The following is a 72089-nucleotide window of genomic DNA, read 5'->3' on the forward strand; positions in this document are numbered from 1 at the left end:
TAACTACAGCCCCCATACCCATCACAGCCAATGTGTGGACAGGCCACCAAATCCTCTGTACTCCCTGTGAGGATGCAAGAACACTCCTGTCAAATTCAGGAACTCACCACAATACTTCCAAAACATTCCAGAGAACTTTGAGATTTTGCAATAGCAGAAGTCATTCCAAATTACGTTACCTGCAATTTGGGTGCCTGGCCCTTTAAGTAACACTAGTGCTGGGTCCCTCTTGTAGCTGAATGCTTTAAATTTGTAAAACGTGCACCACATCAGCCAGTAGGGCTGAATGATGTCATGATAGCACTATGTCAGCTACGTCTGCCGCACTCAATGGATGCCCATGTTAGCATCTTTCTCAGCATTGTGTGGGCTGGGCTGGAAACAGCTGGTGATGCAGTGTTCATCCCCAGGACAGCGTTCAACTTCCATAATGCTATCTCCAATGGCATTATGGGTCTGAATTTAACTTGGGCTTTGGAGATTGGAGTGATTCATCTAGGCTAATTTTGCAGTTAATTCGAGTTGGCTGCATCTGCCTTTTTTGCTTGTCGAGGCTGGTTTGTCCTGTGTGTGCCTGAACCTTGTGATATCTCAGATTTGTTTGGGGTGTCAGCTGTTGCTCAGTGCACTCTTGCCTCTGAGTCAGAAAGTTGTGGGTTCATAATCCCAGTCTAGATTAGAGCACAAAATCTAGACTGTTACTCCAATGAGGAACTGCTACACTGTTGACCATACTGTCTTTCAGATGGGACGTTAAGACAAAATGTCCTCTCCGGTAGACATTTAGATCCTTTGGCAGAATTTTCTTGAAGAGCAGGAGAGGTATCCCAGTGTCCTGGCCAATATTTATAACTCAGACAGCATCATAAAATAGATTATCTGGTCATTATCATAGTGCAGTTTGTGGGATCTTGCTGTGCACAAAATGGCTGCCACATTTCCTACATTACAGCAGTGATTACACTTCAAAAGAACTCCATTGGCTGTAAAGTGCTTTGGGGATGTCCTGATGTTGTGAAAGGCACTTTACAAAGCCAAATCTTTCTTCTTTCTTTTAAAACTTAGTCAGTGTCAAAATGATTAGTGATTATCAAAGCAGTTTTTGCTTTTCTTTTTTCCTGATCAATCTTGAATCATTCCAGACAGGGGAGGGCATCTAGACATTTGAATGATTCTCCTGATGAGTGTTTCAGCAAAGCTTTATGGATTGGCTTATTCCAGTTGTCCTAATTAGATGAAGAAAATCAATGTGTGACCACTGTGTAAATATTGGCCAGGACACTGGGATACCTCTCCTGCTCTTCAAGAAAATTCTGCCATCGGATCTATTATGTCTACCAGAGAGGACAAACAGGGCTTCGTTTTAACGTCCCATCTGAAATACAGCATGATCAACAGTGTAGCAGTTCCTCATTAGAGTAACAGTCTAGATTTTGTGCTCTAATCTACACTGGGATTATGAACCCACAACTTTCTGACTCAGAGGCAAGAGTGCTTAATGTACCTTAATGCCTGGGAGTAAAGAACAATATGGGGAGGGAAATCAATCAGATTAGCCTCTCTAAGTCACCACCAGCACCTAGCAGAAGATGGCAGGTGAGGGTGAGATTTATCCATATAGGACTGCTTTGCAATGGAGTGCTCCCAATGTGGAGCTGAGTTCACAGCTCAGTAAACAGATCTGTGGATTTTTCATTGATTAATCGTACTTGATGGAACATCAGGAGCTGCGCAACTCCTGAATTGTACTCCCTCAGAATCAGCCATTCTGTCCTCCTTTTTTCTTCTCTCTCTGAACTGCACTCCACGTGATGTATTCAGCTGTTTCGTTCAAACATTGTCAACTTGAGCTTCTAGCCACAGAGCCAGGAGAATTCTGCCAATTTCAACTACGGCATAAAAAAAATAAGGATTACTTTGTAAGAAAATATTCTGCTTTACTATAGTTTCAGCAAGTTCCCTGGGAGAAGTTGACATTTGTGTCAAGGAACCTAAGAGAAATATTTTCTCCGTAAACCACATCTAAAAGCCCCAGATTCCACAATTCATACCAGTATTCTGCTGGGAACAAAACCATATTCCAAGGAGCAGAGTTATGCTGTGGCCTGGTGCCAGCTCCACATCCCCTGCAATGGAAATGGAAATGAACAGCCTCGGATGAGGAAAGAGTGGTGAGGGAACAAGTCAGTCAAGCTGTGTTTTGACATAGAATGAAATTCTGTGATTGTCCAGGCGATGAAAAGAGATCTTTCTTCAGCTCCTTTTCTGTGCTCATTAGGTGAGGGATGGAAGTGAATGCGAGGAAATGGCACACGTTTTAACTATTGTCAACCAGTGTCAATATCAGACTGACCCAGGGCATGGACTGAGGTAAAGTAAAGCTCCCTCTACACTGTCTGAACAATGAACCTTTTCATGTACTGGTCATATATATATGTACTGGAATTGCTAGATGAGAAAAACAAAGGTCCATCTAGTTCACCTTCTGCCATCCCATAACTCGCATGATGGTGGAGTTAATAACTAATCATAGCTATCAATCTCTATCAATCAGTCTCTAACAGACGCAGACATAACAAGAGGAAAACTCGAATGGTGGAGAGCTTTGGGAACCAAACTCCCAAGCATGCCATCGTCACCAGTCTCAAGTTACTCATAGGAAGGGTGCGGTAACAATGTTGGGGCTGTACTACAGGCCTCCCAACAGCGAGCATGAGATAGAGGTACAAATATGTAAACAGATTATGGAAAGATGTAGGAGCAACAGGGTGGTGGTGATAGGAGATTTTAATTTTCCCAACATTGACTGGGATTCACTTAGTATTAGAGGTCCAGATGGAGCAGAATTTGTAAGGAGCATCCAGGAGGGCTTTCTAGAGCAGTATGTAAATAGTCCAACTCGGGAAGGGGCCATACTGGACCTGGTGTTGGGGAATGAGCCCGGCCAGGTGGTTGAAGTTTCAGTAGGGGACTACTTTGGGAATAGTGATCACAATTCCGTAAGTTTTAGAATACTCGTGGACAAAGACAAGAGTGGTCCCAAAGGAAGAGTGCGAAATTGGGGGAAGGCCAACTATCCCAAAATTCGGCAGGAGCTGGGGAATGTAGATTGAGAGCAGCTGTTTGAAGGTAAATCCACATTTGATATGTGGGAGGCTTTTAAAGAGAGTTTGATTAGCGTGCAGGAGAGACATGTTCCTGTGAAAATGAGGGATAGAAATGGCAAGATTAGGGAACCATGGATGACAGGTGAAATTGTGAGACTAGCTAAGAGGAAAAAGGAAGCATACATAAGGTCTAGGAGGCTGAAGAAAGACGAAGCTTTGAAAGAATATCGGGAATGTAGGACCAATCTGAAACGAGGAATTAAGAGAGCTAAAAGGGGTCATGAAATATCTTTAGCAAACAGGGTTAAGGAAAATCCCAAAGCCTTTTATTCATATATAAGGAGCAAGAGGGTAACTAGAGAAAGGATTGGCCCACTCAAGGACAAAGGAGGAAAGTTATGCGTGGAGTCAGGGAAAATGGGTGAGATTCTAAATGAGTACTTTGCATCGGTATTCACCGAGGAGAGGCACATGACGGATATTGAGGTTAGGGACAGATGTTTGATTACTCTAAGTCAAGTCGGCATAAGGAGGGAGAAAGTGTTGGGTATTCTAAAAGGCATTAAGGTGGACAAGTCCCCAGGTCCGGATGGGATCTATCCCAGGTTACTGAGGGAAGTGAGAGGGGAAATAGCTGGGGCCTCAACAGATATCTTTGCAGCATCCTTAAACACGGGTGAGGTCCCGGAGGACTGGAGAATTGCTAATGTTGTCCCCTTGTTGAAGAAGGGTAGCAGGGAAAATCCAGGTAATTATAGACCGGTGAGCCTGACATCAGTGGTAGGGAAGCTGCTGGAGAAGATACTGAGGGATAGGATCTATTCCCATTTGGAAGAAAATGGGCTTATCAGTGATAGGCAACATGGTTTTGTGCAGGGAAGGTCATGTCTTACCAACTTAATAGAATTCTTTGAGGAAGTGACAAAGTTGATTGATGAGGGAAGGGCTGTAGATGTCATATACATGGACTTCAGTAAGGCGTTTGATAAGGTTCCCCATGGTAGGCTGATGGAGAAAGTGAAGTCGCATGGGATCCAGGGTGTACTAGCTAGATGGATAAAGAACTGGTTGGGCAACAGGAGACAGAGAGTAGCAGTGGAAGGGAGTTTCTCAAAATGGAGACGTGTGACCAGTGGTGTTCCACAGGGATCCGTGCTGGGACCATTGTTGTTTGTGATATACATAAATGATTTGGAGGAAAGTATAGGTGGTCTGATTAGCAAGTTTGCAGACGACACTAAGATTGGTGGAGCAGCAGATAGTGAAGGGGACTGTCAGAGAATACAGCAGAATGTAAATAGATTGGAGAGTTGGGCAGAAAAATGGCAGATGGAGTTCAATCAGGGCAAATGCGAGGTGATGCATTTTGGAAGATCCAATTCAAGAGTGAATTATACAGTAAATGGAAATGTCCTGGGGAAAATTGATGTACAGAGAGATTTGGGTGTTCAGGTCCATTGTTCCCTGAAGGTGGCAACGCAGGTCAATAGAGTGGTCAAGAAGGCATACGGCATGCTTTCCTTCATCGGACGGGGTATTGAGTACAAGGGTTGGCAGGTCATGTTACAGTTGTATAAGACTTTGGTTCGGCCACATTTGGAATACTGCGTGCAGTTCTGGTTGCCACATTACCAAAAGGATGTAGATGCTTTGGAGAGGGTGCAGAGGAGGTTCACCAGGATGTTGCCTGGTGTGGAGGGCGCTAGCTATGAAGAGAGGTTGAGTAGATTAGGATTATTTTCATTAGAAAGACGGAGGTTGAGGGGGGACCTGATTGAGGTGTACAAAATCATGAGAGGTATAGACAGGGTGGATAGCAAGAAGCTTTTTCCCAGAGTGGGGGATTCAATTACTAGGGGTCACGAGTTCAAAGTGAGAGGGGAAAAGTTTAGGGGGGATATGCGTGGAAAGTTCTTTACGCAGAGGGTGGTGGGTGCCTGGAACGCGTTGCCAGCGGAGGTGGTAGACGCGAGCACGATAGCGTCTTTTAAGATGTATCGAGACAGATACATGAATGGGCAGGAAGCAAAGAGATACAGACCCTTAGAAAATAGGCGACATGTTTAGATAGAGGATCTGGATCGGCGCAGGCTTGGAGGGCCGAAGGGCCTGTTCCTGTGCTGTAATTTTCTTTGTTCTTTCTTTGTTCTCATATGCTGTATCCCAAAATGTTATTTTCTATCAGCAATCTACCTTATTTGTATTTGAGTAAATCAATATTGTTTGCACTGTCTTCTGGTTGAACCGACTTTAATATCAATCAGTAACTAGGAGCTTTGGTGTTAATTTATTGCAGTGATGTGACTGCCAATGCACATTCTCCAGTGTGGGTTTAACTCAGTGCAAGATAGATATTACTAGCAGATTTTGAACAACACCTGAATCAATTATTATGGAGCTGATCCAATTCAGGTAAGTTGGATATCTCTTTTCAATGTTACTATGTTTTTTTTTGCACCTTGTATGAGCTGCACTTTAACTAAATATTTAAAATGCCACAGGCTTTTTGGCTAGAATGGAGCAACAGGAATAAAAGGAGGAAAGGTGATTCTGGTCAAAGGAGAAGAAGGACTCAGACCAAACCTACCTCCAGAAAGGTGTACTGACCCTGTGTGAACTCTCTAAATACATCACAGCAACAGTATATTGGCAGATGGAGACTCTATAGGGAGCTTGCAACTTGAACTGTGCCAAATGTTAGCAGCAGATTTGGAATTGTTTTCAGTGGCTCTAACTGCAGTTGTCAACGTCATGGCAACAGTAAATATTAGAGATACAGGAGCTAAGGTAAATGAATTGAACACAGGCTTTTGCCAGTGTCACCGATGGAGACTTCACAACAGTTACCATCTTGGCTTCATCTCTAGTTCCCTCTCCCTCTCTGGCAATCAGTAGCCGACCTGACATTCTGCTCCTCTCTTTGGCAGAGTGGGAAAAATTTGAATGTCTTAACAGGTACATCAGGAGCGTGATGGAATTCTCTCCATTTGTCTGGTGGGTGCAGCTGCAGCAACATTCAACAAGCTCCACATCATCCAGGACAAAGACATCTGCTTGATCGGCACCCCATCCACCACCTTAAGCATCTGCTCCCTCCACCAATACATAGGATTACCTAGGATATACGACACAGAAACAGGCCATTCGGCCCAACCAGTCCATGCCAGCATTTAGGCCCCAATCCAGCCTCCTCCCATCTTTCCTCATCTAAGTCTATCTAATGTTGGACACTGTGTTTTGAGTTCTGCAAGCATGGGCTGGTTGGGAACGGCCTGTACCTTGCCCGTTGAGAACAGCGGAAGAGACATGTTGTTTGATACGGTCCGCCACTCTTTGGGAGCATCACGCTGGCATTGAAATTCATATATCAAGGCAAGGTACAGGCTGTACCCAACCAGCCTGTACTTGCAAAAGTAAAACACAGGGCTGAATTTTATTAGCACACTGCACATCGCAGTGGCACGCTTTGAGGTGGCAGCTTGCCCGCACTGTGCGGCCGCCACAGAGCCCCCCGATATTACGCGTGGCTGTTCATTTAAATGGAGGGAGCGGAGCGGCTGCCCCCGATGACATAGATGAGGCAGCTGCCGCGTCCCCAGCAATGGTGTCCGGAGCCAGCATGCAGGCGCTGGCACCATTTCGAAAGGGCTTCAAGCCCTTTCTGAGAGATTTAAATATTTAAAGGCGCTGGTTTGATAAATATTTCAATGAAGTTTAATTTAACTTTTAATCCCCTCTCCCACCCTCCCACTGAGTACTCAATACATAAATTGACCTATCCCTCGAAAAAACACTTTTTGAAATTCCGAGCTCTCCCCCCCACCCGAACTTCAGCATCTTTGACCGCAACCCCTTCCCACAACCAATAGGAATAGTTTTCCCCATTCCCCACCCCACCCCCTCCCCCCCAGCCCTGATAACCTTAGTCCTCCACCCTCCCCACTAGTGTCTCGCCTCGGAACTCCGTACAGAGTGCCAAAGGCATGCGAGGAATTGTGGCCGGCGCCCATAATATCGCCGTGGGACGGCTGCCCAGTCCAGGTAAGTTCATTGCCATTTATTTTAATGCATTTTAATCTTTAAATGAAGGCCCCGCCGCCAAGTGACAGGGAAGCTGCACCGAGGCCTCAACATCACCGGGAATATGCGGCGTGGCCTTCTCGCCGTCGTGGGTCAGAGCGGGCCGTTCCCACGAGCATGTTATGGGCCTCACTGCCATGACCCACGGTGTCGAGGGGCTGTTAAAATCCAGCCGACAGTGTCCAACATTAGACGTGATTCCGTGATTGGACAACATTGCTAAATAATCCTCAGTGTGCTAGGAATTACACTGACAACCAATTTAAGATTGTGAGTTGGGCTCGCAGTGTGGTGCATTTGCACATATTGGAAGCTACATATATTAATACACAGGGTTCTGTTCTTTGCAGACAGAAAGAACATGTACACACATTGCACCTGTTTCAGCTAGACAAAATAAGTGACAGCCATTCACTGGTTCATTCCTCAGGGCAATGCCTTGACCAATCACAGTCAAGCTGCCTGGTTTAAATTTCAAACAGAGCTTGGCAATTAACTGTAAGTCACCATAAACTGGTGCATTCTCCATGGCAACACCTCTACCAATGAGAGCCCACTTGCCAACCAATCAGCACTCTCTTCTCATGCAGTATAAATTCATTGCTTCTCCTTACATTGGTATTCTTGCAAAATGTCCTGATGAGTGCAAAACGAAAAGCTTTGTTTGACAAAATATCTCTATTTTCAGCAATACTGAAGTCCATATAGTTCAAATTCTAGGAAAAGAAAGTCACAGTATGGCATAAAGTTAGAATTAGTACTAGGAGCATAAAGGCAGAGGTTCAAATAATTTTTTTCCTTGCAAAAGGTTATTCGAATATGAATACATTACCATAAGTGGCTATCATAACTTTTAAGAGAAATTAACAAAACACTTGAAGATGATGAATATACAAAATATGAAAATGAAAAGACCAGTTGTTCTGTTAAACCTATCCCACACTCGTGATGCCTGGATCATCCTGACTCAACCCTTCCTCATCCCCCTCAGGTATGCAATCTCCTGGGGGAGGGAAAGAAACAGAGAAAGCCAGGGCCAGTAAGCAAAAAAAAATCCAGAAAATTCCTTTCTGACCCCCTGTGGTGATGAATAGGTATGGAGTAAGGCTAGGAAAATGGAAATAGAAACATTAGCTTTGATGTGATTCTAAGACTGGCACAAGCATGAAGGGCTGTGCTGAAATTTCAATTATTTGCAACTTTTAAAATATTTCTTTGTTTATCCTGACTTTGTTCACAAAATACACTAACAGTATAAAGGACTGATCAGCTGTCAACATTTTTTTAATATAGATAATTAATGCAGAGCTATTAACAGGAGATTGTGCTCTACATATTTTCATACTGCTACAGTTTGAGAAGTGGCAAGGGGGAGTGATGCAGTCAGAGCGCATGGAATTAAAGGAGAAAGACAACATTCTTTTAAAAAAAAACAGCTCAATGATGGGAAGTATGAGGTAGTAATGCTAGGAATTATTCTAAACGTAAGTCGTGATTTCTGGAATTTTACAAGGGTCTGTTTTTGCACCACTATGTACAGATTTCATAAACGTATCAGCTGAGATGATAAAAAAAACATATGTTTAAATTGGATGACAACCAAACTTATGTAGGAAGGGCAAATTTATCTTCAAGGAGAGGCTCCACTATCACTCGTTGCTCCAGACTTTCCAAAATAACCTAATTGAATGGGGCACACCTCCCCATCTGACTGCTTGCAGCTATTTTGCTACAGTCCAAACTGTCAGTTTCCAGAGTCTGCAAAATGGTACACACCTTAAGAGCTGCTGCCTGGTTGAATTTTGTGATCGGTAGTGATTTGCACTCCTGGCCTGAACTTGCCCCACCACTACTCCCGCACACATTTTCTATACACAGGGAGCCTCGTAAAGTTCAGCATAATGCCAGGTCTGACCATCGCCCCAATTTGTGCCAAAGTCACAAAATTGGGGCTAAGGTCTGACATCTTTCTTGCACTTCTTGTCACATTGAGTGGGCATGCTGATCCTCTCTGTAATTATGTCGCAGACATAGCCGGGCCACAGGTCGGAGCTCCTACCTCCTCCCCACTCACTGAAGATGCTACTTCTTTGCTCCTGAAATGGCACACACACAATCTTGAGGTCCTCTTCCTTATACTGGCCTTCTCTCCACTGACTCTCCTGCTCCATCAGCACACACATTTTGTACACTCCATAGCTGCCTGTTAGGAGCTCTCTAAATAGTTAAATAGCTCATTTGATTAACTGACTAGGCATCAGCTGTGAGTCAGAGGCAGCACACTTGCCTTTGTGTCAGAAGGTCCTGGAATCAAGATCAGAGACTTGAGCACATAATCCAGGCTGACACTTCAGTGCAGGAGTGAGGGAGTGCTCCACTGCCAGAGGTGCCATCTTTTGGATGAGATGTTAAACCCTCGCAGGTGAGCATAAAAGATCGCTTGGCACTATTTTGAAGAAGAGTAGGAGAGTTTTCTGGTGTTCTGGCCAATATTTATCGCTCAAACAACATTGCCTCATAGCTGATTGTGGGATCTTGCTGTGTGCAAATTGGCTGTCACATTTCTTACAGTAGTGACCACACTTCCTAGGTAGTTCATGGGCTGTAAAGCACTTTGCGATATCCTGAGATCGTGAAAGACGCTATAGAAATATAATCTTTCTTTCTTTGATTGTTATGAGTTGGTTCAGTAGGATAATTACAGGGGTGCCATGATTGTCTTGTTAGTTGTGTTGATTCTAATGCTATCCATCTTGCAGGAGTTGGACTGTTCAATTTATTTGTATTTTATATTTTTATATTTGTGAATTAGTGCTCCCAGTTGTAAAAACTCTGTCGTGTGTACAGAGGAATTTCATCCTTAAGTATTTCCATGGTTCCAGCAACCAACTGGAGTCAGATTTGTGAGGCACTGTCATATCCAGTTGTCTCTGACAGTTGCACATTTTTATGACATTTAATATATTAAAAATGTATTTACTGTGCTCCTGAGTACTGCTGATGGAGTCCGGAATGTGTTGTTGTTTAGCACTGTTCTATGTCAAGTCAAACAGTACAGCATGGGTTGGGGGAGGACTCATTGGCATTCAAGGTGTGTGAGGAATTTTATAATGAAAATCATTGCTCCTTGAGGACTGGACGGACTTCCTTGTCTAGTAGAAATGCAAATGTGGTGGCTGTTGTGAAAAAATATTATTGTGGGTTTATAGGAGCAGAGGAATAACCTAGATCCCCCTCAGAAATGTGAGTGCAACTGAATACGGTCGCACACACCGTCTTCCTGATAGCAGCAAAACCTCTTTATCATTTACAAACCAGATACAGAGGTGCTGGGGGACTGTGTTGCCTCTGTTACAAGCTCACATGAAAACAGTCTTGCTTGTGCTGTCTCCTTATTGAATTGCCTTGTGATGGATGCCTGCAGTGAATGCCTCATGGTAGAGACTACAGCAAGCCAGGAGGCACATTAATACAGCATTGCATTTTTTTCCCTAACATCCCCCTTTTCAGACAAAAAAAAATTAAACAAAATTGCATGCATTATCATTTGCACTGTGAGTTGTCCAAGTTACCCACTATGCACACAACTGTTCCCATGTATTAGCAGTCCGTTATTCTTGTCAGTCTCTGCACATGCATTGCACACATAGGGCTAGATTTTAAGAGCCCGCCGCCGATCTTGGCGCACATGTGGGCCACATGCCAAAGAGCTGCTGCAGTCTCCCGTTCGACGGCTGATTTAAATAGCCGGGGCAGCCCGCCTCCCAATAGAAATGAAAGAATAGTCAGGATGAATGCGTGGCTTGAGAGATGGTGCAGGAGGGAGGGGTTCAGATTTTTGGGACATTGGGACCGGTTCTGGGGGAGGTGGGACTATTACAAATTGGGTGGTATACACCTGGGCCGGACTGGAACCAATGTCCTTGGGGGTGCTTTTGCTAACGCTGTTGGGGAGGGTTTAAACTAATGTGGCAGGGGGATGGGAACCAAATGAGGTCAGTGGACAGTAAGGAGGTAGTAACTAAAACTTCAACGCCAGGAGCATCCGGAATAAGGTGGGTGAGCTTGCAGCATGGGTTGGTACCTGGGATCCTGATGTTGTGGCCATTTCAGAGACATGGGTAGAGCAGGGGCAGGAATGGATGTTGCAGGTTCCGGGATTTAGATGTTTCAGAAAGAACAGAGAAGAGGGTAAAAGAGGGGGGGGTGTGGCATTGTTAATCAAGGAAAGTATTACAGCGGCAGAAAGGACGTTTGAGGACTCGTCTACTGAGGTAGTATGGGCCGAGGTTAGAAACAGGAGAGGAGAGGTCACCCTGTTGGGAGTTTTCTATAGACCTCCGAATAGTTCCAGAGATGTAGAGGAAAGGATAGCGAAGATGATTCTCGACAGGAGCGAGAGTAACAGGGTAGTGGTTATGGGGGACTTTAACTTTCCAAATATTGACTGGAAATACTATAGTTCGAGTACTTTAGATGGGTCTGTTTTTGTCCAGTGTGTGCAGGAGGGTTTTCTGACACAGTATGTGGACAGGCCAACCAGGGGCGATGCCACATTGGATTTGGTACTGGGTAATGAACCCGGCCAGGTGTTCGATTTAGATGTAGGTGAGCACTTTGGCGATAGTGATCACAATTCGGTTAGGTTTACCTTAGCGATGGGCAGGGACAGGTATATACCGCAGGGCAAGAATTATAGCTGGGGGAAAGGAAATTATGACGCGATTAGGCAAGATTTAGGATGTGTAGGATGGGGAAGGAAACTGCAGGGGATGGGCACAAACGAAATGTGGAGCTTATTCAAGGAGCAGCTAATGCGTGTCCTTGATAAGTATGTACCTGTCAGGCAGGGAGGAAGTTGTCGAGTGAGGGAGCCGTGGTTTACTCAAGAAGTTGAAGCGCTTGTCAAGAGGAAGAGGGCGGCTTATGTTAGGATGAGACGTGAAGGCTCAGTTAGGGCGCTTGAGAGTTACAAGCTAGCCAGGAAGGATCTAAAGGGAGGGCTAAGAAGAGCAAGGAGAGGACACGAGAAGTCATTGGCGGATAGGATCAAAGAAAACCCTAAGGCTTTCTATAGGTATATCAGGAATAAACGAATGATAAGAGTTAGAACAGGGCCAATCAAGGATAGTAGTGGGAAGTTGTGTGCGGAATCAGAGGAGATAGGGGAAGTGTTAAATGAATATTTTTCGTCAGTATTTACAGTAGAAAAAGAAAATGTTGCCGAGGAGATTACTGAGATACAGCCTACTAGGCTAGATGGGATTGAGATTCACAAGGAGGAGGTGTTAGCAATTTTGGAAAGAGTGAAAATAGATAAGTCCCCTGGGCCAGATGGGATTTATCCTAGGATTCTCTGGGAAGCCAGGGAGGAGATTGCAGAGCCGTTGTTGTTGATCTTTAAGTCGTCATTGTCGACAGGAGTAGTGCCGGAGGACTGGAGGATAGCAAATGTTGTCCCCTTGTTCAAGAAGGGGAGTAGAGACAGCCCTGGTAATTATAGACCTGTGAGCCTTACTTCGGTTGTGGGTAAAATGTTGGAAAAGATTATAAGAGACAGGATTTATAATCATCTTGAAAAGAATAAGTTCATTTGCGATAGTCAGCACGGTTTTGTGAAAGGTAGGTCGTGCCTCACAAACCTTATTGAGTTTTTCGAGAAGGTGACCAAACAGGTGGATGAGGGTAAAGCCGTGGATGTGGTGTATATGGATTTCAGTAAGGCGTTTGATAAGGTTCCCCACGGTAGGCTATTGCAGAAAATACGGAAGTATGGGGTTGAAGGTGATTTAGAGCTTTGGATCAGAAATTGGCTAGCTGAAAGAAGACAGAGGGTGGTGGTTGAGGGCAAATGTTCATCCTGGAGTTTAGTTACTAGTGGTGTACCGCAAGGTTCTGTTTTGGGGCCACTGCTGTTTGTCATTTTTATAAACGACCTGGATGAGGGTGTAGAAGGGTGGGTTAGTAAATTTGCGGATGACACAAAGGTCGGTGGAGTTGTAGATAGTGTCGAAGGGTGTTGTAGGGTACAGAGGGACATAGATAGGCTGCAGAGCTGGGCTGAGAGATGGCAAATGGAGTTTAATGCGGAGAAGTGTGAGGTGATTCACTTTGGAAGGAGTAACAGCAATGCAGAGTACTGGGCTAATGGGAAGATTCTTGGTAGCGTAGATGAGCAGAGAGATCTTGGTATCCAGGTACATAAATCCCTGAAAGTTGCTACCCAGGTTAATAGGGCTGTTATGAAGGCATATGGTGTGTTAGCCTTTATTAGTAGGGGGATCGAGTTTCGGAGCCACGGGGTCATGATGCAGCTGTACAAAACTCTGGTGAGGCCGCACCTGGAGTATTGCGTGCAGTTCTGGTCACCGCATTACAGGAAGGATGTCGAAGCTGTGGAAAGGGTGCAGAGGAGATTTACTAGGATGTTGCCTGGTATGGAAGGAAGGTCTTACGAGGAAAGGCTGAGGGACTTGGGGTTGTTTTCGTTCGAGAGAAGGAGGAGGAGAGGTGACTTAATAGAGACATACAAGATAATCAGAGGGTTAGATGGGGTGGATAGTGAGAGTCTTTTTCCTTGGATGAGGATGGCAAACACGAGGGGACATAGCTTTAAGTTGAGGGGTGAAAGATATAGGACAGATGTCAGAGGTAGTTTCTTTACGCAGAGAGTATTAGGGGCGTGGAACGCCCTGCCTGCAACAGTAGTAGACTCGCCAACTTTAAGGGCATTTAAGTGGTCATTGGATAGACATATGGATGTAAATGGAATAGTGTAGGTCAGATGATCGGCGCAACATCGAGGGCCGAAGGGCCTGTACTGCGCTGTAATATTCTAAAAAAAAAAGCCTGTAAGGAACTAGATAATGAAGTCAGCTTGACTAAGGGAAAGAGTAGGCAGGGAGCAGATGATGAAAGCAAAGGGACTGGTGGTCTGAAGTGCATTTGTTTTAATGCAAGAAGTGTAGTAGGTAAGGCAGATGAACTTAGGGCTTGGATTAGTACCTGGGAGTATGATGTTATTGCTATTACTGAGACATGGTTGAGGGATGGGCATGATTGGCAACTAAATATCCCAGGATATCGATGCTTCAGGCGGGATAGAGAGGGAGGTAAAAGGGGTGGAGGAGTTGCATTACTGGTCAAAGAGGATATCACAGCTGTGCTGAAGGAAGGCACTATGGAGGACTCGAGCTGTGAGGCAATATGGGCAGAACTCAGAAATAGGAAGGGTGCGGTAACAATGTTGGGGCTGTACTACAGGCCTCCCAACAGCGAGCGTGAGATAGAGGTACAAATATGTAAACAGATTATGGAAAGATGTAGGAGCAACAGGGTGGTGGTGATAGGAGATTTTAATTTTCCCAACATTGACTGGGATTCACTTAGTGTTAGAGGTCTAGATGGAGCAGAATTTGTAAGGAGCATCCAGGAGGGTTTTCTAGAGCAGTATGTAAATAGTCCAACTCGGGAAGGGGCCATACTGGACCTGGTGTTGGGGAATGAGCCCGGCCAGGTGGTTGAAGTTTCAGTAGGGGACTACTTTGGGAATAGTGATCACAATTCTGTAAGTTTTAGAATACTCATGGACAAAGACGAGAGTGGTCCTAAAGGAAGAGTGCTAAATTGGGGGAAGGCCAACTATACCAAAATTCGGCAGGAGCTGGGGAATGTAGATTGGGAGCAGCTGTTTGAAGGTAAATCCACATGTGATATGTGGGAGGCTTTTAAAGAGAGGTTGATTAGCGTGCAGGAGAGACATGTTCCTGTGAAAATGAGGGATAGAAATGGCAAGATTAGGGAACCATGGATGACAGGTGAAATTGTGAGACTAGCTAAGAGGAAAAAGGAAGCATACATAAGGTCTAGGCGGCTGAAGAAAGACGAAGCTTTGAAAGAATATCGGGATTGTAGGCGCAATCTGAAACGAGGAATTCAGAGCGCTAAAAGGGGTCATGAAATATCTTTAGCAAACAGGGTTAAGGAAAATCCCAAAGCCTTTTATTCATATATAAGGAGCAAGAGGGTAACTAGAGAAAGGATTGGCCCACTCAAGGACAAAGGAGGAAAGTTATGTGTGGAGTCAGAGAAAATGGGTGAGATTCTAAACGAGTACTTTGCTCGGTATTCACCGAGGAGAGGGACATGACGGATGTTGAGGTTAGGGACAGATGTTTGGTTACTCTCGGTCAAGTCGGCATAAAGAGGGAGGAAGTGTTGGGTATTCTAAAAGGCATTAAGGTGGACAAGTCCCCAGGTCCGGATGGGATCTATCCCAGGTTACTGAGGGAAGCGAGAGAGGAAATAGCTGCGGCCTTAACAGATATCTTTGCAACATCCTTAAACACGGGTGAGGTCCCGGAGGACTGGAGAATTGCTAATGTTGTCCCCTTGTTTAAGAAGGGTAGCAGGGATAATCCAGGTAATTATAGACCGGTGAGCCTGACGTCAGTGGTAGGGAAGCTGCTGGAGAAGATACTGAGGGATAGGATCTATTCCCATTTGGAAGAAAATGGGCTTATCAGTGATAGGCAACATGGTTTTGTGAAGGGACGGTCATGTCTTACCAACTTAATAGAATTCTTTGAGGAAGTGACAAAGTTGATTGATGAGGGAAGGGCTGTAGATGTCATATACATGGACTTCAGTAAGGCGTTCGATAAGGTTCCCCATGGTAGGCTGATGGAGAAAGTGAAAGCGCATGGGGTCCAAGGTGTACTAGCTAGATGGATAAAGAACTGGCTGGGCAACAGGAGACAGAGAGTAGCAGTGGAAGGGAGTTTCTCAAAATGGAGACGTGTAACCAGTGGTGTTCCACAGGGATCCGTGCTGGGACCACTGTTGTTTGTGATATACATAAATGATTTGGAGGAAAGTATAGGTGGTCTGATTAGCAAGTTTGCAGACGACACTAAGATTGGTGGAGTAGCAGATAGTGAAGGGGACTGTCAGAGAATACAGCAGAATATAGATAGATTGGAGAGTTGGGCAGAGAAATGGCAGATGGAGTTCAATCAGGGCAAATGCGAGGTGATGCATTTTGGAAGATCCAATTCAAGAGTGAACTATACAGTAAATGGAAAAGTCCTGGGGAAAATTGATGTACAGAGAGATTTGGGTGTTCATGTCCATTGTTCCCTGAAGGTGGCAACGCAGGTCAATAGAGTGGTCAAGAAGGCATACGGCATGCTTTCCTTCATCGGACGGGGTATTGAGTACAAGGGTTGGCAGGTCATGTTACAGTTGTATAGGACTTTGGTTCGGCCACATTTGGAATACTGCGTGCAGTTCTGGTCGCCACATTACCAAAAGGATGTAGATGCTTTGGAGAGGGTGCAGAGGAGGTTCACCAGGATGTTGCCTGGTATGGAGGGCGCTAGCTATGAAGAGAGGTTGAGTAGATTAGGATTATTTTCATTAGAAAGACGGAGGTTGAGGGGGGACCTGATTGAGGTGTACAAAATTATGAGAGGTATCGACAGGGTGGATAGCAAGAAGCTTTTTCCCAGAGTGGGGGAGTCAATGACTAGGGGACACCAGTTCAAAGTGAAAGGGGAAAAGTTTAGGGGGGATATGCGTGGAAAGTTCTTTACGCAGAGGGTGGTGGGTGCCTGGAACGCGTTGCCAGCGGAGGTGGTAGACGCGAGCACGATAGCGTCTTTTAAGATGTATCTAGACAGATACATGAATGGGCAGGAAGCAAAGAGATACAGACCCTTAGAAAATAGGTGACAGGTTTAGATAGAGGACCTGGATTGGCGCAGGCTTGGAGGGCCGAAGGGCCTGTTCCTGTGCTGTAATTTTCTTTGTTCTTTGTTCTTTGCTCGTGTGGAGGGGGTGGGCTGTTTGTCCCCGGCAATGGCATCAGCTGCCCGTGCACAGACGCTGGTGCCATTTTTAAAGCAGTATCCCCCCAAAAATTAACCAATAAATTTCTTACTCCCCTTTCCTACCCCCCAATAACAACTACATTAACTATTTGCCCTTTCCCCCAAAACACTTAACTTTTAAATCTGACCTTTCCTCCCCTCAAACTGCACAAAATTTAAAGTTTACTCCTTCCCACCATCCCCTACACCCATTTCATTTATTTGACCCTGTAACCCCGACTCCCCCACTGAAAATCTTAACTCCTCCCCCCTCCCCACCAGTGTCACACTGGTTTCCCCCAGATGGAGAATTGAGGGAGAGATGGAAAGTACGTTTATTAAAATGTATTCATTTTATTGATTTAAATATTGAAATTCAGGTCCCGTTACCCTGCGGTGGCGGTGGTGGGGGGTGCGAGGGGCGGTGGGGGGTGGGTGCCATGGAGCCTCGCTGCCGCCAGGTGGACCGGGCCAGGCCCTCCCGGCATCTGCTTCCGTGGCGGGCTGCTGCCAGACCCATATTTCAGCCCGCCTGACGTCGTGAGCTTGGTAAAATCCAGCCCATTGTCTTTAAATTGTGCCGGTCTCTAAATAGTGCGCGTGCATGCTGTCGTTGGCGGTTCATTTGGGTGATTTTCCTTCTCCGGGAGTGTCGTTCCTGTGCCACTTGCTGTTGCTGTGGTAAGTGTTGTTGTTCCATTTCTGTTGTTCGGGTACTGTGGACCTCTGGGACTGATGATTGATCTGTGGTCTGTGCAGTTGGTGAGTTCTCATCTTCCTGATTGGTTGCCTGCACTGAAGGAATAGCTTCTCCAGTTGTGCGCATGTGTCTGCGGTTGCGATGGTATATCTGGTCTTTCGCTTTCACCGCATACGATTGAGGTGACAACTGCTCTACGCAGGTCCCAAGTTGCCACTTGGGTTGACTCTTGTTGTGAGCGTTGAAGGTTTGTACCCTGACTGGCTCTCCAATGCTCAATTCTGGCATTGGTTTGGCAGTTTTGTCAAAGTGAAATTTGGCTTTCTGCTGTTTCACCTTGATATTGTCACTCACACCTGTTACTACTTCTGGCTTTAGTAGTTTTTTTGCTATTGGAAGAGTAGTTTGGGTGCGGCATGACATTAGTCTTTGTACCGGACTACTTTCCATGCCTTTGGTAGGTGTGTTTCTCTGCTCGATGATTGCCTTCTTTATATCTGTACTGGATTTGCTCGATTTCTTTGATTCCTTTGGCGATTTTCACTGCCGCCTCAGCCTTTTCATTGGACTGGGGATAGTGCAGAGATGATGCACGGTGTTGAATTTCCCAATCCTTTATGAAGCGGCTGAATTCTTTGCTCGTGAGCTGAGGGCCATTAACGGTCATTACAATGTCTGGAATACCATAACAACTGAAGTGTGCTTTCAGGTATTCTACAATCTCACTGGTAGTCATTGACATCAGCTGGTCTACATCCCAGTAGTCAGAATAGTAGTCAAAGGTGACAAGATAATCAGTTCCTGTGATAGTAAAGAGGTCTAATCTCAGCTTCATCCATGGTCTGTCTGGAATGTCATGTGTCATCAGCGGCTCTTTAGCTTGCTTAGCTTGGTATTCGTTACACACATTGCACTGGCTGATGTGGTCCTTGATTTCATTGCTCATTTTTGGCCAGTAGAGCACTTCTCTTGCCTTCCTCAGACTCGACTCAATCCTTGATGCTTTCATGCCATCCTTTCATCACTACTGCTTGCAACACTTGGAGAGTTGGATCTTCTTGGGTAGTTCGCTTGATTTGAGCAAGGCATGTGTCTGTCAGATTCAATGTCTCTGCTGGGTTGATGACTTCCAGAGCATGTCGAGCTGCAGCTTCATGTTGGATTTGGGAGATTTCAGACTCTGTCGTAGCATCCTCTACTTTCTTCATAGGGAGTGCTGCTCTCGACAGCATGTCAGTGATGTACCTCTGCTTCCCTTCACATCCAGATGATATCTCTGTAACAGGAGTAACATTCTTTGCAGATGCTTTGGAGCAGATAGTAGTGGCTTGAGGAAAATGCTTTGAAGTGGCTTGTGGTTGGACTCGACTGTCACTTTGAGAGTAGCGTCGTTCCATTTGTGTTAATGCCCTGGATGCAAATGCAACTAGTTGTTCTTGCTGCATTACGGTTTCTCCAGGTCCTATCTCGCTGGTGTCACACTGCAGGGTAACTTCATTTTTTATGTCATAGTATTTCAGTACTGGCGTTGTCATTAGTTACTTGATTTTAGTGAACGCTGCTTCTTCTTCTGTGCCCCAATACCACTGCACATCCTTGGCAGTGAGTTGACGTAATGGTTCACACTCAGATGACAAATTGGGCAAGAATTTTGCTAAATGGTTGACGAATCCATGCACTGTTATTAAATCTGTTGGTTGCAGCATCGCTGCTACTGCTTTCACCTGGGGTCTGGGCGAAGACCTTTTGCTGTCAATACGTGACCTATGTACTTGATTTCGGGCATCTTTAATTGAAATGTTTTCTTGTTCAGCTTCAGGTTCATCTGGCGAGCTCTGTCCAGCAGTCGCACTAGATTTTGATCATGGTCAGCAATGGCTTCTTCCATTGAGTCTCTGCATCCATAAACTAGCAGATCATCCACTATAGCTTCCACTCCAGGAAGATCACTAACTATCTCACGCTGTCTGCATTGATACTCCTCTGGAGCAGCGGAAATGCCAAATGGCATGCGCAACCATCTGTCTCTCCTGAACAGTGTCCAGAATGTAGTTAGAAATCTGCTGCTTTCATCCAGCTTCACTTGCCAGTAACCATCCTTTGCATCTAGGGTAGTGAAGACTTTTTCCTTTCCAAGTTGTGACAAAATTTCTTCGGTGGTTAGCGAATTCTCTTCAGAGCTTTATTTAGATCCTTTGGGTCGATGCATACTCTCAGCTTTCCAGGTTGTTTCACTTCTACCATGTTGCTAATCCATTCTGTAGGGATTGTCACTTTCTTGATTACTCCCTGCTATTCCAGCTCTTCTATCTTGTCTTTCAGGCTGGCCTTGAGGGCAGCTGGAACTTTCCTTGGCAGATGCTGAATTGGTCTTACTCTCTCATCTCCTTCGAGATGATATTCTCCAAGAATACATCCCAAACCTATAAATACATTGTTGTACACCTCTAAGATCTGTTTCACGGTCAATGGTCTAGTGTGCTGTGATACATTGCAAATCTCTTTTTGCACATTGAGGATTACCAGTCTAAGCTTTACACTTGCGTGCTTTTTCTTGCTATGATCTGGAACTCCAGATCCTCATTCTTGTCATTGCATTGAGCTCTCAGGATAATGTATCCTCTCGGCCCGAGTATGGTGCCATCATATAGCCTCAACCTTACTTTCAAGGGCTTCATTTTTGGATCGCCATGTTGAGCCACTTCGCACAGGTCTGTGAAGGTCATGAAGTTGTATGATGCACTGGTGTCTATCTGGTGCTTTATGTTGGCTTGATGTTCTCCTTCTACAATCATCATTCCAACCACCACAACCATTTATCACCTATCGACCTTGTTAATCTGAGTTCTTTTTGCATTTTGTCTGGTTCAGTAAATATACTGAGTCGGATGTGTAGGTAAAATCAATTACTTTATTTGCGCAGTCGCCAGCGGACTTACTCTGAGAACAGCGGCACTGACTCCACCAGAGTCTGTCGGGTCCCCCCCCAGAGTAAGTAAAGTTTGTGAAACAGGTACTACTGTTTATACATTAAGATTCATGCTACACCTCCTTGTTTAACCAATCAGTGCGGTACAATTCGACTTCACCCACGTGGTGACATGCAGTACATCTGTTACTGAGGTTACAATACACTCCATTCTCAATACATACTTGTTACTAATAAAATATTGTTTTGTACCAGCAAGATAAAACAAAGCGGACAAGCAAGCTAATTAGCAAGAGCATAGGAATTATCAATAACCATGCTGGTCTCACTCCCTACATGGATCATGAGTTCTGCATCCTGCTATCTCTATTAGGTTTACATTCCTGAGTGTTTCGTGCAGTCTGCAGCTACATCAAGTAGTGGCAGTTCACGAAGATAAGAGGGGCCTAGCACTCCTTATCACTCACACAGGGATGGACATCATTTGATTCACATGAGTCCATTTGTTCCAACCCACAGGGAGTCACACAATCAGGCCATAAAGAACAGATGTCCTTGCAATTACCAGTGTCAGCTAGTCTTTACAGTCTCACACTTCCAGCTTTTACTTTTAACTATCTCATTGTGGTTTCTGCCACTTAAAATCAAAGCTCAGCAAAGCTACTATTCCTAACTTGGCTATATTTCCCATTAAGCATAGTGCCATGCCTTTCTGCTCACTTCCACAACCTGACTGAACCAACCTGTTGTATGGTGTATAGTGATTCGTCAGAATCTGCGGCTAATATCTCTCCAGTGGCCATCTGTACCTGCTTATTGTGCTCCCTTCTAGCCAAACACTAGTGTGCAAAATGATTCAGCTTCTTGCAGTGAGAACACTGTTTTCCCCACGCTGGACAAGCCTTCTTTTCCTTTGTGTGATGTCCTCTGCAGTATTTGCATTCTGCCCTTTGTCTGTGAGCTTTCTGCCCTTTCGGCCTGGAATATCTATCAGCATAATGCACGTCCTGGTCTGTTCTGCCATGAATATGCTCTAGCTGATGATTTACAACCTTAGTGCTTCTGCACATGTCAATCGCTTTCCTGAGGGTAAGTTTCTCCTCTCTCAGTAGACGTCCGTTCACTACGGGATCTCGTATGCCTAATACAATCCTGTCTTTAATTAGATAATTTTTTAGCTGCGCAAATTCACAGGATTCTGTGAGCTGTATTAATGCATATCAACATATTGATCAATGGACTCTTTTTCACCTTGGGCCCTAATATTGAACACATACCATTCATAAGTTATGTTCACTTGGGGTTCAAAGTGTGCTTTCAATACTTTCAAAATTTCTGCTGTCTGTTTTTTTTTGTTCTTCGGAGAGATTTAGGGTGGAATACACTTTGTAACAGTCTCTCCCCAACAGTGTTAAAAATATAGCTACTCGTAGCTGCTCTGGTTTGTTAATTAAATCTGTCGCAATTTCTTCATTTTGCCATTGTGAGTGGAAAAACTGGTAGTTCTGCTTCATATCATTTTCATTTCGACCGGCACTGGGAGAGGAAGATTTGCAGCTATTGTGTCTTACCCAGTGCTTTCAGCGTTTCTTTGTTCCTTTTCTGTGGCTTCCTGTGACCTTTAGCAGCTTTCAGCAGCTCTGCACATTCCTGTGTTCCTCTTTTAGTAGCTGTGCTTCCATACAGCTCTTCAACACTCAATCTCAGCTCCACTCTGACACCAGTCTTGCTTGTGCTGTGTCTTTATTGAACTGCCTTCTCAAGCTTTCTCTGAGCCAGAAGGTTATTCAGTTTTAAACATTAAAATTTCATAAGGCCTTCCCCCAAGAGCATAGGAACAGGTGGGGGCAATTCAGCTCTTTGACCCTGTTCCTCTATTCAATTAGATCATGGCTGATATGCACCTCAACTCCACTTACACACCTTGGTTCCAAACCTTTAATAACCTTTACTATCCTTACCCAACAAAATCTGTCAATGGAGAGAGAAACAGAGATAATGTTTCAGGCGGTGACCTTCCATCAGAACTGGAAAATGCTACAGATGTAACTGATTTAAGCAAGCACAGAGGCAGGGAAATTAAAAGTGCCACTATGGGAACCTATATGGGTTCTGGCTATGCCTGCCTATCCGTGGGATCTGTGGACCGTTGTTCCAGTCCTAGTCAGGCCCCCTCCCTCACCTCTTTTTTCCAGTACATCAATGAATGCATCAGTGCCGCTTCCTGCTCTTGCCCCAAACTGGAAAATTTCATCAACTTGACTTAACATTTCCATCCCTCCCTTGCCTTCAGATGGATCGCTGACTCTTCGCTTCCCTTCCTCGATTTCTCTGTCTCCATTTCTTTGAGATAAATCAATGTCTACTACAAATCTATTGGCTCTCACAGCTACCTTGATTACATTTCATCCCTCCTGCCTTGTGTAAGTGAATTTCTCCATCTCCATTACATCTGTTCTGATGATGCAAAACTCCACACCAATGCTTCTGATATGTCTTCCTTTTTCCACAACTGAGGATTCCCCTCCACCATGGTTGATGGGACCCTCAACTGTGTCCATTCCACTTCCGCTGTCACCCCTTCCACTCACCTTACAACCCACCAACCTCCATATTCAATGAATCATCCTCCACCATTTATGTCATCTCCAGCACAATCCCATCACCAATTTCATCTTCCCTTCCTCTTTCAGCATTCCAAAGGGACCATTTCCTCCATGACACTCTGGTCCACTCTTCCATCACCCCCAACACTTCCTCCTCTCCCATGACACTTTGCCATGCAAGTGCAGGAAATGCAACACTTGCCATTTAACTTCCTCCTATCCCACCGTCCAGCGACCCAAATACTCCTTCCAGGTGAAACAGCGATTTATTTGTCTCTTCACTTTCCATTACTGTATTATCTGCTCACGTATGGTGTCCTCTATGCTGGGGAGACCAAACACAGATTGGTAATCGCTTTGTGGAACACCTCTGTTTAATCTGCAAGCATGGCCCCGAACTTCTCGTCATTTGACATTTTAATTCTCTGTCCCACTCCCACTATGACCTCCAATGAAGCTCAACGCCAGCTCAAGGAACAGCACCTTATCATTCAGTTGGGCATTTTACGGCCTTCCAGACTCAACACTGAGTTTAGCAATTTCAGATCTTAACCTTTGCTTCCATTTCTTTGGATGGCATCTGCTGGTGATGATTCTACTAATGCTATTTACACTTCCTCTGGACATATTTTGTTTTTTGACTTGTCCCATTACCATCTCCTTTTGCCTTGTATCCTTTTGATAATCTCTCCTCCCTTTGACCTTATCATAAGCCTTCCCTTTTGTTCTTTTCCTTCCTCCCCCCTTTCCCCGCCTCTGTACTTGCTTAACACCTGTTACATCTGTAACCTTTTCCAGTTCTGTTTCTCTCTCCACAAATACTGCCTGATCTGCTGAGTATTTCCAGCATTTTCTGTTTATACTTCAGTTTTCCAGCATCTGCAGGTTTTTGCCTTTGCAAAAATCTATCAATCTCAGTTTTTAAATTTTCAGTTGACCTAGTTTTTTAGGGGAGGGTATCCCAGATTTCCACTACCCTTTCCTGAGTTACAGGAGAAGGTTTACCTATGAATTAGGCCAATGCAAGCTCATTTTGTTTTGTCTATTTTGTGAATTCTGGACATTATAGAAATCGTTGTGAGACCATGGTTATCATCAAAGGAAGGGTTTTTCAGAGGCTCTAGGGAGGTTATTCAGTCTTTTAGTCAGACACGGGATAGCTCTTAACTTTTACAGGGAAATGTGGTGTCAAGGGCTGAACATGATGCAATAGACATGGGCTACCAGTCTGTGATCTGACTGTGAAAACAAACCTCTAGCAATATCCAGCTAAAATAGACAAAGGAAAGAACACATGTAACGCTTTGTTGAATGGTAATTTTCTTTAATCTACTGACTGGAGACCTAAATTTATATTTTTTAAAGCAGTTTTAAAAAGACAGATAAAAGATGACTTTGCTAGCAGCTTAAGATGGCCACCTAATTTGCAACATTGTATCCTACATTGCAAAGCCTGTGAGATGGAGACACAACATCTGCTCATCCCAGCAAGAACCAAGACCAAGGGGTTTAAGGGAACTTCCTGTTCTTTTTATCAAGAAGAAATACACTGTTAACTACCATTCTTGAATCACTGGATGACTATCCTGTGACAAGCCCCCCCAATCTGTGATTTTAAGCTGGTATTTCTCTGCAGCAGGTTGAGAAGCATCTGGACCCTGAGACATGCAGATCCAAGTGGAGGTCCAACTCTCTCTCTCTCTCCATTCCAGCTTGCAAGCTTCGAACCCTGCCTGCTGACTGACCACCTCTGCATACTCTGGCTACAATCATAAACCCCTTTGGAGGAAATCATCTGCATCGCTGTCTCTAAGAGACCCACTGAACCAGTCATCTGTCGATTCAAACGACAAGCCTCAGGACACTGAATTCAGCTAGAACCAGTCGAATCACCAAACTGCACAGACTGTGTACTTTTTTACCCTAGGAACTCTAACTTGACCAATCCATCCTTCCTCACTCTGTAACATATTTGTGTGTGTGTGAACCTCTAATGTGTGTGTGTGTGAAAGCTGGAACTTGGTTTATTATTTTACTTAGTTTGGTTTTATGTACAATAATGTTATATTCCGGCAATAGTACTGAAGACCTGTGCTCCAGAACTTGCCGCACCCCTAGCCAAGCTGTTCCAATATACCTTCAACACTCACATCTACCCTGCAATGTGGAAAATTGCCCAGGTATGTCCTGTACACAAGAAGCAGGACAAGTCCAACCCGGCCAATTACCGCCCCATCATTCTACTCTCAATCATCAGCAAAATGATGGAAGGGGTCATTGACAGTGCCATCAAGCAGCACTTGCTTAGCAATAACTTGCTCAGTGACACCCAGTTTGGGTTCTGACAGGGCCACTCAGCACCTGACCTCATTACAGCCTTGGTTCAAACATGGACAAAAGAGCTGAACTCAAGAGGTGAGATGAGAGTGACTGCCCTTGACATCAAGGCAGCATTTGACCGAGTATGGCATCAAGGAACCCTAGCAAAACTGGAGCCAATGGGAATCTGGGGGAAAACTCTCTGCTGGTTAGAGTCATACCTAGCGCAAAGGAAGATGGTTGTAGTTGTTGGAGGTCAATCATCTGAGCTCCAGGACATCACTGCAGGAGTTCCTCAGGATAGTGTCCTAGGCCCAACCATCTTCAGCTGCTTCATTAATGACCTTCCTTCAATCATAAGGTCAGAAGTGGGGGTGTTCGCTGATGATTGCACAATGTTCAGCACCATTTGCGACTCCTCAAATACTGAAGCAGTCCATGTAGAAATGCAGCAAGACCTGGACAATATCCAGGCTTGGGCTGATAAGTGGCAAGTAACATTTGCGCCACACATGTGCCAGGCAATGACCATCTGCAACAAGAGAGAATCTAACCACCTCCCCTTGACATTCAATGGCATTACCATCGCGGAATCCCCCACTATTAACATCCTAGGGTCTACCATTGACCAGAAACTGAACTGGAGTAGCCATATAAATACCATGGCTACAAGAGCAGGTCAGAGGATAGGAATCCTGTGGCAAGTAACTCACCTCCTGACTCCCAAAGCCTGTCCACCATCTACAAGGCACAAGTCAGCAGTTCCAACAACACTCAAGAAGCTCGACACCATCCAGGACAAAGCAGCCCGCTTGACTGACACACCATCCACAAACATTCACTCCCTTCACCACCGACGTACAGTGGCAGCAGTGTGCACCATCTACAAGATGCACAGCAGCAATGCACCAAGGCTCCTTAGACAGCACCTTCCAAACCCGCGACCTCTACCACCTCGAAGGACAAGAGCAGCAGATGCATGGGAACATCACCACCTGCAATTTCCTGTCCAAGTCACACACCATCCTGACTTGGAACCGTTCCTTCACTGTCGCTGGGTCAAAATCCTGGAACTCCCTTCCTAACAGCACTGTGGGTGTACCTACCTCACATGGACTGCAGCGGTTTAAAAAGGCAGCTCACCACCACCTTCTCAAGGGCAATTAGGGATGGGCAATAAATGCTGGCATAGCCAGTGACGCCCACATCCCATGAATGAATTTTAAAAAACCCTCTTTTTAGTTGAACTCAAGAAAACTTGTCCGATTGGTTCTTGTTATGATCATAGTAAGTAAGTAATCAAACACCTACTGAATTGGCCAGTACCTCCACTTTAAGAAAGAATTAAACCTGTTGTGGTCAAACAAGGAGAGGGAAAAGAGGGAAGCCATTTGACTTCTCCTCACCTGACCATAACAACTTACCTTTGGACAATATTGGCTGCTGTCTGGAGCAGTGTGCAGTTCTCTCTGTCCAGGCCTTTTACAGCTATCATTGTATATAGATTGTTGCTGTTTTGTATGGGCTCTACTTGCTTATTTTCTGTAAGTAAATCTAGTTAATTCAGAATCTGAGCCCAGCTGAAGTGTGTTGTCAAACTGTTTGTCCTGGATGAGCCACAATTTCCTCCAATTAAACATTGGGAAGAACATTATCTTCGGCTTCTCACCTTGGGTGTTCTCAGGGCATCCCAAAGCACTTCACAGCCAATGACACACTGTTGACATGTAGTGTCTGTTGTGATGTAGGCAAATGCAGTAGCCAATTTACACAGAGCAAGATTCCACAAACAGCAATAAGGTAAATGACCAGATGTTGTTTGTGGGAGGAGTGTTGTTTGGGTACAGGGAAAGCTTTGTTGTTCTTCCACCAATAATGACTTGGATCTTTTATGCTCATCTAAGAGGGCAGACGGTGTTCTAGTCCAGAGAGCCAGCTGATGAAGGATAAAACTGGAGCCAATCTTAACACACTGTTATAAGCATTTATTTGTAGAGTTGCACATTACAATCAGGCACCTTCTAACCCAATAATCACAGTTTCAGTTTGTGCCTAGGTGAATCTCCAGATAATGTTCACCACCTGCATACAATTAAACACATTTAACAAACTGGACCTCACTTCTGCATTTTACGCAAAGAATAGCACTTCCAATAATGCAGCAGTCCCTCAGTACTGCCTTTGAATGTTAGCCTAAATTGTGTCTCAAGTCTTTGCCTACATTACAATGGGGAGACTGCACTTGGGACGGGAATCTGTTCTCTGAGGTAGACATAAAAGATCAAGTGGAACTATTAGAAGAAGAGCAGGGGAGTCCTTCTGGTGTCCTTGTCAATATTACTTCCCTCAACCAACAACCCTGAAATATATTTATGGGGGAATTTCTTTAGGAATTCCTGATCTGTGAAAAGTCTGTTTATCTAGGATATCTGCTGAGGTTATGATGGTCAAATGGGAGAACCTGGACTGGGATAAATACAGCTCTGAGTCCTTACTCAGAGGTGTCAAGAGGGGAAGCATCGAGCAGAGGTAGCTGTGTTTTTCAGCAAGGAGAAGGGGGAATTGGAAGAGAGCAGCATGCCTGGTACCTGGTTTTCGCTGGCAGCAGGAGGCATTGACAGTGATCTTGGGGAAGGCTATGCCCATGCTTCAAGTGTGAGGCTGGGAAAAGGAGAAAGGAGACAAAAATGGGCCAAACTTTACCCAGAAAAAACAACAATTAAAAACAAAAGTAAAAAAAAAGCTCCATAATCTGAGTCAGCCTTTGGCCTGATTCTAAATGGTTAAATCCACATCAATTAGTTGCCTGATGTTCAGGCGATGGAATTAGGTCGACCCCATCAATCACGAGTAAATCTGAATGACATGCCCCCCGTTAGGTTTCTTGAAAGAACACTCACAGCAAATGTAGGCAGTGATGGTGTAATTTACAGCATAGGTGAAATCGCATTACCTCTGAATATCTTTACATAAAACTTGCTATAAATTATTGATTTCATCTGCCTTTTCTTATTATGTTTTATGGGAGCAGCCCTTGTCTCACTGCTTTTATCTGTTTGTTATCCTCTCTGTCTGTTTCTGTCTCTCCATTTCTGTCCATCTACCTTCCTTTCTCCTCTCTCATGTTTCTAGCCATCTGTCTGACTCTGTCATACTCCCTCTCCATCACTGCCTTTTTCATTCTCTTTCTGTCTTTCTTCCTGTCTGTCTGTTTCTCTCTCTCTGTAACTCTCGATTAGCCTATCTCTATCATTCTCTTTCTCTCCCCCGTCTCAATCAATTTGTCTGTCTCTGCCGTTCTCTCTCTCCATGCCTCTCTATCTCTATCCATCTGTTTATCTGTCATTCTCTGTCTCTCTTTGTCTCTGTGTGAAAGGAGATTGGCCCTATTCGGTACTCCAGGCCAACCTTACTATGGGAGATGTAGAAAAACTGCTGTATCCTCACATTCTGCTGCCAGTCTTCCATGGGGAAGTTGATAAATGGTGACCTACTTGACTAATGTCTGCACTGCAGATTGTCTGATGTTGAAAACATCCCCTGAGGTAGCTTGGAAAGAGCCAGAGGCATAAAAACTCAATGTTGTGGTGACTTTTACTGGCTGCACCCTGTGGAGAATACTATTTGCACGTTAGATTCCAAAGCAGTTACCCTTGACAGTGCCCAGGCTGGTGTGTCTGGGTCTGTACATGGAGTGTGGGTAAGGGTGATATATTTAGATGATACAGCTTTAAGGACTGACTTCCAGAGAGGCTGAATTGACTCGGGCCTTTACTGCCTGAGTCAGCAGAATGCACAAAGGAGGTTGGGAAATCTCAGGAACATTCATTGAGCTAAAAACTTCTACAGACAACAAAAAAAAGATTGCAGCTTGATATCTTGGCCCTTGTGCAAGCTAATACCTTGGATGGAAAATCTACATGAAGCGCTTTGAAATGTTTCTGAGAGAGCTGATGAGGTACAAATCTGTTTTTTCTCTCCTGAGGATAGATTTTGACTTTTAGGGTCAAAGTGGAGGAGCAAGTTAACATAGAAACATAGAAAATAGGAGCAGGAGTAGGCCCTTCAGCCCTTCGGTCTGCACCGCCATTCAAAAAAGATCATGGCTGATTGTCTAATTCATTACCCTGTTCTCACTTTTTCCCCATATCCCTTGATCCCTTTGGCATTAAGAAATATATCTCTCTCCTTCTTGAATATATTTCATGACTTGGCCTCCACTGCCTTCTGCGGTAGAGAATTCCACAGGTTCACCACCCTCTGAGTGAAGAAATTTCTCCTCATCTCGGTTCTAAATGAGAGTTGTTTGGTCATCTGTTCCAATGGTGAAAAGGCCCCGTGATTGTCAAGACCCCGCCTGGAATTATTTTAATTTGCCAGATTTATCACTGAAAATTGGGGCGGAGCAGCTGCCAGCATGTTAAGCCCATGAGGGCGAGAGGAGAGGTCACAATCTTGAGGGGAGGTGGGGGGACCCAGGACAGCAGCAGCCCAAGGCTTGCCTTTAAGTGTGCCTCTTCTCTTCCATCATCCATGGTACTGATCAGCCAGATCTGACCCAAAATGGTAATTAGGATCCTAGTTAGGTCCCTATTAAAACAGGCCACTTGTCTGAGACAGATGGGTGCTTTGGATACTTGCCATTGGCCCCTATCAAAATGGATTTAGCCGCATTGCCAGTATTAATGGAGTGGTAAGGTGACCAACTCCATTTTGAGGCTGTCACTGCCTCGTTATCACCAAGTGAGGGAGGTGATAATTACCCCCAATCTCTTTTTCATGTTCAACCTCATTCTATATAAAGCCAATTTGTAACTTCAGGATGATAATCAGCACGACCCCCAGTCAGTTCTCCCCCCGAGACTAGTGGGAACGTCAGCTGGCCAAGGGATGGGAGCATGATGTTGGGAAACAGGAGACCCCCCACCCCACCACCACTGGACACTGAAGGAAAGGTTACCGGCACTCAAGTTAACTCATGGGGGATCCAAGAGGGCCTCGTGATTGGGCGGTAATGGGGCCGGGGGTAGGGGTAGGGAAATGGGGACCCCAGGGCAGGAAGGGCTTAAACCTACTCCTGTTCTTCCGAGTCCCACAGGGAAAGTTTCTAACAAAATCCCTTGTTGGACTTCGGTGTTCCTTTTCCCATTTAATTGACTTAGGAGAAAGCTGCTTCCACTTCCCTTCTCACAGCCCTGATCGAAATAGCAGTCGGGCCCTGATAACATCATTGGAGCCCTAACTACATAGCTAAAGAAGGACCCGGCAGATTCTTGTCTGTTCAGAACAACAGATTAAACTTGTGGCAAATGGGAAGAGAGCAGGACATCAGCGGGTGAGTTCCACAAGCAATTATAACTGCTTGTCTGCCTGTTTTCCACTCGACAGGCAGGTATAATAACATCACCCCTTCTGTTTCTGTCTCTCTGTGTTTCTGTCTATATCTCTCTTTATCTGCATCATGAGTGATAACATTTTGTTGGGTTAGTGTATCAAGGAATATGGAGTAAATGGAGTTGAGATGCAAACCAAGTATGATCTAATTAAATGGCAGCACAGGCTTGAAGGGCGGAATAGCATACTCCTGGTTCTATTTTTCAATTTTCGTTGTTTCTCTATCACTCACCATTTCCCTGTCCCTCCCCTTCACTCTGTGGGCTGAATTTGGTGTTCTTGTCTGAGGTGGATTTGGTGGTGTGGGGGGATGGAGAATCACTGTGGAGCCGTCCACCGCAAAACCCAGCGCCGTATTGCAGTGTGCTGAGATGGGGAAGTACCATGGCCATATTGACTCCCTGACGCGATGGTAACCTAGTCTAAATTGCTGAAATGCTGTTTAGCATTAATTTGAATGTAATTATTTGCGATTTTACGAATGGCCCGTTATTTTGCAGCTGATGTGCAGCACTCACATGGCTTCGGATTTGCGACTGTCAAAAGCTGGCAGCACTGAGGCGAGAGGCCTTCATGCCGCAAAAGAGAAGGTACCCTGACCATTGCAGCACATTGCAGTGGGGGGATTCTGCAGCCATTGCCGCTATGCTGATTTAGGGTGTCCAAAGGGGCTCTGTGTATAGGGGGCTGTGCAAGTAGGTTCTATTTATTGAGGAGCTCTGCAAGGGGGCTGTGCATGTTGGGGGGCTCTGTAAGGCAGCACTTGCTGCGCAATAACCTGCTCAGTGACGCTCAGTTTGGGTTCCGTCAGGGACACTCAGCTGCTAACCTCATTGCAACCTTTGTCCAAACATGAACAAAAGAGCTCAACTCCAGAGGTGAGATGAGAGATGACATCAAGGCAGCACTTTGCCAAGTTTGGCACCAAGGAGCCCTAGCAAAACTGAAGTCAATGGGAATCGGGGGAAAACTCTCCACTGGCTGGAGTCATACCTAGCACAAAGGAAGATGGTTGTGGTTGTTGGAGATCAATCATCTCAGTCCAGGACTTCACCGCAGGAGTTCCTCAGGGTAGTGTACTAGGCCCAACCATCTTCAGCTGCTTCATCAATGACCTTCCCTCCATCAAAAGGTCAGAAGTGGGGATGTTTGCTGATAATTGCACAATGTTCAGCACCATTCACAACTCCTCAGATACTGAAGCAGTCCTAGTCCAAATGCAGCAAGACCTGGACAACATCAAGACTTGGGCTGATAAATGGCAAGTAACATTCGCACCACACAAATGCCAGGCAATGACCATCTCAAACAAGAGAGAATCTAACCATCTCCCCGTATGTTCAATGGCATTACCATCGCTGAATCTCTGACTATCAACATCCTGGGGGTTACCATTGACCAGAAACTGAACTGGACCAGCCACATAAATACTGTGGCTATAAGAGCAGGTCAGAAGCTGGGAATTCTGCAGCGAGTAACTCACCTTCTGACTCCCCAAAGCCTGTCCACCATCTACAAGGCCAGAAGTGTGATAGGAACATAGGATCATAGGAGCAGGAGTAGGCCATTCAGCCCACCGAGCCTGCTCCGCCATTCAATACGATCATGGCTGACCATCCACTTCAATACCTTTTCCCCACACTATCCCCATATCCCTTTATGTCATTGGTATTTAGAAATCTGTCAATCTCTGCTTTAAACAAACTCAATGACTGAACTTCCACAGCCCTCTGAGGTAGAGAATTAGAATACTCTCCACTTGCCTGGATGTGTGCAGCTCCAACAAGAAGCTCGACACCATCCAGGACAAAGCAGCCCATTTGATTGGTACCCCATCCATCACCTTCAAACTTCACTCCCTCCACCACCAACGCACAGTGGCAGCAGTGTGTACCGTCTACAAGACACACTGCAGCAACTCACCAAGACTCCTTAGACAGCACCTTCCAAACCCGCGACCTCTTCCACCTAGAAAGACAAGGGCAACAGATGCATGAGAACACCACCACCTGCAAGTTCCCCTCCAAGCCGCACACCATCCTGACTTGGAACTATATCGCTGTTCCTTCACTCTCTACAAGAGGGTTGTGTGTATCAGGGGGTCATTAGTGGGTATCATAAAGGATGTTGTAATGTGTGTGCTGTCTCACACAGCTGGAATAGATGGTAGACCAACAATAACCTTTAGTCTTGAGGCACATCAGGCATCCAGACGAGCAAAGATTAACAAGCATAGTTGCCAAGGCAAGCTCATCTCTATTCATACCCACAGTGTTTTTGGATCCCCTTGGTGTGTTAAGGTGCCTCTGACAGAGGTGGGCACAAGAGGCCTGATCCTGAAGCTCCAAGACATAAACAGCAGCAGCCGGACAGGCCAGGAAGCGCCCATGTACACCAGAGAGTCTACAGGACATGAATCACCTACCTCCAAATATCCGAGTGACACTGTCAGTGAAGGCTTCGGCTCTCAGGGAGGCCGCTATAGACTAATGCAGCTTTCTGCAGGGCGATTTGTGACCTATGGGACTTGGGGGTCACCCTATGCCAGTGGCCCTAAAGATAGCCATGCCACTCAACTTCGACACATCTGGATCTTTCCAGGGATCCACCGGGGGCATGTGTGGGGTCTCCCAGGCTGCAGCACCCTGCTGTATCATGGAGGTGACCAATGCCCTGTTCATGAGGGCCAGCGACTCTGTGCGCTACCGGACCAACCCTGACAGTCAGGCTGAGAAGGCCATAGTTTTGGGGCCATAGCTAGATTCCCACAGGTGCAACGTGTAATTGATTGCACGCATGTGGCCATCAAGGCTCCCACTTGCCTACATCAACAGGAAGGGCTTCCATTCAATATGTGTTTAACTGGTTTGCAACCACCAAAAGCATCTCCTACAGGTGTCTGCTCACTTCCCAGGAAACAGCCATGATGCCTACATACTTCAACAGTCCCAGGTGCCTCAGCTTTTCAATCCCTCCACTTGCCTTCAGGAATTAATTCTCGGGGACAAGGGCTACCCATTGAAAACATGGCTTCCCACACCTGTGAGGAAACCTTGCAATACTGTGGAGGAGAGGTACAATTGCTTGCCACAGCTTCACTCGAGCAACCATCAAGTAGGCCATTGGGCTGCTGGAGATGAGGTTCCGCTGCCTTGATCAATCCGGTGGAGCACTACAGTATGCCCCAGAGACGGTCTCACGTGTTGTGGTGGTCTGCTGTGCTCTACACAATCTAGTACTGCAGAGGGGGGAGGCCTTACATGAGGATGGTATGCCTGATGAAAAGGATGCGGAGGGGAGACAAAGCCAAGCAACCAAGGAAGATGATAAAACAGCAATGGAGGCCAGACATGGCGAACGACACGCAATGGAGGCCAGCCATGGTGAATGACACGCAAAGGAGGCAGGAGACAACCTCATGATAACCTGCTTTCTGCCACCCTGATGTCCACTCACTGAGAATCCAATAAAGACTCACCTTCATGCATGTAGTCTTCTGCCTCCTTCACTTCTGTGTTACCTGAATGCCGACCAGTTGCATTGTGCACTAGTGCCCATGGGAGAGCATATGTTAATTAGATCTGCAGTCATATTGCCATGATAATGAGGGCCGTGGTAACATTGGCACTGCACTGAGAGGTATATTGGAATTCAGAACCTCACAATTAAGGCGTGATGGAACCTGGGTTTTGCACAATGATGGATAATGATTGGCACAATACATTGCAGAACCTGCCAGGGAACAGGCTATTTTAGATTTGGTATTGTGTAATGAGGTGGAATTAATAAGAGATCTCATTGTTAAGGATCCTATAGGGGGAAGCGATCATAACATGGTAGAATTTCAAATTCAGTTTGAGGGTCAGCAATTCGGGTCTCAAACCAGTATCTTCAACTTAAACAAGGGCAATTACAGAGGTATGAAGAAAGAGTTGTCTAAATCGGGCTGGGAAGATAGACTACAGGGGAAGTCATTAGATGAGCAGTGGCAGATTTTTAAGCAGATATTTCATAACACACAGCAAACATTTATTCCAGTTAGAAGGAAGGACTTGAAGAGAATGATGAAACACCCGTGGATAACAAAGGAAGTTAAGGAGAGTATCAAATCAAAAACAAAGGCATACAAAGCGACGAAAACGAGTGGTAGGCCAAAGGATTGGGAATTTTTTAGAAACCAGCAGCGGATGACTAAAAAACTAATAAAGAGAGAGAAAATTGATTATGAGAGTAAATTGGCAAGAAATATAAAAACAAACAGTAAGAGCTTCTACGGGTACATTAAAAGGAAGAGAGTAGCTAAAGTAAGTGTGGGACCCTTAGAGGATGAGACTGAGGAATTAATAACAGAGAACAGGGAAATGGCAGATAATTTAACCCAATGTTTTGCATCGGTCTTCATGGTGGAGGACACTGTAAACATCCCAACAATAATAGATGAGCATGGTGTAAATGGGAGGGAGGAACTTGTAACAAACTCTATCATGAGGGAAAAGGTGCTGGACAAACTGATGGGACTAAAGGCAGATAAGTCGCCAGGACCTGATGGCCTGCATCCAAGGGTTTTAAAAGAAGTGGCTGCAGAGATAGTGGAGGCATTGGTCATAATATACCAAAACTCTCTGGATCCTGGTAGGGTACCAACGGATCGGAAAACCACTAATGTGACGCCTCTATTCAAGAAAGGAAGGAGACAGAAAGCAGGAAACTATAGGCCAGTTAGCTTAACATCAGTCATTGGGAAAATGCTAGAGTCCATTATTAAGGAAGAAATAGCAGGGCATTTAGAAAAACATAATGTAATCAAACAGAGCCAACATGGTTTTATGAAAGGGAAATCATGTTTGACAAATTTGTTAGAGTTCTTTGAGGATATAACAAGCAGAGTGGATAACGGAGAACCAGTAGATGTAGTGTATTTGGATTTTCAGAAGGCGTTTGATAAGGTGCCACATAAAAGGTTATTGCACAAAATAAGAGCTCAGGGTATTGGGGGTAATGTGTTGGCATGGATTGAGGATTGGCTAACACGCAGAAGGGAGAGAGTCGGGATCAATGGGTCTTTTTCAGGTTGGAAAGCCGTAACTAGTGTGGTGCCACAAGGATCAGTCCTAGGGCATCAACTATTTACTATCTATATAAATGACTTGGAGGAAGGGACAGAGTGTAGTGTATCCAAATTTGCTGACGATACAAAAATAGGTGCGAAGGCATGTTGTGATGAGGACACAAAGAATCTGCAAAGGGATAGAGATAGGTTAAGTGAGTGGGCAAAAACTTGGCAGATGGTGTTCGATGTGGGAAAGTGTGAGGTAATCCACTTTGGTAGGAAGAATAAAAAGGCAGATTATTATTTAGATGGAGAAAGATTACAAAATACTACAGTACAGAGGGATCTGGGTGTTCTTGAACATGAAACACAGAAGGTTAGCATCCAGATGCAGCAAGTAATTAGGAAGGCAAATGGAATTTTGGCCTTTATTGCTAGGGGGTTAGAGTTTAAAAATAAGGAGGTCTTATTTCAACTGTACAGGGTGTTGGTGAGGCCACACCTGGAGTACTGTGGACAGTTTTGGTCCCCATATTTAAAGAAGGACATACTAGCATTGGAGGCAGTTCAGAAAATGTTCACTGGGCTGATTCCTGGGATGAAGGGGCTGTCTTATCAAGAACGGCTAAACAGGTTAGGCCTTTATTCATTGGAATTTAGAAGAATAAGAGGTGATCTTACAGAAACATATAAGATTTTAAGGGGGCTTGACAGGGTAGAAGTTGAGAAGATGTTTCTACTAGTGGGGGAATCTCAAACTAGGGGACATAATTACAGAATAAGGGGGCACACATTTAAAACTGAGTTGCGAAGGAATTTCTTCTGTCAGAGGGTGGTGAATCTCTGGTATTCTCTACCTCAGAGAGTTGTGGAGGCTAGATCACTAAATGTATTTAAGGAGGAGATATATAGATTTTTGAAATCTCGGGGAGTCGAGGGTTATGCGGAGCAGGCCCGAAAGAGAAGATGAGGCCTGGGACAGATCAGCCATGATCTTATTGAATGGCAGGGCAGGCTTGAGGGGCTGAATGGCCTACTCCTGCTCCTATTTCTTATGTTCTTATGTTCGTTCAAAGGAGTGTTTAATTGCATTGGACATAACATATTGATAACATATTGAATACCTATGTGTGGCTTGGTGATTTTCTTTATATGCTTGCAGGTGTTCCTACAGGGTGTGACTCCTGTGCTAGCAGCTGGGCTGGAAGCAGGCTGCTGATCATGCTGCCCCTTGGTGTGTGATGACTTCAGCGGCCGTCCTCTGGCTGCCTGAGGCCTGGAGGGTCCCAGCTGCCTGAAGTTTTCCTGGAAGGGTGCAGAACTCTCCTCAGGTATTGCAGCTGCTGGAGCTGGGCTCGCTGGTGGACGGGATGAGGAGCCGGTGTGCACACTCAACGTGCCCTGAGGGGAGCCCCTAGACGTGGAGTGCAGCCTCTTCTCCTCCCTCTCAAGACTGGTTGGAACCTCCCTGTTAACCAGAAAAGGACTAGGAGTGGGAAAACTCTCTAGGCTCCCAGTCGTTCTCTCACCTTTCCACTGCTGATCTGAAGTCATGGTCAAGAGGAGGGTTTGCAGGTCCTGGCACATCTGTGGAATGTAGCTCTCCATGAGGGTCGCCAACCTCTCGATGGAGGAAGCCATGCACGCATATGCCTGGGACATGGCAGCAGTTATGGTATGTTTAGACTCCTCCATCATCTGCTTATGGCTGCTTATGGCCTCTGACATCTCTGCCAGATGTTACCTTACTTCTCCCTGCAACTCCAGCATGGCCTGTGCTGTCGATACCAGAGGGTCATCATCAGCCTGGGGCTCAGCATGGGCCTGGACACCCACAGTCCTCTGACTGTCAGAGGCTTGGCTGTATTTGCTGCCCTTTCACCAGCTTGTGACCCTGATTCTAAAGCCGAGCGGTTTATCAACGAGGTGAAAGTATCTGCGCTGGTTGAAGATGCTGGAAAGTCATGGGAAGGTGCATTCTCTGAGTGTTGCTCCTCCTCAGAGGTTGATGGGAGACCTTCTGGGACTGCAGTCACCTGCGAACTCCCACCTGCAGGATACAACAAAAACATATGTAGGTTAGGCTGTCCATATCCCGTTATGGCACACATGCCAGAGGTAGCTCTCCGTCATTAATGAATTTTGCGATGATCGGCAATGATCACTCTGATATAGCACATCCGCCTTCACTCCCCGCTAGTTCTAGGGCCTATTCTTCGAGCTGGCTGAGAGCACATATATCTGGGACACTGCCACAGTTCCTGGCCGTCTCCCTCTTATTAATGGATCCTCTTCTCCTGCAAGAAGAAGAATGTTACAATTATAAAATGGTATAAGTTTCACCATGAATATTCTGCTGTCGTGGCCCCTCGTCACCAACTAGGGGATGTGATGTATCTCATACTGACTCACAGTATTAAGGAATTAACTGGGGCTGAGCGATCTCCATCCAGGCTTGCTTGGTCAGGCGGGAGGACCTCTTACTGAAATCTCTGGGGAAAAGAACCTCCCGCCTTTCCCTTGCAGCCTGGAGGAGAATCAGCAGGGAGGCATTGAAGCGTGAGGCCAGCCTTGTTCAGACCTCTGACATCCTCTGCAGTCTTACGGGGGTGGGGGGGAGGTTACTGTTTGTTGAAGTTGACAGTGATATTAATTGGGAAATGTTTCAGATAAATGAGCTGCTGTGAACTGCAAGGAAGAAGTGAATACAGGGCTGGCAAGCTTTTAAAAATGGTGCCAGCACCTGCTCCGACATCAGCTGATGCCACAAACGACGTCTCGCCTGCCACTGCTGCCATGTGATTGGAGGAGACGGCCGCCTCCATTCTGTTAAATGGCCGCCAACTGCGTAATCGCAGCGGTGCATTCGCTCTCGTGACACGCGGGACTGCTGCCATTTTCTGTGGAGAGCTTTTAATTCAGCCCTGTATCTCTATCTGCTCTTCACAGGCTGTCTGTCAATCTCCCAGTCTGTGTCTCTGTTTCTCTGTATCTATCACTATCTGTCCCCAACTCTCTGTTGTCTGTGTCTCTGTATCACTATCTGTATCTTTATCTATCCCTCAATGCCTCTGTCTGTCTGTCTCAGTCTCTTTCTGTGTGTATCTGTCTGTTTCTCCCTCTCGCTTTGTCTTTCTGTCCCTTTATCCTCCCTCTGCAAAGTAGACTTATTCAAGGTGACTTAATTATGCAATCGACTCAATAAAATATGTCACATGGAGCGAAAATAATCCCTTTCAGCCAGAAGCTGAATCTCTCCTGTCTCACACACTTACCCAGGGGCATAGTTTGTTTGTTAAACAGTGCATCTGTTAGCGAGGGCGAGGAGTTATGTGTCTGGTGCAGCAGGAAGTCAATAGATTCTTTCCACATAGACTATTACACAGGTTGCAAGTCAATGACAATGAAATTTACAGATGATTTTGCCTCAGACACCGCACAAAGCAAATTCATAGCAGTCTGATGGATATCTGACAGCTTTTGATGCTCTTCCAACTTGTGCATGGCAATCATTTTCTGTATTTAAACTTCTTTATGTCACAATAATGAATTGAAATCTTTCGCAGGGAGCATTTGTTACATTCGTGCTGAGTTGAAGGCTTTAGTCAGATTACATGGCTGACTGCGACCTGTGATAACCATCCCAGACACTTAACCCAGAATCTGGGTGAGGTGCTGGCAAAGAGGTCACGGCAATCTGGATAAAATGGGGTCAGTTTCCTTAAAGTAACTTCCCTTCCGTGTGCTCCAATTAGGGATGAGTGTGGCTTCTAGAATGCTAACCTTTAATTTGGAATAGCTTGGATGACGCTGAGGTTTACTGGCAGCTCAAACTTTGCATTTATATTGCACCTTTCCCAACCTCAGGACATCTGAAAGTGGTTTACAGTAAATAAAGTACTTTTTGAAGTGTAGTCACTGTTGTAATTAGGAAACGTGGCAGCCAATTTACACACAGCAAGCTCCCACAAGCAACATTGCCATAAATGTCCAGATAATCTGTTTTAGGTCATGACTGAAGGATTAATATTGGCTCTGCTGCTCTTCTTCACGGAGTGCCATGTGATCTGTTATATCCATCTCAGAGAGCGGACAGGACCATGGTTTAATGTCTCATTTGAATGACAGCAACAGTGCAGCTCTGTGTCAGTACTGCACAGGGAGTGTCAGATGGGATTATGGGCTGGAATTTTATACCCCCCGCAGGACTGGGCGGGGGAGGGGGGCGTAAAATTGAATGGGAGGCGGGGGGATGCTGTTCCGATCAACTTCCCTTCCCTGCTGTAATTTTACCAGTTGTGGTGGAGGTGACAAATGGCCCACCTGCCCCAGGCCAATTAAAACCCTGAAGTAGCCAGTTATTTGCCACTTAAGGGCCTCTTCCTGCCGCCACTGATATATTACTAGCAGCGGGCAGGCGATTCAGTAGCACAGAAGGTTGCCAGTAAAACCTGGCAGCCTCCTTGCGGGCTGTGGAGAGGCCCTCCTGATCAGGCACCCTGTGCGAGACGGAGGGTCCCCCCTGCAGCACAAGCTGTCTTGCCTGGCGCACCTCCATCCCTCTTTGAGCAACCTCCCCCCCCCCACTTGGCCTCACCAGGGCTCGGCTGATGGTCCCCGGTGAGGCCCAACACACTTGGCTGCATGGGGCTTCCTCCATGTTGCCAGTCCTGGCTGGGTGCAGTCCCAGCAGTGGCTCTGCTGGGACTGAAGAACTGCCGGCCTACTGATTGGCTGGTAGCTCTTGGAGGCGGGACTTCCTGCCTCAGAGGGACGGAAGTCCCTCCCAAGACCAATTAAGGGCCTTGGCCACATAAAATCTTGGCATGGTTTCCAAGCATGGAGGAGACAGGCTCGCCCCCGACTTTTTCTGCCAGTGGGTGGGGCCTCCAGCCCGACGTAAGAGTCCGGTCCTGGGCTCAAGTCTCTGGAATGAGAGACCGGGGGTATTAGTGAGGTTAAGAAAAGGGAGCACACATTAGCTAGTCACTTATGAAGAAATAAATTGTTGCACTTTTTTCCAACATTGTCTAGAGATCTTCTGTTGGAGCAGAAAAGATAGCAGCAAATGCAAGAGTGGGATTACATGGCGATTGAGGTTGTGTAGAGGGCAAGGTTGAGCACTACTACTGTGGCTGCAGTGTAGTGCACACATACACAGGTCTGTTAGCGAAAAGACCACTTAGGCTAATGTCTGCTTTAAGGGAGCCTAGATTATTCTTCTTGCTGGCTGGATAGGTGTTCCTGCAGCAACATCCTCAGGGTTTTTGTCACTGTCATACTCTTGTGCTGCCTGAAATAGATCTTCTTCTCTACCTCCTTCTTAGGTAGACCTCTTTGGGCATTGAAATGTGCATGATGCAGCAGGCCAGGATGATCTGTACGTCAAGAGCCCTGCTGATAACTCCAACCATCCAAACTTTTGCTCATGATACAATAGTCTGTACTATGATTGCCATTGATAGATCATGACATTATCCTGTCTACATTCACTTTCTAAATATGTGTATATCAATATGTTCTTTGCCAGAACAGCAGAAGCGTTTCCTATGGATCATACTTCAAGTCGGCCTCCTCCTCCTTCAGGGAACTCAAACACAGCGGATTGGCTGAAATAACTGAATTGTGGGACTGCTGCCAGGGACATGAGCAATGCCCTGCATGAACCTGTGCTGCTGGCCACTGGTATCATTGGAGCAGGAATCACCGAGCCCCACAGATGCAATGACATTGCCCAGCTGGTTGTCTTTTGTAACACTGGGCTCCTGGAAATCCTGCAATGGGGGAAACGTTGCAGTACCCTGGTATTCTGCTGTTGCCTTTCCCTGGGGATTGGTGGGGTCAGCAAATGAAGGTTGATTGCCCTGGTGAACATCTTGTTGCATTAATGCAATGCTGATTGACTTGTGTTGCAAATACCCTGTGGCATGACAATTAAAGGCAGTTGTAACCATTGCTGTGTAAACGCTTGAGACATTTTTGCAAATTTAAGTTGTGTTAAGTTCTTCCTTTGTCATTGCTTTTGTTCCATAAAACCCGGTTGGATTCAAACTCGAGCCCCAGAGGTGAAAGGAAATATTGCTGACACCGTATCCGAGCCAGACTTCCTAAACCTTTTGATTTTAATCAAACTTTTAAAATTTATTAATAGGATTTGCTGAGCTTTATCTTTTCAAGCTCCAGACCATATAAATAGAAGGAACAAATAAAACCTTCACATTTTTATTGAGGCTGAGAGTGCAGTGTCTATGCTGAAATATGAACCGTGGCTGGGGCAGGAAGCTGCTTTGTGCCTGCATGCTCCACTGCATTGGAACAGGAGACCAAGACAGCAATCAGATCCTCCTCCCTAGAGGAAATCACTGCCCACAGAAAGCCCTCTCACCTTTCCATCATGTGCTTTGTGCGAGCGGAGCAGTTATTAGAAAAGGGTCTTGTTCTTTCATCCTCTTTTAAAAAAATATTTTTTCCAGAAGTTGTGAGTTAGTAATCCCAATGTGAAATGGACTTCAATAAGTCTGGTAAAGTGTGAGCTGGCACCAGACCAAGATGCCAGGTTGTTGTGAAAACACAATAATTGCCCTTCAGGAAGGGTCTACCCAGTCTGGGCTTGGAGTGGAAATTGGACTGAGCCTGATTTTTGGCCCTAAAATTGGTGCTGTGCAAGCAGTGCACAAGGCTCAACCAGGAGGCCTGAGGATGGCCCAATATTGGGCCTCTTTCAATAAGGCTGGCAAGTAGTCAGCACCTATTGGGCCTCCACTGGAAGTTCAATTGTTTCAGCTGTCTGAATATTGGATTGCTTGCCTTGCTGGCAGTGGGCCTAATGCAAATCCTGGGGGGGGGGGGGGGGGGGGTGGAGGTGGGAGGTGAAGGGGGGGGGGCGGGGGTGGGTAGGTTGGGTTTGCCAACCCTTTGGGAATGTCCTGAAGTCTCCAGGAATTACAGTTTAATCTCCAGGACACTGCTTCCAGCAGCCTGGAGAAAAATTATTGGGGCATTAAAAAAGGTTATTATCCCCCATTTTCTTGAAACACTTTTGTTTATTATATAAAACTATTGGAAATGGCGGGATAGAGGCAGTTTGACTGACAGTCATGAATCATCCAATTGGTTAAAGGAGAGCCATTTTGTATTTTCAATTGGCTTGGGAAGGCTGTGGGCTACGAGGATGGATTTGTCAGCAGACAAATAGCGAAAGGGTTAGGGAGGAGCAGTTAGCGGATCCTTTCTCTGCCAATTCCAAAGCTATTTGTGCCGAAGGGGGCATAAAACCCATGTTTGGTCCATCATCTACATAAGTAAGAAGTTTAAGGCATCCTTTATGCCTGACATCTGAATGATTTCAAACCTGCAATTATACCTTGTTGGTAGTTATCAATCGTCCAGTGATCAGCTAGAGTGACCAAACCATTTGTGCTGACTAACATGTGTCGTGTCACCACTTGAAATTAACTTCCGAGGATCTGGAGGAATGTTTCTGTCAGGACTCTCAGTGATCTGTGTTATTTTGAACAACGGTGACACGAGCTCTGGTTGGATTAATAGTTTGGAGTGTGTTACTATTTGCTCAGTTATTACATTTTCCAGCTCTCATCAAATATTTTTGTGGCTCTGGACTTGATCATTCACTGCAATCGAAAGTATAAAATAACTGTGCTTTCTGGCTCATTAGTTTAATGGTCAGGTCACACAATATGTAGGGTGTGTACTATAGATACAGCTTGAATAAGGAACCAGCAAATGGAGTGAATTGCAGGGAACACACATTGCAGCACACACAAGGCCTGGGATACGATTATTTCTCCTTTGGGTAATCAAACGGGAATAGGTTTTTGCTCAATGAGGAACATCACCTGCTGACAAAGGATCTACAAAACCCGCCCTTGCAGCCACCTCCCTCAACAGGTCTTAAAAGAAGAAGAAAGATTTGAATTTCTGTAGCACCTTTCATGACCTCAGGACGTCCCAAAGTGCTTTACAGCCACTGGAGTACTTTTGAAGTGTAGTCACTGTTGTAATTTAGGAAACATGGAAGCCAATTTGTACACAGCAAGCTCCCACAAGCTGCATTTTGATAATGACTAGATAATCTGTTTTGGCGATGTTGGTTGATGGATAAATATTGACCAGGGAAAAGTCCCCTGCTTTTCTTTGAAATAGTGTAATTGTTATGACTGAGGCTGGAGGAGTGCACTGTCTTTCTCCAGTTCCTCTTCTCCACTGGTCACATATATTTAAATGTTTTACCCAGTTACTAATACGGCCAATTATGTACTTTATCTATTTTAGTTTCAATAAAAATCCACCACCCAGGTTTCTTTAAAAAACAACAAAATTATTAATTTATTATAAAACAAGATTCATTCAATAAAGATGCAAAACTTATTAACACAAAGGTTGGAATATGAAAGTACAAATATATTCCCTTCTAAATAACCCAACACATACGCATACACCGGTTAAAAGAAAAATAAAGAAGCTTTCTCTGCAGAGATCAACTCTACAAAAATAAAAATACTTTGGCCAAATACTTGTTAATTTTTGAAGAAGAAGGATAATATATGGAATTTTCCAGATGGTTCTTCGGGCTGGCATCCAGATACACTTGGACTGGTGTCAATAGACACATGCGGTGGTCACTGGGATCTTTTCAGAAGCAGTTCATTCAGGAGATGTCGAGAGGAAGTCTTGCAGAAGCTTCTCAGGAGAAATGCTGCATCAGTTTCTCCAGTTCTCACACTGGATTCTCAGGATTTCACAAAGAGGTGGACCTGGATGAGCTGGTAGCCTCTCTCTTAGCAGGCTTACACCCCAACTGGCATTCAAACAGTTCAAAAACAAAACCAACTCCTGACCATCATAGATCTAGACATGCCACATCTCTGTAAACAACTCCAATAGCCAGCAAGGCTCCTGCTGTTTACTAGCTTAAGACATGTGACTTTCAGTAAGTGTTTGTTTTTAAAGAAACTCCCACGTGTCCTTCCAGTGACCTTTAAAAAAAAACAAGTTCAGCATCTCCTCAAATATTCTCCACAGTCTTTTACACACAAGTCCTCAAAAAATATTAACAATGGCAGCACGTTTATGCCACTATGGATCTTTTATATTCACCTGAGTTTAATGTCTCATCTGAAAGACAGCACTTCTCACAGTGCAGTGCTCCCTCACTGGAGTTTCAGCCTAGATTATGTCAGACAGGATTATGTGATCGAATCACTGGAGTAGGACTTGAACTCATGATCTTCTGACTCCCACTGAGACTGAAACTCAATTGAACCCCAAGGGACAACAAATGGAGTGTATTAAAAATATAAGCATGGAACAAGATAAGACCACTCAACCCATCAGATCCAGTCCTTCCTCAGATCAGGTGTAATCTCAAAGGGAAAGTAATGAATAATTGCTCCCAGGCTACTGAAGGTATCCAAGCTCCAACTGAGACTGAACTGTTACACTTTGAATTTCTGCAGGCTGCTGCAACTTGGCCAGGAGCGGGATTTGTGCCAAAGTTACTGTTTGTCCTGGATTGCCACTGAAATCATGGCAGTAGTTAGGGATAAACCCTGGTGGGAATTCTACCCCTTAATCTCTAATAAAGGAGCCACAGAATGGCTGGGGTGGGACGTGGGAAGAGCACATTGCTGAAGGGGGTGGTGGGGGGGGGGCAAGATTCCTGAGATTGGGATGAAGGCACTCCCACCTGTACCCTCTGTAAACTTGTGGTCATCCAAAACTCTGCTGCCTGTGTTCTTACTCGCACCAAGTCCTGTTTACCATCACCTTGTGCTCGCTGACCTACATTGGCTCCTGGTCTGCCAACACCTTGATTTTAAAATTCTCATCTTGTTTTCAAATGCCTCCAAGCCCTCACCCTTCCCTCTCTCTGTAATCTCCTCCAGCCCCACAACCCTCCAAGATCTCTGCACTTATCTAATTCTGGCCTCTTGCGCATCCTGATTTTCTTCATTCCACCATTGGTGGCCGTGCCTTTGTTTAGGCTGTAAGTAAGGAATTCCCTCGCTGAACCTCTCTGTGTCTCTACCTCACTCTCCTCCTTTTTTTTTTATTGATGGTTTTAAGGCACTCCTTAAAACCTACCTTTTTGAGCAAGCTTCTGGTTACCTGTTCCTTATGTAGCTCGGTGGCAAATTTTCTTTGATAATGGTCCTATGAAGAACCTTGGGACATTTCATTACATTAAGGGCATTATAAAAATGTAAGTTACTGTTGTTGCATGAATAGAGAAGCTTTTTGCAGGAAATATTTAGGAATGTGTACTATACATTAACTATAGGAAGTATAAAATGTTCACTATCTATAATGAAGGGATGTGTAGGATGAGAAACTGGAGGACGAAATATGTACCATACAGGAAAAAGTGAGTTGTATATATTCTAAACCAAAATATGTTACCATTGCTTACATTTTTCATTAAGATTACTAGATTTATCTCTATTTCTCTTTGCTATCTTATCCCATTTTCTCCGTCACTGCTGCTCCTTCCCTCTCAGTCACAACTGGCACAGACTAGCCCTGCAAAGGGCTGACTGTGACCAAATACCTGAGTCAGCCAGGCTGCAAGCTAATAAAAAGGCCACTGAGATCCTGGGTGATTATCAGGGAACCTGGCCAAGCATTATATGAGTTTCCAAGCTGACTGAGCTGAAGATATTCTCATCAGAGATCTGGAAAACCAGGCATGGGAAAAATGAATGCAGGATTTGCATCCCTTTGTCTAAACTAGTGCTGGGAGCGAACCAAAACAAAAGGTGCTGGAAATATTCAGCAGGTCTGGCAGCATCTGTGGAGAGAGAAGCAGAGTTAATGTTTCAGGTCTGTGACCCTTCATCAGAACTGGCAAAGGTTAGAAAAGAATTAGGCTTTAAGCAAGTGAAGGGGAGGAGGGTGGGGGAGAGAACAAAGGGGAAGGTGTTTGATAGGGCAGAGGGAGATTAAATAACAAAGCTGTCCTGGGACAAAGGCAAAACATGTGTTCATGCTTGTGGTGAAAGACAAAGCATTAGTCCAGAGAAACTGTTAATAGTGGAATAATGAGCAGCTCTGACTACATGAAAAGCAGGCACATGGTTAAATAATAAAATATTAAAAAAAGGCCAGTCATGCTCTGAAGTTATTGAACTTGAAGTTATTGAACTCAATGTTCAGTGCGTAAGGCTGTAGAATGCCTAATTGAAAGATCAGGTGCTGCTCCTCGAGCTTGCGTTGATGTTCACTGGAACACTGGAGCAGGTCAAAGACAGAAATGTTGGCATGAGAGCAGGGGGGTGTGTTGAAATGGCAAACAACCAGAAGCTTGGGGTCATGCTTTCGGACTGAGTGGAGGTGTTCAGCAAAATGGTCACCCAATCTGCATTTGGTCTCCCCAATGTAGAGGAGACTGCATTGTGAGCACCGAATACAGTATACTAAATTGGAAGAAGTACAAGTAAATTGCTGCTTCACCTAAAAGGAGTGCTTGGGGTCTGGGATAGTGAGGAGAGAGGAGGTAAATGGGCAGGTATTACACCTCCAGCGATTGCATGGGAAGGTGCCACGGGAAGGGGACGAGGTGTCGGGGGTAATGGAGGAGTGGACCAGGGTGTCGCGGAGGGAATGATCCCTTCAGAAAGCTGACAGGGGAGGGGAGGGGAAGATATGTTTAGTGGTGGCATCACGCTGAAGGTGGTGGAAATGACAGAGGATGATCCTCTGGATGTGGAGGCTGGTGGGGTGGAAAGTGAGGACAAGGGGAACCCTGTTGCGGTTCTGGGAGGGAAGGGAAGGCATGAAGGCAGAAATGTGGGAAATGGGCCGGACACGATTGAAAGCCCTGTCAACTACAGTGGGGGGGAATCCTCGGCTGAGGGAAAAGGAAGACATATCAGAAGCGATGTTGTGGAAGGTAGCATCATCAGAGCAGATGCATTGGAGATGGAGAAACTGGGATAATGGGGTGGAGTCCTTACAGGAGGCAGGGGGTGAAGAAGTGTAGTTGAGGTAGCTGTGGGAGTCGGTGGGCGTATAATGAATATTAGTGGACAGCCTATCCCCAGAGATGGAGACAGCGAGGTGGAGGAAGGGAAGGGAAGTGTCGGAGATGGTCCATGTAAAAGTGAGAGAAGGGTGTAAATTGGAAGCAAAGTTGATAAAGTTTTCTAGTTCCGGGCGGGAGCAGGAAGTGGGACCGATACAGTCATCAATGTACCGGAAAAAGAGTTGGGGGAGGGGGCCTGAGTAGGACTGGAACAAGGAATATTCGATAGATCCCACAAAAAGACAGGCATAACTAGGACCCATGCAGGTATCCATAGCAACACCTTTTACTTGAAGGAAGTGGGTGGAGTTGAAGGGGAAGTTGCTCAATGTGAGAACAAGTTCAGCCAGGCGGGGGAGGGTGATGGTGGATGGGAACTGGTTGGGCCTCTGTTCAAGGAAGAAGCGGAGAGCGCTCAAACCGTTCTGGTGGGGGATGGAGGTGAAGAGAGACTGGACGTCCACAGTGAAGAGGAGGCGGTTAGGGCCAGGAAACTGGAAATTGTCAAAATGACGTAGGTGCATCAGAAGAGTCACAGATGTATTTGGGAAGAGATTGGACCAGGGGAGAAAAGATAGAGTCAAGATAGGAAGAAATAAGTTCAGTGGGGCAGGAACAAGCTGAAACAATGGGTCTGCCGGGACAGTCCTGCTGTGGATTTTGGGAAGGAGGTAGAGGTGGGCTGTTCAGCGTTGTAGGACTATGAGGTTGGAAGCTGTAGAGGGAAGATCTCCAGAGGAGATGAGGTCAGTGACAGTCCTGTGGACAGTAGCTTGATGTTCGGTGGTGGGGTCATAGTCCAAGTGGAGGTAGGAAGAAGTGTCTTTGAGTGTTGGCGCTCAGTCTCTACAAGGTGGAGGTCAGTACGCTAGACAACAACAGCACCACCCTTGTCTGCAGGTTTGATGACAATGTCAGGGTTAGACCTGAGAGAACAGAGTGCGGCAAGTTCAGAGGGAGATAGGTTAGAGTGAGTGAGGGGGGCAGAGAAATTGAGATAGCTCATGTCTCTCCGACAGTTCTCAATGAAAAGATCAAGAGTGGGTAAGAGGCAAAAGGAAGGGGTCCAGGTAGAGGGAGAATGCTGGAGGTGGGTGAATGGGTCTGCTGGTCGGGGGAGGATTCCTGGACAAAGAAGTCAGCCCGGAGGCGAAGGCGACGGAAGACGAGCTCAACATCATGCCAAGCGCGATATTCATTGAGGGGGGGTGACGTAAGGGGATAAAACTGAGTCCTTTGCTGAGTACAGAACGTTCAGCGTCAGAGAGGGGAAGGTCAAAGGGGTCAGATCAGAAGGGGTGGGGTCAGAGGGAAGTGAAGCGGAAGGAGGATCTGGAGGAGCATTCGTCCCCATCAGCTGCTGGAGCTTGCGTTCCTTAACACCTGAAAGGAAGAAAAAAAGTTTTTAATGCGTCAGATAAGATGAAGGATGAAATGAAACTGCGGAGTAGAACAGCTTTGAGACAAGGTAAGGCGGTGCTTCTGGAGAGAGAGGTCCAGTGTGTACATGATCTCAGGATGCAGCGAGAACAGCAGTCTGAGGAATGTTGTATTTATTTAGAGATACAGCACTGAAATAGGCCCTTCGGCCCACCGAGTCTGTTCCAACCATCAACCACCCATTTATACTAATCCTACATTAATCCCATATTCCTACCACATCCCCACCTTCCCCTACCTACACTAGGGGCAATTTATAATGGCCAATTTACCTATCAACTTGCAAGTCTTTGGCTGTGGGAGGAAACCAGAGCACCTGGCAGAAACCCACACAGTCACAGGGAGAACTTGCAAACTTCGCCCAGGCAGTACCCAGAATCGAACCTGGGTCGCTGGAGCTGTGAGGCTGCAGTGCTAACCACTGCACCACTGTGCTGCCCATTTCTTAGAGATACCTGTAATCCTGTTTGGATTCAAAACATGAAGGATGAAACTTCAGTTGGAATCCACGTGGAATAAGTGGGAGCTGGAGACAGTCACTGAGCAAGGAGATGCGGCTGTGAAAACGAGTTTTGGTAGACACTTTATCAAACACCAGGAGGGAAATAGAAAGCAATGAAGCAATGAAGGTGAACGAGATAAAAGAGACAAACGAAAATCCCGTCGGAGAGAAGAGCAAAACTTCTTCAAGGTAGGCATTCCTGGAAGAGAAATGGCAGTGAATTAAACACTAAAATAAAAGTAAAATACTGCAGGTGCTGGAAGTCTGAAACAAAAACAAAAAGTGCTGAAAATGCTCAGCATTTCTGGCAGCATCTGTGGAGAGAGATGCAGAGTTAATGTTTCAGGTCAGTGACCTTTCATCAGAACTGGCAAAGGTTAGAAAAGAATTAGGTTTTAAGCAAGCTATATTGCGATATATGCATGTGTATATAAATATCTGTTTTATATATATGTATGTGTATTTGTATAGATATATATGTGTGTGTATATGGATATACATAGGTGTGTGTTTCTGTGTGTGTGTTTGCTTGTGGCACTGCACAGGAAGCCAGATTGACAAACTGTTTTATAATGGCAGGAGTATTATAGCGTGTAATTTAAAATATGTTATTCTGTTGCTGATGTGAACTCCTGATGAGGGTGGCTTATCCCTTTAAGGCCAAAATGTCTGCTTGCTGCAAGTTGGTCCATCTTGGAGTCAATGAAAGGCTAATCGCTGTGGGTGAGGGATGGTTGCTGATTGGTAGCTACTGGCAAATGCCCAGCTTCAAGGTCAGAGTAACCAGATGAAAAAATCCTGGTTATTGTTCCTTTGTTTACATACTTCTTCTTTATTAAACGTGGTGCTGAAATGTACATGCACCTGAAGTATCATGGACAGGCAATGACATCATCATCTCGGTAACAGAAAATGGCTCTGAATGAGATCATTGGTCTTGCAGCCCCTCACTGTATGTATCCTGCTTATTAGATAAGATCACAGTGACACTGCTGTGTCCTAAACTATCAGAACAGTTAGGTTCATCAGCTATTAAACAGCTGTCCTGCATTCGCTCCACCAGTGGAAGATTCCATTGGTGATGCAGCAAAGAACCAGCAAATCCCATCAGCAAGTACACATTTAGTGTTAGCCATTTTGTTTGTGCTGTCTTGCCATGGTTGAATGACTAAATGAAGAAAGACTTGCATCTGTATCACAACTTATCATGTGCAACATGGGCAACTAGTCATGAGCTGCTCGTAACGTGTTTCCAGTTCCTTCTCACATTCCCACAGCAGAGTTTCAATGGAGCCAGGGCCTGACGCTGCAGACAAAATGTACGAAGGCCATTTCCAGTCTGAGATAAGGGAGCAACAAAGCATTTTACCCCAGTGAAGATATTTAAAGCCATGTGGGAGGATTGGTGTTGACATGTCAGTGAATTGTCGGTACATACACATCAAAGTGGCACTTTGAGTTTGCTCAAAGCTCAAGTACTTTGCCTTTTGGCAACAGTTGTAGGTTCTAAAAGAGCTGAATACATGCTGATGGCAGCCTGCTTAAATATTCTTCTTTTAATGGGTGCTGCAAAATATAATTTTTCTTGATAAAAATCGGACACAACATTCAAAAGTCAAGCCAAGAAAAAAAACACGATCGGATTTTATGTTGGTGACGGAGGTTTCGACATGCAGAAAAAGCGATGCGGAGATCCCCACTTCGCCTCTTCACCGTAAGGCCCACTGCATCTCTTGCCAATCAAGTAGGATCAAGGACCCCGTCGCCGGAAGTCCTGCACTTAGAGAGCTGCCGGCCAATCAGTGGCTGGCAACTCTTCCAATGAGCCGTGCCACCACGGAGGCACACCTACCCGAGGCCCAGGAGTGGTGCTGCACCCAGGCCACAGGTAGATCAGGGCGGGTGGGGTCTCGCGGGGTGGGGGGTCACAGAGGGGGGAGTTCGCTAGGAAGGGTAGGAGGGGTGGTTCTCAGGCACTCCCCTTCCCAATACCGGGTCCCTCCTTCAGGCACTAAGTGCCTTTTAACGGGAGCACCCCCACCCCCAACCCCCGGAGTCGGCAAGCAGCCTGAATGGTTTTTTATGCTGTGCTACCCGTGTGGCGACGGGGCCACCTGCTACACAGCTAATTGCAGCTGCGGCGAGATGTGGCCCTTAATTGGAGATTAGTTGTCCAGTTAAGGGCCTCAATTGGCGGCGGGGCGGGAAGGCCGTTCACAGGACTTTCTGCCCCAGACTAAATTTTGGCGGAGGCAGGATGGTGGCAGGAGCACCCCCCGCATCTCCCCCCCCCCCCCCAACCGCCACCTACATTTGCAATTTGAGCCACTAAGACATACCCAAGAGTGGCTATCTGCTGACCTGAAGTCAAGGCTGGTCTGTACAACACAGCATGAAGTCAAGGCCTGGCCTGTACAATACAGCCTGAAGTCAAGGCCCGGCCTGTACAACACAGCCTGAGGTCAAGGCCCAGCCTGTACAACACAGCCTGAAATCAAGGCTGCCCTGTACAACACAGCCTGAAGTCAAGGCTGGCCTGTACAACACAGCCTGAAGTCAAGGCCTCGTCTGTACAACACAGCCTGAAGTCAAGGCTGGCCTGTACAACACAGCCTGAAGTCAAGCACCAGCCTATACAACACAGACTGAAGTCAAGGCCTGGCCTGTACAACACAGCCTGAAGTCAAGGCTGGCCTGTACAACACAGCCTGAAGTCAAGCACCAGCCTATACAACACAGACTGAAGTCAAGGCCTGGCCTGTACAACACAGCCTGAAGTCAAGGCCTGGTCTGTACAACACAGCCTGAAGTCAAGGGCCAGCCTGTACAAAACAGCCTGAAGTCAAGGACCAGCCTATACAACACAGCCTGAAGTCAAGGCCTGGCCTGTACAACATAGCATGAAGTCAAGGCCCGGCCTGTACAAAGCATTCTGGCAGCACCTCAGCAATAAAAAGAAACACTTGCATTATTCTAGTGCTTTTCATGACCACCGGCTGTCTCAAAGTAGTTAACAGCCAATGAAGCACTTTTGAAGTGTAGTCACTGTTATAATGTAGGAAACATGCAGCAAATTTGTGCACAGCAAACTCCCACAAACAACAATGTGATAATGACCAGATAATCTGTTTTTGTGATGTTGATTGAGGGATAAATACTTCCAGGACACTGAGGATAGCTCCCCTGCTCTTCTTCGAAATAGTGCTTTGGGATCTTGTGTAAAATGTAATACTACCTGGAAACGTCTGCAGTCTATCATCATGAATTGTTAAAACTTAATATTCCAACACAAATGTTAATGAAATAATTTAATATGTTGTCAAGACCATTGATTAATATGCAGTAATTGTGAGAACTGTGTGTTAGCATTGCAAAAATGCTGAGCACTGTCTTAGTGCAGATGTTGTTATTACCTATGGAGTTAGCTCATCTAAAGATTGCTGAGGCGTCAGTAATGCTGCGTTGTTGACAATAACTCCTCGCTCACTCTTTATGATAAGAAGGTCTGCAAGACATTCATCTTCTTTATAAAATGGATTCGCTTCCACTTAAATAGGGATGATGTATTTGTGCATTTTCTCATTCACTCTGTGTCATCTAGGGGTTTTGTCTGGAAAATAAGTTAAAGCCCAACACCATTACATTGCTTAGTGCAGGAATTCACTATATGTATATCAGTCAATCTCATTGCTCATGCCAAGTTAGATGAGGCGATGTTTATAATAACAGGACGTTATAATATGTAACATTCATTACTACATTTTGCTAAGTTAGAGCAATGATTACACTGGTCAGGCCCTTTAAGGTCATGAGGCTCAGTGCTGTAGATAAGCACAAACCTGAGGTCGGAGTTTAATTACAGCTAGTGAGTGATGTTTGCAGTTTGGAAAATGCCTGTAAAATATTTGCTCCAAGTCAGCCAGATTTGAATGGCTTTCATTATCTTTTGCTTTTTAACACAGCGTGTTGGTGGATGTGTTATTTGAAGTGACACCATGTAACCCACAGGTTTTATATTAGAACTGATCTCCCATGGCATTACTCATAGACAATAAAAATTAAGGGCTGGATTGTCTACTGCAATCGCACATTAAAAATGGGTGGGATAGCAGCAAAAAATAGAGCAAAATCATGCGGTGTGGCCTAATGCTGTCTCTCTGCTCCATATCCCTTCTATCTGGGTACTCTTTCACAGGGATGCCACGGTGACGGTCTAGGTGTTCTCTCACAAACCTCCTGCCTGCACTGTTCCATCGATCTCACCCTCTCCCATGGCTAGACCTGAATGCCCATTACACTCATGCCCCTCACCTCCATCTTCATGGCACCACCACCATGTGGCTGATTCTCATGGGAGGAGTCAATTTTCCAACTACCAGAATTCCCTTGTCCATCCACTACCTCTCCTGGATTGCTCGCAGATTTCCCTGTAACAAAATTCAGGTCATTAAGTGACAGTTAACGCTTGAGATCTGTCTCTCAGGTGGCATTGGCAACTGGTGTGGTAGATCTGCTGGTTTCACCCTGTTTCAGTGGCGGAAGAGGTTTTACACTCCAGTACGGAAGTAATCGCTCTTGGAGAGATGGCAACATCCCAAGTTAACTCCTTGTTTACCCACAGAAGAGTGTGAAAGGTTAGCTGTGTATCTACTAATATTGGCGTCCACAGTGCCCAAGGAACAGAAGGGACAGCAACCAGCCTGTTACCATTCCAGTCCTTGTCAGGTCACTGACTTTTTACTGGCAGTGATCTGCAGTACAGGGGTGGCAGTGGTGTTACTCAGGCCTCTACTTGTGCCAGGCTTGGTTCACTGGTAGCACTCTTGCCAGTAGGTTGTGGGTTCAAGTCCCACTCCAGGGACCTGAGAACAGAATCCAGGCTGACGCTACAGTGCAGTACTGAGGGAATACTTCACTGTTGGAGGCGATGTCCTTAAAATATGATATTAAATCAAGGCCCCATCTGTTCTCTCAGGTGGTCTTAAAAGATCCCATGGCACTATTTTGAAGAATGGAAGGAGAGTTCTTCCTGGTGTCCTGGTCAATATTTATCCCTCAACCAACATCACTGAAATGTGTTTTCCGATCATTATCTCATTGCATTTTCAGGGTCCTTGACATGCACAAATTGCTGTTATGGTTGTCTAGACTACTACATTTAAAACTACACTTACTTCCTGTTTTTCTCTCTTTCTCCCTTTCTTATCCTTTCTCTCTTCCTTTTGTTCTCTACTTCTTCTCGACCTTGTACAATCACTGCGCAATGGCACATCCAAAAGATGTGCCGAACCAAAGATTGCTTCCACATTGCCTTGTATGTCCATTTTAATGGCAACAGCAATGGGCTATCTGTTGCATTGCCAGACATTTGGGAGCCAGTCCAAATATTCCCCAGCCAGGTAGATGGCTGTTTGGAGGATATTCAGATCACAGCGCAGTAATTCTTGGAACGTGCTGGGCAGGATGAGGGTTCTCTGGCCAGAAAACCATAACATCCTGTGAAACTGTTCATAGAAACCAATATCAGCTCCAGTGAGACAGAAGAATGTATTAGAGTCCCAGAGACTGAGGCATTGGTCAATGGCACTGAGCCATTTATCTGCTCGGTCGGGAAGTTGATGCATATATTCCTGTTACTAGGCACAGCACCACTGTTAAAGACAGAAGGAGCACATGGATCTCTTGGGGCAAAGTCATGGGACTAAATATCGAGTACAGTGATGATTTTTTTTAATAAACACTAACAGATCTCCTGTGGAACTGCTTATAAAGCCAGCAGCATCTTAACAATCTAACACACTAGCTGAAATTTCCTCAGGGGTCTCCTAGTCATGCCATATCTTCGGTAGAAGCCAGGCAGAAACCCCAGATATGCATGTAAAATGTGTTTCTGACAAAGTTATTGCAGCTGATCAGCTCCTCCGCCATACCATGGTAATTCTCCATGTATTATTCTGTTGCTAAAATACAGCTGTGTGCAATGTAATGTGTCTCTTTAAGGCCATACAGTGTAATTGTTGGGCCAATTGCAGGCTAATTGCTCTTAGCAACGTCTTCAGGTCAATTAGAAGCTATTTGCTCTTTGCAACTTCCTTGGGTCAATTAGAGGCAAATTGCTGTAAGAATCTGCCCTGTCCTACTATAACTTTGGCGGTTGCCTCATTTACACACATCGAACAGAGCATCCGTTATCTCCATGATGCAAGGCCAGCATTTGTTACCCATCCGTAATTGCCCTTGAGAAGCTGTCAATGCATAAACTGTCATCTCATTATTTTAAGTAGTGGAACAATCTGATGACTGTCCTGATCTCCCATCGCCACTTTCTCTTACATCTCCCACAGGGCCAGCTGCAGACGGGCAGGAGTCCACACAATACCAACACGTTCCTGAACAGTCAAAGGAGGAAGACACCTCGGAGTCACATCTTTCTTATGCACCCTCCACCAGCGCAGACACTCGCAACTCGGTGGGTCCTTGCACGTTATACAAGGTAGCACAGGGTGAAGTGCATGCCACAGCAGAACAGGAGGATACAGGGGAGCTGTGGCCAGTCCCCCTTGGAGGATGGAGGACAGGTACAACCCTGTTCAGCAGGGTGGGGATGCACAGCCTTGGAAGTAATGAAAAAGGCGTCTCTACCTCGGAAACCAGCGTGAGATGTGTACCCACATGTTGGAGTTACCTGAGAATCTGCGGAGTCATGCGATAAGAATGGAGGAGTCCAGTCATCTCACGTGCTTCACAATGCTTCAGTGCTTTGAGCATATCAGCTTCTCCGTTGAGAGAATTGCCAACCTCATGGACAGTTTCATGCTCAGTCCCCACCTGCCAAGAATGAGGCACATTAATTTTGTCATGAACATTGATTTTAAACTGTTACTGGACTGAAGAAAGGACTTGTTAAACAGATCAACTGTGGCCGGAAAAGATATTTGCATATTAACAGACAGTGATTGGTAGAGTAAAGGACCATTCCCTGACACATTCAATTCAAAATGGACCTTGATCACCAGGTATTGTGTGTAAGCGGAGAATTCCAGAGACTGCTGTAATCCTAGATGCATTCAAACCAGTTAATCAAGTGACTAACCTGCTTGGCCACTGGGTTTTCTGAACTGTACAAACAGTTTGAACAGAGAATGTCTGTTTGCTCCTGGACTGAGAAGATCTCCACTGTCTGCTCCCATCTCTTTCTCACAAAGCTCTGAATCCACTGAAGACACATGAACCCCAAGAAGGAAAAGTCTCCTACAGCGAACAAGCTTTAAGAAGAATACTGGGCTCCAACAAAAAGCACGATCTACCTACAATCAAGGACTCTACAGTGAGCTCGAAGAACCGTAACAAAAACTCTTCAGATATTGCTTCAAACTTTTCACTTTATTTTTCTTCTCTTTTCTGTCCCTATTAGCATGTCTGTATCACGTATGCATGCTAGCATGGGCACGTCATGTATCCATAGGCATCAACTGAATTAGAGTTTAAGTTTAAGTTTAATAAATTTCAACTTTTCTTCTTTAAACATAAAAAAGCCTGTTTGTGCTTGTTTCTTTGCCTTATAATTGGAGAGCAGTGAACAAGGATTCACCAAGGGGGAGCTAGAAAACACGATGTTTTAAAAATTAAACCCTGTTATGGTAAGACCAGGTCAAGGATGAAAGGGAACCCCTAGACCTCTTTCTCACCTAGGTGTAACAAAAATTTGGGCACTAGCATCCATAATTGACCCACAGACAAATGAGAGAAATTGGAAGTGGAAAGCCAAATTGTTCCAAATCAAAAAAAAAGGAAGATTTCCTTACAGGTTTTCTTTTGGTTGTGTGTGCTTGAACACTAACATGACTGCAACTGAAGCTAGTAGCTCTCCAAGCCAGGGTGAAGTAACTTGGGATAAGTTAAAAGCACTGTTTATGGCTGAGCAGTGTGGGATCACTGTACGTGGCAAGGCTCGGAAGTCTGAACTCCTAAGGCTAGTGGCCAACCATTTTTCCCTTGAATCTGAAGAAGCAGAAACTGGGTTAGAAGCAGACCCAAGCAGGGTACTGCTAGCAAAGATACAATTGGAACAAAGGAAACTTGAATTAGAAGACAGGGAACGAGAAAGAGAAAGAGAGAGACAGGAGAGGGAGAAAGAGAGAGCCTTCCAGAAAGAACGTGAAAAGAAAGAGAGAGAGGGGAGAGAGAAAGAAAGAATATTTCAGAGATAATGCGAAGAAAGAGAGCTGAAGCGGCTTGAGTTAACTAGGGGACAACAGAGTAACTCCAGTGAAAGCATGGCCAATGTGGAGAAGCGGAACTCAGGGTTAGGTACAGAATTGTTAAAACTAGCTCAATTAATTCCAAAATTCAATGAGGAAGATGTAGAAGGATTTTTTGTGTCCTTGAGAAACTGGCAAGGCAGTTAAAATGGCCAGTAAGATCTGGCCTCTGTACTGCAAAGCAAGATAACTGGAGCAATATTAAGAAGGGCCCATGAGACTACAGTGGCTGTACATGCCGGTATACGAAAGACCAAAGCCCACTTAAGACAGCAGTTTGACTGGCCAAAGCTCCACAAGGATGTGGTGGAGTTGCCACATGTGCCAGGTTGAGGGGAAACCCAAACCTACAGTGAAACCTGCACCCCTAAGTCCTGTTCGGAGGACTTTCCTGCAGAGGGCTAGTGAACTGTAATGGACCCCCGCTGAGAACAAAAGGGGACAGGCAGGCACAAGGCTGGCAAAAGTTTAGAAAGAGAAGGGGAAAAAGTGACCAAGAGGGCAGGTTAAAGGAAGTCCGGGAGGAATCCCGGATGAAAACCCCTACATCCGGTCAACCAACCCTGAAAAATTTGAAAAGTTAGACCCCACATCCTCCAATGTAAATGCAGAGACTAGAAGCACCCCACCAGAGTTGCTAACAGCATTCACACGAACCTGCAGAGACAAAGAAAGACCTCTAGGAGGCAGAGGAACCGTGAGGGTGATGCCTCATCTAGTCGAAGTGCCACAGAAGAGTGCAGTAGAGTCTGCACAAATACCTGCAGGCAGGAGTGTCCCAGAGCTCAAAGGAGAGATTAGTAAAGAATCCTCCCCCACAGTCAGAAAAAAGATAACCACCCATTCCCCCTAGAGACAAAAGCCTTTGCATGACTCAGCAAAGCACTGAAAGAGAGTTCAGGATAGACCCACCCATTACTGACTCTCCTGAAAAAAAATTTACCTCAGCAGGAACAAAGACCCAAGGCAGCCATGGAAATGGGCAAATGGATGAGCAACTTGCCCAAAAAGGAACCACATGTCTATTGGGATGCCAAAAAAGGGGCGATTTTAAAAAGTTTTAGGATTTGTGAATGAATTAGAGAAATGCATTTTATTTTTATTTTTATTATATTTTCTCTCAACCCTTTTAATGAAATGCGTCTTTTCACACATCGCATTTCATTCTGCTGGGTGTGGAGGTGTCATGCTAGGCTTCCACCTGCCAAGAATGAGGCACATTAATTTTGTCATGAACATTGATTTTAAACTGTTACTGGAGTGAAGAAAGGATTTGTTAAACAGATCAACTGTGGCTGGAAAAGACATTTGCATATTAACAGATGGTGATAGGAAGGACAAAGGACCATTCCCTGACACACTTAACCCACAATGGACCTTGATCACCAGGTATTGTGTGTAAGAGGATCATTCTAGAGATTGCTGTAATCCAAGATGTGGTCAGACCAGTTAGTCACATGACTAACCTACTTGGCAACCTGTGTTTTTCTGAATTGTACAAACAGTTTGAACAGAGAAAGTCTGTTTGCTCCTGGACTGAGAAGATCTCTCCTGTCTGCTCCCATCTCTTTCTCACAAGTCTCTGAATCCACTGAATACACATGAACCCCAAGAGGGAAAGGTCTCCTACAGCGAACAAGCTTTAAGAAGAATACTGGGCCCCAACGAAAAGCAAGATCTACCTACAATCAAGGAATCTACAGTGAGCTCGGAGAATCATAACCAAAACTCTTCAGATATTGCCTCAAACGTTTCACTTTACTTTTCTTCTGCTCCTTTCTGTCTCTATTTGCATGTGTGTATCGCATATGCATGCTAGCGTGGGCGTGTCGTGTATCCATAAGCATCAACCAAATTAGAGTTCAAGTTTAAGTTTAATAAATTGCAACTTTTCTTCTTTAACCTAAGAAAGCCTGTTTGTTCTGGTTTCTTTGCCTTATAATTGGAAAGCAATGAACAAGGGTTCATCAAGGGGGAGCAAAAACAGTGTTTTAAAAATTAAACCCTGTTACGGTTAGATCAGGTGAAGGATGAAAGGGAACCCTAGACCTCTTTCTCACCTGGTCGTAACACAGAGCCATATGCAGTATCAATCAGAGTGAATGCAGGAACAGTGCACTGAGGTGGCGACAGATGGTGATGAAGGGGCGACCCCTCACGGGACTCTGCCTTCTTCATCCGCACACTGGCTCCTCCGATGGACCAAGCATCTGTATAGTCATGCCCTGTGACAGGCTACCCCTGCAGCGATGCTCCCTCTGGCACTTCCAAACTGAGGCCAACCACCAAGGCATCTGTGTCCTAGACAGCCACAGAGGGAGCACCAAATAGGAGTGGCCATGAGTGGAGGCCACCGTGTCAGCAATGTCACTTTGTGGGTCATTTGGGTGTGTTTGTTGTAAGTAATATCACGCTGAAATTCGATAAAGCACTGGGCATGTTGTCGCTGTAAGGTAGACCTGTGTGTCTTCATTTCATAATAGCGAAAGGCAAGGGAATGGAAAATAAGCACTAACAAAGCAAAGGAGTGTTTTGGGGAAGAGTGTGTCAGGTGGAGAATCTGGAGCCTAGCAGTGATTGTATAGAGTCATTGAGTCATAGAGAGATACAGCACTGAAACAGGCCCTTTGGTCCATGCCGACCAACAACCACCCAGTTATACATTTATATTTGTGCCATTGGAAGGTTGCTAACTTTTGTTCTTAAAAGATGCTTGCTCTCACAGATGAAGGAGGCTCTCCTCTCCAAATGTCCTGCAGACCGAGTCTCGCTCAGGTGAAACGTGTCTGGATCAGAGTGGCCCTGGCGTCCCTGACATCCTGATAAGCGCTCCGACTCCTGAGCTTAACGCAACGACATCCCTGCAAAACATGGGTACCGTTCTCCACTTCTCCTTCAGCCTCTTCCTCATCCTCGTCCTCATCTTCTTCCTCTTTTTCCTCATCCCTTTCCTTCTCTGAGAAGCTGTGCTTCTCCCTCTTCAAGGTCAACACCTCTGTGGAGGGCCATGTTATGAAGTGTGCAACAGACCCCACAATGCATGAGAACCCGAAGGGAGTGTACTGGAGAGTGTCACCTGACTAGTGAAGGCATCCAAACCTCATCTTCAAGAGGCTGATGGACTGCTGAATGATGAGCCTTGTGCTGAGGTGGCATCAGTTGTACTGTGTCTCAGCCTCCATGGTGGGGTAAGGTACTGGAGTCATTAGCCATCTCCTCACAGGATTAGCCTTATCCGCTAACAGCCATCCACGGATTTCTGATGCTCCATGAAGGGCTGTGGCACCTGTGATTTCCAAAGGATGAAGGCGTTATGGCAACTTCCAGGATAGCGTGCACACACCTGCATGAAGTTCTTGTTGTGGTCACAGATTAGCTGAACATTTAGGGAGTGGAATCCCTTCCTGTTGAGAAATCTACCTGGCTGGTCAGTCGATGCCTTGATGGCCATATGGGTGCAATCAATGATCCTGTGCACCTGAGGGAATCAGCGACAGAGGCAAATCCCACTGCCCTTTGAGCTGAAATGCCATTATCCACCTGGAATTCAATGTAATTCCCTGCCCTCTCAAATAGAGCATCCATTACCTCCATGAAGCAATGATGTGCTGCTGCCTGCGAGATGTCACCAATATCTGCTGTTGCTGCTTAGAAGGACCCGGTTGCAAAAAAGGCCATGGTGCCAGTTCCTGCAAACGCTCGGATAACCCTCAACGACGCCACACAAGTCAGTAACCACCTGTCTGGACAGGTGCAGCCTTCTGCAGTACTGACTCTCCGACATGTCCAACTTCTGCTTTGGCAGTAGACCATCTGCTCAGGGTATCACCTTCATTGCCTTCCTGCTGCTCGTCCCTGACCCCTGCGCTCCAGTTGTCCAGGAGTCTGTCTCTGCTCCTGCAGATGCTACTCCTCATCACTAGTTGATCCTATCTCAGAGTAGCTCAATCCCATTTCCTGTCATGTCCTTCTTTCCTTTCTATTCGACTGTGCAGTCTTTCTGAGCCGCCTCTCATGAACCCGTAAGCACAGAGACCCGTCCATCACCACCACCCCCCGCCAAAGCCGCATTCCCCCGACCCAAAATGGCTTTGTCAAGAGTGAGGAGATATGACAGATAATTCTCCTGTCTCAGTGGGACTTACTGCCTGTGATTGAGGGCCTTTTCTGAACCTTGCCTCTTTGATGAAGCCTCTTGCCGCTGTCCCACTGTTCTGAGTGGCTTCCTACTTTGCTCGCACCCCCTCCTCCCTGTTGTGGTTCAGATCCTGCGTTGCTCCTGTGTCTCCAAAATAAAATTCAAACCTGGCCCTTTATGAGCTGACAACAAGCTCATTAAGTAGCTTAATTGACCATTTAGTGATCTCGGGTGAGTTGGCTCCTCCTCAGCAGAGACTTTTAAAATTTGACTGTGCCGCTTTCGCATCGGGAAACCAGCACACTGACTGATGGGTGGGTTCAGGTGACTACCCGCCCTGTTCCTGCCCTCACATTGAAATGAAAATCCCACCCAAAATGTCACACATCAGACAAAACACTTTTTTTTCAATCTTAAAGAAAGTAACCTAGGCTGACACTCCAGTGCAACACTGAGCAAGTGCCCTACTATTAGAGGTGCTGTCTTTTGGATGAGACATTAAACTGAGGCCCCATCTGTCCTCTCAGGTGGATGCAAAAGATTTCATGGCACTATCATGAAGAAAAGCCTTGGAGTTATTCCCGGTGTCCTGGCTAATATTTATCCCTAAAGCAACATCATTAAAACAGATTATCCAATCATTATCCCATTGCTCTTTCTGGGACGTTGTTGAGCACATAGTGACTGCTGCTTTTCCAGCATTACAACATAACTCATTTCAAAAAGACTACAATGTCTGTAAAGTGCTTTGGAATGTCGGAGGTTGTGAAAAGTGCTATAGAAATGCAAGTCTGTCTTTTTTCAAACTGTGCTCCAGACACAAGATTCAAGTTGAGCAATGACAAGCAACATTAGTGTTTTTGAAATGTGTATGTAATGATATAATGAAGGGAAATCCTATGTTAGCTGTGTCTCATTGGTAAATCCCAAGTGTGTAAATTAATATGTGGTGAAGCAGCTCTAGTGTAAGATGGGGTGAGGCCATACAAACTGTGCTACCATTCTACCAGCACACAGCTCATTTGCATGGTAATTTACTAATGAGAATCAATTTGTTGCACATTAAATCAGCTGAGGTCAGCTGATTAATGACTTTGTACCAGGATATGGATATCAGCCCCTTGAGCTATAAATACTGAATTTCATCAATGCAATGCATCACCTTCAACTGGGCCTGTGTCCAAAATCTGATGGAACCTGTTTCCCAAAGGATAGACAGATAGTAAAGGGGCCAAACCTATGGCTGTCTCACTAGATGTTAGGTCCTCCAACACTCACAGAAGCAATGGAAGCTACTCAGTCTTGCCACAACTTCAACAGGGAGTGAGCTAAACTACCAGTCAGTGGGAAGATTATTTTGCAAAAGTTTTCTTGGGAGGTGGGCATTCTACCAGCTGCTCAACGGACAGTGCTTGCATGGCCTGTGTTTGTAGAACTGGAAAGCAGGCACATTACCACTCATTCTACCAGCACACCAGCTCAGTTACTGTTGTTACAGCCAGGTCGTAAGGGGTGTGGGTGGTTTCCACTGTTCACCTCCCAACTGACCACAATTGTGTTTTGTTTAAAATGGTGAGTTAGCCCCTGATTGATTTACTTGCCAAATAAACAGACAGTGACAGGTTTTCTTGTAGCTTTAAAACAGATGATTAACTATTTATTGAACAGTATTCATTTTCTAAAATGTTCACAACACCACCCCCGCACACGTTCACTCTCACATGCACTCTCAAGAGAAAGTAGATAGAAGGAAAAGGGTAAGAGTTCAAGGTGTGTTAGGGGTTCCAGGTTTACAGCAAACCCGCTGAATCTTCTAAATAGAACAGTCTTTTTAAAGATGCAAGCCTGGGTTATTTGTAGTCTTGACTTGTTGAGGTGTTGTAGATTTCTGGTGGTTAAAATTTCAGATTGGAGGTGGTGGTCACTTTCGGTTCTCTGTTGCAGCAAATTGAAGTGTAGAATTAGCAGCAGGGCTCCTTCCTTGCCCTGCTGGGCTTCTTTCCACGGCCACTGGCTGGACTGCTTTTCTGTGATGTTCTTGTGATTTCCCACTCTCTCTCCAGAGGGTTACCTTTTAAGGTCACAATTCATCATCCTGACACATGGTTTTTCTAATCTGATATGACCACACAATTGACCAGGATGTGGAATCCATGGCCATTCATTAATATCTGGGTAGTGTAACCCTGTTACGACCGAGGCAGGAGGAGTGCACTGTTTATTCTAGTCCCAAATCTCCACAGGTCACAACATATACTTTAAATTTTCCCACTTACCGATAACGGTCAATCATATCCTCTATTTTTCCTAGAATAGAACACACAAACCTTGTTTCTTTACTGAACAACAAAATTATCAGTCTATTATAAAAGAAGTCTTAACTGGTAATTAAGTAAAGCATAAAAACACAGATTTAAATTTTTAAAATCCCCTTTTGACCTTAGCTCCTCACATACATATACATACACTGGTTAACCGGAAAAATAAATGTTTTTTTTTAAATTCAGAGCTCTGTTTCAGACAAAAAAAACCCCACTTGGGCTGATTACTTGCTCACTTTTGAAGAAAACTGCAGATGAGATATGTTGTTTCAAAAGTGGCATACAGTCTAGACCCCGAGTACATGTAGGCAGGTCACTGGGATCTTTTAGAACAGTTCTTTTCAGGCAACTTTGGGAATTAATTGCAGGCTTTCTTCCAAGACAGGAGACAAAATAAATTGACACAATGGAATTCTCAGGGTCTTTTAGAGATGTTGGAAAGGAGCTGGGTTGTGGTCTTCTCTCCTTTCTTGACTTCTTCAGCAGCAGGCTAACTTTATCAGCCGCTCACTCCAGAAGGTAAAACATTCTAACACTACAAATGAGAGCTTGTGAATTTGCTGCCCTCTCAGGTGTGCTCTGCTGCTCCCAGGCTTGTCCTGTCAAGGCGCGACTGCCACTTCTCTGCCCACATCTCTCCCATTACCAGGGTTTCTGTTGTAGTTTTAACTTGAGTCATGTGACAACCTAGTATACGTTGTTGTCAAACTAATTCTTTCAACACCCTCTTGACTAAAAACTGGTCCAATATTTATTCAGTTTGACTATGAATTTCTCAAAAAATATTTTAACAAAAAAAAGAATCACTTCCACAACATTGCATCACACCTTCTTTGCTTCAGAAGAATGCATTCGATTCAGGAACGTCTCTTAATGGTTTCAGGACAGGTGTAGTTGACACCTTTGAGCCTGGAATGTATCCTTTTGTCCTTAGCAGACAGTGAGACAGTGTTCGAATACACAGGCCAGGCCACCAGACCTTTGGCAACAATCTTTTGCAGCATTGCCAACCTTTTCTTAAAAGGTAAATTCAATTTTAAAAAGTTCACCTTGAATACAGTTCGTACCTTAAAAGTAGGAATATGATATGTTTTTATTGGGAATAACACTGCATACACATGTGTATAAGATTTGAAATTCATGCCCTTGTTTGGGGAAGATTTTGGTGGGTTGGTGTGGAGGTCTGTTTCATTCCTGGGTCACATTCCCCACTTAGGTTTCCGTCCTGTCCAGTTTCCCGAGTGAAGCAATTTCTTGGACTTTGAACCCAACAGCTGCACCATACAGGGTTGCCAACCCTCCCGGATGGCCCTAGAGTGTCCAGGAATTAAAGATTAATCTCCTGGACACTGAAATGAACAACTCAGGAGAAAGATCAATGGGGCAATAAAAAAAAAATTATGTGTTTTCTTCTCATTTTCTTTCAACACTTTTCTTTATTTATTATAAGAATATTGGAGATGGGTTTAAAAGGTTGTTTGACTGGATGGGACAATGAGCAATGGGAGGCCACATGACAAACTTCCAGCAATATGCCCAACCAGAGTTGGCGAACCCTAGCACATTACCACATCTATAAGCTATTGCAGTTGTAGTTACATGGCAAGCTTTGCTTCCAACACCAGATTCCCTTTAAAAGTGCAGACTGCCCAGGAGAGTGGAGTTGCAAGCAGGGATTTTCTGCTGGAGCTACCATCTCTGTGGTAGGGAGGATAGTCATTGGGAAGCCATTCTATTTGTTCCCTGTGGGTGCTACACAACACCCTGGACTTTCTGTTGGAAGTAACAAAGACACAGAGTACAAAAAAGAATGAATCTGCATTTCTTTAACACCTTTCACAATGTCAGAACATGCTTTACAGCCAATGAAGTACTTTTAAAGAGTAGTGACTGTTGTAATGTAGAAAACACAGCAGCCAATTTGTGCACAATTTTATGTTACGACCGAGGGGGGAGGAGTGCACTGTCTTTTCTAGTTCCACTTCCCCACAGCTCACAACATATATTTAAGTGTTTACCCAGTTACCAATACAGCCAATCATATACTCTTTTTTAAAAATTGCAGAATAAAATACACCAACCAGGTTTCTTTAATAAACAACAAAATTATCAGTTTATTATAAAACAATACTTAACCAGTAAAGAAGCAAAGCATTAACATACAGATTGAGATATGAAAGTTCCCCTTTTTAAATGCCCCAATGACACACACACACACTGGAAAAAATACAGAAATTCTCTCTGCAGACATCTGTTATAAAAAAAAAAGACAAAAAGGACAATTCGGGCCAAAGACTTGCTACTTCTTAATGAAAAAAAGAAGATATGGAAGGATGTCAGTTGTCTCTTTTTTTGGTCTGGTGCCTGGTTATCCAGAGACGGGTCACTGGGATCGTTTCAGAACCAGTCCTTCTGGAGATGTCGAGAATTATTCTAGTAGGCTTTCTAGGAGAAATGTGGCATCAGGGTTTTCTGCCAGCACACACCTGCATCGCAGGATTTTTCTCTGCTTCTCAGGAGCTTTGCAGCACCAGGGATTTTAGCTCTCTCACACTGGATCTTTTCTGGATTTCTTCAAAGAGCTAGAGAAAGAGGTGAGCTGGGTGATTTATTTTTCCTTGGCAGGAAAACACCAACTGTCTTCAAAGAGTTCACACCCAACTCAACTGAAAACAACATCCAAACCCCAAAAAGAGATTCGACCTCCTGACCTCCATAAACCTTGACAGGTGGCTTCTCTGTAACCATTTTCCCTCAAGTCACCAAGGCTTCTGTTGTTTACTGAGCCCAAAGCACATGACTTCCAGCACAGGTGGTTTTCAAACAATATTTCAAATGTCCTTTTGGTGAACATGTTTAAAAAAAAACATTCTTGGAGTCTTTTCAGTTTTAACACAAGTCCTCAAAAAGATAAAATATTAAAAAATTGAAGTACTTTCATAACACCTCCACCCTTGAAGGAATGAAATGTAATTTTTAAATGTGTTTCATTGCAAAGACTGAAATAAACAGAAGATGAAGAATATTAGAACACATTTACACAATCATTCTCATTCACTCTTTACCTGTAGCCAATACAGTTTGGCTTTGTACCATCTTTGCACTCAAAATCTCAAAGTAAAGTTAGATTCTAGACAAAGCATCTGTAATTACATTACTTTATCCCACAATGTGGATAATATTTAAGTAATAGGGCTGTAATAATAAACACCATTGTAATAGTCTGGCATTCTGTTTTTTAAAAATTTTTGGCAAAGTTTATTACCAAATCAGCCAACTGTAATTTTGTAAACAGAGCTTCTAGTTGTTCCAAGTGGTCCTTGCAAGTGTCACTGTATACCAGCACATCATCAAGGTAAACCACACAGTTATGAACACTGACTACCACTTGGTTCATTAGTCTCTGAAAAGTGGCTGGGGCATTTTTTAGCCTGAATGGCATCACTCGGTATTGGAAAAGACCCACTGTTGTGACAAAGGCCAATCTTTCTTTAGCTTGGGGTGTTAAAGGAACCTGCCAGTATCCCTTTAACAAATCTATTTCTGTAGGAAATGTGGCACTGCCCACTCTGTCAATACAGTCTTCCAAGTGAGAAACATACAAACATAGAAAATAGGAGCAGGAGTAGGCCATTTGGCCCTTTGGGCCTGCTCCATCATTCAAAAAAGATTATGGCTGATCATCTAATTCAGTACCCTGTTCCTGCTTTCTCCTCATATCCCTTGATCCCTTTGGCATTAAGAAATATATCTATCTCCTTCTTGAATATATTTAATGACTTGGCCTGCACTGCCTTCTGAGGTAGAGAATTCGACAGGGTCACCAACCTCTGAGTGAAGAAATTTCTCCTCATCTCAGTTCTAAATGGCATACCCCGTATCCTGAGACCGTGACCCCTGGTTCTGGACTCCCCAGCCATCGGGAACATCCTCCCTGCATCTAGCCTGTCTAGCCCTGTCTAGCTTTGTGTCATCTGCAAGCTTGGAAATGTTACATTTCGTTCCCTCACCCAAGTCATTAATATATATTCTGAATAGCTGGAGCGCAAGCACTGATCCCTGCAGTACCCCACTAGTCATTGCCTGCCACCCAGAAAAACTCCCGTTTATTCCTACTCTCTGTTTCCTATCTGTCAACCAATTCTCAATCCATGCCAGTATATTGCCCCCAATCACATGTGCTTTAATTTTGCACACTAACCTCTTATGTGGAACCTTATCAAAAGCCTTCTGAAAATCCAAATGCACTACATTTACTGGTTCTCCTTTATCTATTCTATTAGTTACATCCTCAAAAAACTCCAGCAGATTTGTTAAGCATGACTTCCCTTTCGTAAATCCATGCTGACTTTGTCCAATCCCATTTTTGCTTTCCAGATGTTCTGCTATCACATCCTTTATAATAGACTCTAGCATTTTTCCCACTACTGATGTAAGGCTAACTGGTCTGTAATTCCCTGTTTTTCCTCTCCCTCCTTTTTTAAATAGTGGGGTTACATTTACCACCCTCCAATCTGTAGGAATTGCTCCAAAGTCTATGCATCCACTATTTTCAGGGCCACGTCATTTAGTACTCTGGAGTACTGAGGAATTGGGTAGGAGTCTGCCGTTGTTACTGCATTAACTTTTCTGTAGTCTATGCAGGATCCAGTTGAACCATCAGGTTTAGGGACTAAGACCACTTGGGAACTACAGCTGCTTTGACTGGGTTTCTGCTTTCACCTGGGCCTGTTTCTCTGAATTTAAGTGATAAGGATGCTGTTTTATAGGAAAGGATTCCCCTACATTCACATCATGTATGGCTAAGGTTGCACATCCTGGCTTGTCCCTACAGATTCCTTGAAATGCTGTGAGCAGCCTTGTTAGGTCTTCTTCTTGTTCTGCATCTATGTATGAAAGCATAGTGTCCAATCGCCTTAACAATTCAGTATTAGCTAACCAGATAGTAGGAGGTTCAATTTGAGAATTGTCTGGGCCTCCTTCTGCCTCATCCTCACTATCCCTTTCATCCTTCATTGTCCCTACTACCTGACATACCTGTGCTTGCTTATCCTCTACCCGGCGATGATATTATTTCAACAAATTGATATGACACAGACTATTCTTTTTCCAGAGATCTGGGGTGTCAATCAAATAATTTACTTTAACAATCCTTTTGACCGCTTTATATGGACCACTGAACCGTGCTTTCAGTGGTCCACCCTATAAAGGCAGTAACACTAACACCTCATCCCCTGGTTGAAATGTTCGGGTCTTGGCATGCTTGTCTGCCCATTTCTTCATGGTTGTTTGGGAAGCTTTCAGGTGTCCCTGAGCCACTTTGCAGGCTCTCATGAGCCGCACCCGGAACACGGATACATAATCTAGCACAGAAGATTCGTCCCTCTGTTCTAAAAACCTTTCTTTAATTAGCTTTAGAGGACCTCTCATGTCCAAAAGGACTAAATCCAGTAGATTCATTAGGTGAATCCTTAGTGGCAAACAAAAGAAATTCTAGCCCTTTATCCCAATCATGAGGATATTCATGACAGTATGTCCTGGTCATCGTTTTGAGGGTCTGATGGCACCGTTCTAAAACTCCTTGTGTCTGTGGGTGGTATGCGGATGCCTTTAACTGTGTTATACCCAAATTATTCATAAATTCCTGGAAAATTTAGACATAAAATTGGAACCTTGATCCGACTGAAGCTCATTCGGTAATCCATATCTAGTGAAGAACTGGGTTAACTTCTCTACCATAGAAGCATAGAAAAATTATGGTATAGAAGGAAGCCATTCAGCCCGTCATGTCTGTGCTGGCTGAAAAAGCGAGCCACCCAATCTAATCCCACCTTCCAGCACCTGGTTCATAGTCTTGCTGGTTACAGTTCTTCAGCTGCATGTCCAGGTACCTGTTAAAAGAATTAATCTTTCTGCCTCCACCACCATTCCTGGCAGTGAATTCCAGACACCCACCACCCTCTGATTGAAAAAGTTTTTCCTCATGTCCCCTCGAATCTTTCAACCCATCATCTTAAATCTGTGCCCTCTGGTAATTGACCTCTCAGCAAGGAGAAATGTGTCCTTCCTGTCTACTCTATCTAGGCGCCTCATAGTTTTGAACACCTCTATTAAGCCACCCCTCAGCCTCCTCTGTTCAAAGGAAAACTACCCTAGCCTGTCCAATCTTTCCTCACAGCTGCAACTTTCAAGCCCTGGCAACATTCTAGTAAATCTCCTCTGTACTCTCTCTAGAGCAATTATGTCCTTCCTGTAATGTGGTGACCAGAACTGTAGGCAATACTCCAACTGTGAAATAACCAGCGTTTTATATAGTTCCAACATTACATTCCTGCTTTTGAATTTTATACCTCAGCCAATAAAGAAAAGCATTCCATATGCCTTCTTCACCACTCTATTTACCTGTCTTGCCACCTTCAGGGATCTGTGGACATGCACTCCAAGGTCTCTCACTTCTTCTACCCCTCTCAATATCCTCCTGTTTATTGTGATTCCCTCGCTGTATTTGCCCTCCTCAAATGCATAACCTCACACTTATCTGGATTGAATTCCATTTGCCACTTTTCCGCCCACTCAACGAATCCATTGATATCTTTCTGGAGTCTATGGCTATCCTCTTCACTATCAACTACACGACCAACTTTTGTGTCATTGGCAAATTTCCCAATCATGCCTCCCACATTTAAATCCAAATCATTAATATATACCACAAAAAGCAAGGGACTCAACACTGAGCCCTGTGGAACGCCACTGGAAACAGCTTTCCATTCACAAAAACATCTGTCGACTACTAACCTTTGTTTCCTGTCACTGAGCCAATTTTGGATCCAACCTGCTACATTCCCCTGTATCCCATGGGCTTTCATTTTACTGACCAGTCTGCCATAGGGACCTTGTCAAATGCCTTACTAAAATCCATGTAGACCACATCCACTGCACTACCCTCATCAATCCTTCGTGTTGCTTCCTCAAAAACTCAATTAAGTTAGTAAAACAAGACCTTCTCTTAACAAATCCATGCTGACTATCCCTAATTAAGCACTGCCTTTCTAAGTGGCAGTTTATTCTGTCCCTCAGAATAGATTCTAACAATTTATCCACCACCGAGGTCAGACTGTCCAGCCTATAATTATTTGGCCTATCCCTCGCACCCTTTTTAAACAATGTAACAACGTTCGCAGACCTCCAATCGTCAGGTACCTCGCCTGTATCTAGTGAGGATTTGAACATGATCCTCAGAGCATCCGTTATTTCCTCCCTGGTTTCCTTTAACAACTGGGATGTAATCCATCCGGCCCTGGTGATTTATTCACTTTCAAGGATGTCAGACCCT

The 72089-nt window shown here is 45.0% G+C and overlaps 1 long non-coding RNA gene across 2 annotated transcripts; it reads left to right on the forward strand.

Moving 5' to 3' along the window:
* Positions 1 to 2286: 2286 nt before the first annotated feature.
* On the forward strand, positions 2287 to 41993 carry LOC137378439 (uncharacterized). Of its 2 annotated transcripts, none has more exons than XR_010976604.1 (3): positions 2287 to 2370; positions 5404 to 5519; positions 41585 to 41993. It is a non-coding gene; the product is annotated as an uncharacterized lncRNA (long non-coding RNA). The 2 variants fall into 2 exon arrangements; XR_010976603.1 differs by lacking the exon at positions 2287 to 2370 and adding an exon at positions 2605 to 2723.
* The last annotated feature ends 30096 nt before the right edge of the window (positions 41994 to 72089 follow it).

This window comes from Heterodontus francisci, chromosome 16 (assembly GCF_036365525.1).
Source record: "Heterodontus francisci isolate sHetFra1 chromosome 16, sHetFra1.hap1, whole genome shotgun sequence".
Lineage (NCBI taxonomy): Eukaryota > Metazoa > Chordata > Chondrichthyes > Heterodontiformes > Heterodontidae > Heterodontus > Heterodontus francisci.